Source organism: Desmodus rotundus, chromosome 6 (assembly GCF_022682495.2).
Source record: "Desmodus rotundus isolate HL8 chromosome 6, HLdesRot8A.1, whole genome shotgun sequence".
Taxonomy (NCBI): domain Eukaryota; kingdom Metazoa; phylum Chordata; class Mammalia; order Chiroptera; family Phyllostomidae; genus Desmodus; species Desmodus rotundus.
The window spans coordinates 94,198,043-94,265,569 of NC_071392.1; the positions used below are offsets into that span (position 1 = coordinate 94,198,043).

The following is a 67,527-nucleotide window of genomic DNA, read 5'->3' on the forward strand; positions in this document are numbered from 1 at the left end:
CCAGGAGAGGCTTTACAGTCCGTTCTTCGTCCCCATGAAATTGAAATGCGAAAGAGGCTTTTTCCTCCTTACATTCTGGCTCACGTTTTTCTCCTGTTTTGCTTCCTTGATAGAGGAAAAGTGTGGGGGTGTCTTTCACAAGCAAAGTGAGTTTAAGGCCTCGTTGAGGAAGCCACCGATGTCCTGAGTTCACAGCCATGTGCATGTGAGCGAAGTGCCCCACTGAGCGGCTCAGCCCCTGTGCCCCGGCCCGTAGCCGCCAGCGGCACTATCCCTGTGACCGGGAGGCCCTCCTGACTGCCAGTGGTGGCTCAGCGACCTGCCCGGTGCAGAGGGCACGTCACAGAGGAGACTGTGACCACATTCCCTCCTGTAACAACCCAAGTAACTCTCCAATTTCCAGTTTGCGGAGATTTAGTATTGACCGTGGCTCCGACATGGGCTCCCACTCTAACCCAAAGTCACTCATTAAGGGGGGACCGGCAGACGTCAGTGGGCGGGGCCTGCGGGCCGAGCTGCAGGCTGGACATCCCAGCACACGGCCCAGATGGACGGAGCTGTCCTGGCTCTCTGGTATGGGCGCTAAGCTGAAGCCTTGACCCGCTTCCCCACACATCACACATGTGAAAGCTGCCAAAACCCCAGGCTGGCAAAGCCCACAGACACTGTCCCCAGACGCCTCCGGACCCAAGCTGGCCTGAGACGGACGAGGTGACCTGGCCTTCCTGTCCGTCCCACCCGGGAGTGGCTGCCCCCCGGGTCCCCTGCAGCCACAGCCAGACCCACTGGCAAATCCCACCTAGAAACGGCTGGGCGTCCTGGCCCGCCTGGCAGACACCCCTGGCCAGCGTTGCCAGGTTCAAAAAGGAAACAAAAGCAGCAACTGATCTTTCGTGTGGCTCCGCCCCCAACGTTGCAAAGGATGCACTTATACCGAGAATGCGGTTGTTGTTTGTCTGAAATTCAAATTTAACTCAGCATCCTGTGGCGTCATTTGCTGACTGTGGCTGCTGGCTCCAGCCCCAGCACCCTCAGTGGCTGCAAACCCCGCCCTGGGCACCCTTCCTCTGAAGACCCATGGGTTTCCAGGGTTAGGGCTGACTGTAGGATTTGAAGTCCCAAAGCCAAATGAAAATGAGAGCCCTCGTTCAAAGCTACAGAGAATGACAACACAGTATTACACCCAGCACAGGGCCCCGGTGACAGCACAGGTCACAGCTTGTGAAGTCCAGGAGACGGTGGGACATAGCCTGTACCCCAACCAGGCTGCACACCACGCTGACCAGGACCACCGCCCTTCCCACTGTCCTCCTCCTCCTCCATCCCATGAAGCCCCCCTGCATCCCAACACCTGAGACAGCACAGCTGTGTGAGCAGCACCTTGGCCTCAGACGCCTGGCCTCTTTGCGGGGTGGGAGAAAGTTTGTTGTCTCAGCCTCAAGTCCTGGACACAAAGTATCAAAGTGCAGTGCCTTTCCTGACAGGTTCAGTTTCTTCTAAAACTGCTGAACTCGGTGGATACAAAGTATCAAGGGCTCCTACCCTTCCTCCCCTTGCAGGTTCTATTCCTCCTTTGGGCTAGTCAAGTCTCTCCTGTGAGTTTATTTTCCAGAGGGACAAAGGTCCCCTCCCAGAGCCCAGCACAAGCTCAGGGGGAGGATGGCTGCTGGTTCAGACCAGACCAGGGTCCTGGTTCTGGCTCCCTGGCTCTGTCCTCAGAGGCCCCATCCTGCATACTCCCCCCTAGTGGCTGCAAGGGGCTGGGCAGTGCAGGCGGACCAGGGACTGGGGACCAGAGTGGCGAGTGCACCCCAGGGCTGGTCCATGCAGCAGAGGATCTGTGTCCTGCCTTGCACAACAGTGTCATCATGGGGAACGGACCCTTCATGCACTGTCAAGGGACCCCATGCAGGGTGTCTGTAGGAGGTGCCCCATTGCCTGGGTGTTTGCTGAGCCCAAAGGTGGCGGGTGTGCATGTCCCCTACAAGCTGAGAATCCTAAATCCCATCCCACAGAGCAGCACACTGAGGCTCAGGGCGGTCAGCGGCCTGTCCAGACCTCTGGCCAACACAAGGCAGGCAGAGACCAGACACCGGGTCTGGGGTCTGAGTGCCTTTCCAGTTCCCAAGTGCAGCTCCAGCGTCAGGCCCCTCAGGATGTTCTAGCACAACCTCAGCTTCATTTCAGAACAATGGAAACTTAATAGAAAAACCACAGAGGGAATTTCATCGTTGCCGTTTCTGTGTGGGACCTGGAATGGCCACTCCTGTGATACAAAGTCCTCACTGCCATTGACCCCACGCCGTCCACTAGCACGAGTGTCTGTTGGGGATGATGTCGGCGGATGGCTGCGGCCCTTGTGCCTGCACCTTCCTCTCCTGAGTGCTCGGCAGGGCATCTGGGGATCCTGTGGGGACCCAGTGAGATGCCCCGCTGAAAGCAGGGAAGGGCAGCCTCCCTCGCTTACCGGGAGCCTCTCAGATCCCTCACGACCCTGGCACTGAAGATGGGCTGAGGGGACAGACATGTCCCAGAGAACAGAGGTCACCACCCTCAGGGACAGTCAGCAATGACCCTCAGCGGGAGGAGCCGATTTGCTCTTGAAAAGGAGATCCCTCCAACAGATGCTTGCCAGGAGCTCCCCTCTGATGGCAGAAACGGGGGGCTCGATGCCTCGCTCCCAGAAAGGAGCATCGGAGGGGGAGCCCAGCCCCAGGACCCCAGGATTGTTTGCGGGGACACTTTTATAAGTAGGAGGGGTATCTTTGGGGGGCTGTCCTTTAATCCCTTTGAGCAAACCACTCTAGCGTGGTGGTTTCAAACATGCCTGAGGTTGGGCTTTCCGCGAATTCCAACAGGTGTTGTGTCTGCTTGTCTTCAGCTCGGCTCCCCTCTCCCGCCCCACACTATCCCACTTGGGGCCCCCTCTCCCTGTCGGCCTGGGAAGAGGTCGGCCTTCTCGAGGGCCTGGGCCGTCCTGTCCGCTCTGTCCAGGTGAGGACCACAGCCTCTCAGCCCCCATCTGGCTCTCGGACGCATCCACGGCCTCGGGAGGCAGAATTCCAGGAAGCTGTGAGACAGCCGCCACCAAAGCCAAGAGCTATGGATGCTGCCGCCACCTGGCAGCTGAGAACACCTTTAGTGCCTCCTCTGTGATGGCCCCGCCGTGCAGCGTCGCTGCTCAGAGATGTGCAGGCTGTGTTGTGACAGATGGACACTCGCCTTCCAGCCTCCGTGCCCAAAGCCCGCACAAAGGAGCCCGGGAGGCTTTGCAAGCCCACACTTGCCTCAGGGCTCCTCCTGGATCCCGCTCTCCGGCTCTCTGGCTTTCATCAGCCAGACGCCTTAAGCACTTTGTCAACTTGGACATCTGGTCGCACATTTAAAATATTTTTATTTGCTAAAAAAAATTCAATAGCGTGGCAGGGGTTTTGCTGGAGAGCCGGGCACCCCCGGCACCCACAGCACATGCAGACCGACGACACCAGCCGCTCCCACAAGGAGCCACAAATGCAGCACTTGGAGCAGCCTCTGCATCTGTGTTTCCCAGCTGGCTGGGGCACCTCTGCATCCCAGGATCCATCCCCAAGCCCTGTGCCAGGGCTTTCTGGGGAGCTAGAGGAGTGAGGGTCAGGAGGTTCTGGAGACTTTCAGGCAGCTGACGTACCCCAATGATCGCTCCCGAACTGGTTCCCAGAGCTGGTTCCCAGAGCCCAAACAGCGATGCGTTCGCCTGCAGCCCCGCTCACTCAGGCCTTCGCACAGCTGGTCCCGGAGCCCCGAGTGCCCTTCACTTGTTTCTCCTGTCCCACCCCCTGATTCTAGCCGGATGCCTCCTCCTCTAGGAAGGTGCCCTGACTTCCCCCGGCCCAGCCAGCCCCATTTCTCCGTCCCACCAGCAATCCAGGCCTGCTTCCTCAGCCGGGCAGGACCAAGTCAGGTGACACCATGGGTCAGCACCTTGGACAGGGCCCGAGAACCCAGCAAGGATGCTGGGGGTGGGGGGTGGGGAGTCATGCAGTGTCACCCCAACTGCTAGTGGAGACAACAGCCAGACCTGATTTCCCCATCCACGGAGGGGTGGCCCCATGTGGCTGGGCCAGAGGGAGAGATGGGGAGGCAGGCCCAGGGACGCGGGCACCATAGCCTGGAAGCCCGCGGCACCCAGCGAGATGCTGTGTCCTCATCATCGACTCCTCAGAGGGGATGTGTGTTCTCTCTGGAGGAGGCCGCCTCTCCTTCCCCGTCCTCCGCACGGGCTTCATGTCCCTGCAGAGGCGCCAAGTCGACATGAAACGCACCCGCCTAGCACCCACCTTCCCGCTCTCGTGTGGCTGTGTCTCAGGCTGACCCTGGTCACCTGCATCCCCCACCTGTCCTCCTGCCTCTTGCCTGTGTCCCGCCCCAGGGGGCCCCTGGTGGGCCTGGGCCCCAAGGCCCCCACCGCTGCCATGCCAGGACCCAAGCCGGCGGTCTGCATTCTGCTGTCTCCCTCACCTTCAGATGTTCAACAGCATGAATATTCTTATTTTTTATTTAAAACTAATTTGGAGTTCTCGCTCTCCAAGGGGCTTCTAATCACCGAAAAGCGCCTACGGCGAGAGCTGATTGACAGGCCAACGTGGCCACTTCTGAAGAACAAATTGGCCATTGGCGGGGCCGCAGACAAAGGGAGACGCCGCAGGCTGGTTATTTATGAGCTATTAGGGGGCAGGCTGTCGAGTCTGCTCCCCACACAGCAAAAACACCTGTCAGACATCAGGGGGAGGCCAAATGCATGTGTATGAAAGCTACTTTGTTTCAAAAGTCACTAGAATTGAGTGTCAGCTAAAACTTAGGAAAACATTTACTCTTCAAACACCTTTGAGTCTTGCTGGTGAGCACGAGACACGGCCGCTATGCCTAAGACAGAGACGTGAGTTTGTACACAGGCGCTGACGCCCCACAGAGAGCAAGGCCCAAGGGAGGAGAGGCATCACCAGGGCCCCCAACACAGCCATTGGAGGTGGCCCTCCCACCTTGGGCACAGCCAGGTGCACAGGGCTTCCCCAGGGCCCTCTCTCCAGTCTTCACTTTTCTGCAAATAAACTGAACACTCTTGCTAAGTCTGGACAGCAGCAGCCTGTCCCCAGGGTGTGGCCAGGGACTGGGCCAGCCGCCCTGACTGTGCCCACCTGCCCGGCCTCACACTGACCCCAGATGAGGCTGCCCTCCCACCTGGGGAGGCAGCAGCCGGCCATTTGCTTTCTCGCTGAGAACTCCTGGGAAGATGCGAATTAGGGCCGATGCTAGAGGCAGGTGTGTGAGGGGGCCCCGGGGCCAGATGGGGCCAGAGCAGGGTGCTAATTAGGGAGTCAGAGCAGGGTGGGTCCCTCTGAAGGACCACCTGCTTCCCAAGTCCCCCTGCTCCCAAACAATGGAAGGTCGCGGGGACAGAAACTCGCCTGAGGCTGCGGGCCCCCTGACATCCTGACACTGATCAGACAGAATATCACAGACGAGGAGGTTTGCTCGGGGGTGGGGTGAGGTGGTGGAAGCCCCGCTTCCGTGGGCAAAGGCATCCCCCTCCCCTGTCCCCACCAGATGGAGGGGAGTGCTGGGCTGGCCAGAGACTCATCCCTGACTGTCCCTGGATGGTGGGGAAGGACAGGGCCAGGGGTTCCCACTCAGGTCAGGTGCGGGTGGAAGTGGGGAACCACACTGTTGTGGTTGAACTGTGTCTCCCCACCTTTGTGTGTGGAGGCCCCAGGACCCCAGGGTACACCTGTGCTCGGAAACGGGCCCTTACATAGGTGATGAAGGCGAAGGAGGCCCTGGGGGCCCTGGCCCACTGTGATTGTGCGGGGTCACAGACACACACACAGACAACATGCTGGCATCCCCACCGCCGGGCCCTTCAAGACAACGGCCCCTGCCATCACGGGGTCTTCCCTGGGGCTGTTCTCCCACCAGCCTGTCCTAGACCCGCCCACACACCCACTCGAGTGCCCCCCGGGGTGGGGTGCCCGCTTGCTCAGCCCCGTGGATCCTGTTCTTCCCTGTCTTTGTCTTCTCTGCCACTCTATGTGGGCTGTTCAATTCTTTGGCAGGAAGGGGGCTGTGACAGAGAGGAGACCCCGAGGTCTCCGCAGGAGTCAGCACAGCTGCCTGTGGGGGCGGGACTGCCTGCTGGGCTTTGGCCACTTTCAAGGGTCCCCGAGCCCCTCACCAGGACTGTGAGACAAGAAGGGGACCCACTGGCAGGCAGTGTCCTGGGTGGGGTTCTGGATGAGCAGCTGCCAGCTCAGGGTGGGCACAGATGCGAAGCCCAGTGAGGGCGGATGGCTCAGGGACAGCACCGTGGTGGGGACTTCTGTCCTGCCTCTGGCCTCAGGGAGCCGCACACAGCTTCCAGTCCCTACTAGCAGGATGCTGCAGGCCTGGCTCCTGGGCCTCAGGGTGCTGGTCAAGGATAGCACCCGACTACAGAACTCCTGCACGGCCTCTGGGCTCAGCGAGGCTGCTAGCTAGACTCCAAGAGGGACCTCCAGGTACCTCAGCTCTGGAAGGTCAGGGGTCCCACGGCAGAGGACACAGAGTCCCGGCCCACCTGCCAGCCTCCCTGCTGGCTGCTTTGAAAGTTGGGGGTGTCTTTTGAATTCCAAAGGCCAAGGGGCTGAGCTTGCCTTTAATTAAAATACACGTCCTTTAATTAAAGACGCCGTAACACACGAAGGACATCCACTGAAATACAATGTGTGACACACTCATTTCCCTGCTGTTAATTACTAATTAATGAAGCTATTTCAATTACTAGCTTCCCCTCCCCCCCGACAGCCCAGTGCCGGGTGGGCAGGTGGATTCCGCCACCCTAGCCCGCAGCCACCACGCTGAATATGCGTGCAGTGACTGCCACACTTGCCAATTAAACATGAAACAGTGAATCCTGGTCAGAAGTGTCCCCAAAGCACAGTCCTGTCCCCGTCTCCCTTCACAGCCCCAGCTGAGGCAGACGGGACTCTGCCACAGACAGTGGGGACAGACTATGGCCTCGGTCCCCAGAGGTGCCCCAACCAAGGGTGTCTGCACCCTCAGGGGGTCCCCCTGTGCATCCTACCAGCCCTAAGGGACCACTGCCCAAGGGGACAGATGAGCAGGAGTCCCCAGGGGGCAGGTGGGGACCCACAGGGCTCTGTGGTCCCACCGCTGAAGGACAAAGCCAGAAATGAGGCCCAGGGAAGGCAGCCCAGAGAGGTGGAGAGGCCATTACCATGCTAATTACGAATAATGAGCGGTCATTAAAGATCCCTCGTTACAGTAGGACAGAAAAGTGTCGCTTATGACAGGGAGGGGACAATGCCGCCTGTGAGCAGGAGCCTGGGGGAGGGCACCCAGGGAGGCCCACATGGGGCTGGGGGTGGGGTGGGGACAGGACCTGGGGGAGCCGGGACGGGGCCCAGCACTGGTGCCCACGGGGTGTCAGCCAGGACCCTCTCTGCACCCAGCCACCCCTTTCTGGCTGCTACCGGCCCATGTGAGGGGCAGCCCCGCCCCTGAGGACCCCTCTCCTGGGGAGGGGATAGAGGGGACCACCCCAGGCCTGGCCCTCCCCGTGTCCCTCTCCTCACAGTGGGTGTCCAGCCTCAAGCCCTCGCTCCCCATGCACGGTGCCCTGCGCCTGACACGCCTCCCACTGTCCCCTTCCTGCGGGGGGGGGGGATCCCCCACTGGTACAGGCAGCTCCAAGGGTCCTGGAAGGAGCCTGGGGATGGGGGCTGGAGCGGAGCTGACACAGCCCTGCCACGGCACCCTCTGCCGGCCAGCTGCAGGGTGACAGCAGCTTCGCCCTCCTGGGGGGCCTCCTAGCAGTGGGGTGCGGGTGGCAGAGCCCCTCCCTTGGGAGCGAAGGGACAGGCACAGTTTGGGTTTGGCGTTGGGGCCCCATCTGATGTCGCCGCCCGCACTCAGGGTCCCTGTTGGCTGCCGGGGGTCCCGCCAGAGCGGCTGGGAGTGGGGGTGGTGTTGGAACCTGACTGCAGCAGATAACACTGGGCAGACGGGCCAGGGCTACCCCCCCACACCTATGGGAACGCCCTGTAACCAGCGCGCTCCCTGACGGGAAACCCTCCCCCAGACACCCTCCCAGGGCTCAACATCAGCCTGGGAAGAGCTAGGGAGGCTGCCCCCAATCGAGGATGACTTTCTGGACCTGTCTGCTGTCCCAGGCCCCGCACCCCCAAACCCCACAGACACAGAGGCCAGGACCACAGTGTCCCCCTTCTGCACAGAGCCCACGGTCACCTCCAGGGTCCCGCATCCCTCCAGGGGCTCTGGGTTCCCTCTGGGGTCGGGGGAGGGCTCTCTCAAAGAGCTTACAGTTCATGGTGGATTGAAAACAAAGAGGCCCTTCGCACACCCAGGTGCACAGCTGCCTCATTCACAACAGGCGGGGGTGGGCAGCGCCCGGGCCTACAGGCGAATGGACAAGCAGAACGCGGTCCCTCCTACAGCAGGCTGTGCTCAGCGTTCAAAAGGAAGGAAGTCCTGACCCTGGCCACAACTTGGGTGGACATCAAGGACATCACGCTCAGCGACCTGTCACTGCAGGATGTGCACACTGTGTGACTGCACTGAATGAGGTGCTTAGAGTCACCAGAATCAGAGAGCAGAATGGTGGGTGCCCGCATCCAGGGGGGACCGAGTGTTTACTGGGGACGGAGTGTCCATTTGGGAAGATGGGCAGCTCTAGAGACGAGGGCTGGGCGGGGGGCGGAGGTGGGCGCAGCACTCCTGCCGTTGAGCCGCACACTTCCATGTGGTCATGAGGGTGGTCCGCCTGTCCTGTGTCCTGGGCAGTGTCCTGGGCTGGGCTCCCAGCTCGAGCAGCAGGTCCCGGAAGGCCACCCACTGAGGCCACTCACACAAGCCCAGCCGGGCAAACAGAAGGCCTCTCTGGGAAACAGACGGTCCCCCTGCACCTCTGCCCACAGGCCCGGGCTCCGGAGGCCTGACTCACTTTGCAACCAAGAATCTTTCTTTCACATTCTTTCTCATCAAAACGGGGAGACCACAGGGGAAGTTCGTGCTTCGGTAGAAACAAGGAGCTGTCCCTGTCTGGGTTGTGTGACCAGCGGGGAGGCACATGGGGCCCTGCCGGGAGCTGATAGCAGTGTCTCTCCTCCCACCAACCCCCCACCTCCACCCCACCATGCCATCCGCTGCCCGGCGGCGAGCGCATGCCTGCCCCAGTGTGCCCGGTGCTGGGAGCACAGCGCTGCCTTGCATGTGGCTGGGTTTCTACTGAATGAATTCGATACATCTTTAACAAGTGTCTATTCTTTAAAACATGTGTTAGAAATGTAACAGTCTTAAATAGTTTAATGGTCATCATTTAAATAAGGCTTCAGTGTGGTTTTCCACATTCTTTTCTCCCCGAGTACATCCGGCCACGCCTGTTATCAGTTCAGGAGAGACAGCTCCTCTGTGGGAAGGGGAAGGCGGGCCGCCAGGTCCTGGGGAACGTTATGGGCGGGGGGTCCCCAGGCGCCAGGGACGCAGAGCACATTGGTAGTGTCCAGGGATCCACAGGAGGGGGTCCTGGGGGTGGGGTCCTCAAAGATGGCCACAGGGCTAGAGCCCACCGCCCAGAGCTGGGGTCCTCACCCGGAGGCAACTGCCCTGGGGACACTGGGCAGAGGGGCAACCGAGGCCTGACCAGGGCTAGGCGCCGGTGCCGGCCCTCCCGCCCCAGTCAGCTGAGGCTCAGTCACACGACTGGGGGCCAGAGGAAGAGGCTCTGACACAGAGCCCTTCACCCCGTGGCTGATGGTGCTGGGTGTGTGGGGGCTGGCAGGGGCGCAGCTAGAGGTCCTCATGGACGGGGCCCAGGTCCACCCTCTGGGCCTTTCCGAACACCAAGAAGCTGCACAGCCCCAGGCTGCTGATGGCGGCCACCAGGTGGAACAGGGATGTCCAAGAGCCGGTGGTCTCTATCAGGTAGCCACCCAGGCCCACGCCCACAACACCTGCATCAGAGAGAGGGGACAGGCGGTCACCGAGGCAGTCTGGGGGGAGGGGCTGGCATGGAGTGCCTGGACCAGAGGCCAGCCTCAGTCTTGGAGGGACAGAGACCTCACCGACCAGCCAGGACTCCACCTGCTACCGTGTCCCTCTGCACCCTCCACAGGACACAGGCAGCAGGAGGGGCCTGGCTAGGGAACGAGCCTGCACTCTTCCAGGCACCCGGGCACTGGACCTGCGGGGACCCTGGGCCATGAGGACCTGACTCACACTCGAGGGGGGTCTGGGCAGCTCTGTTCTCTGCTTAGACCAGCTCTGAGGTCTGTGTGCCATCCCAACTGATGTCACATTGTTGGACCCCGGGAGGGTGCCACACACCCCACCCTGCAGAGCCAGAGGGAGGTGGGAGGCACCCCAGCACCTCAGGCAGGGGACCCCAGCCCGCCTCTTACCTGCCAAGGCCCCAGCTGTGTTGGCCACACCTATGAACAGGGCAGAGAGAAGGAAGACTGGTCAGAGGAGCCCCTGGTGACCCTACCATGGCCTCCCACCAGCAAGCAGCCCCTGTGGGCTTGGGGGGCGGGGACGAGGCCTGGTGAGCAGGCCCAGGCGGGGCGGGGGGATGGGCAGCTGCTCCCTGTTCACACCTGGGCCTGGGTCCTTACCAAAGAGAACGCCAGCGCAGGACGGGGCCAGGTCCTGGATATTAACAGAAATGCCACTAAGGGGAAGAGGAGAGGACAAGGGCAAGTGGCCCCAGGGTGGCTGCCCCACCCACGAAACCAATGTCAGTCCTCTGAGCCCCTGGAGCCCGGAGACCATCGAGGGGGTGCTTGGGACTGAGCCCCGCTTGGGCGCTCGGCCACCTGGGGCCACCCGAGCCCCCCACCCAACTCTCCCATCTCAGTGGTGACACAGTACAAGGGACCCTCTCCCAGGAGGACACACGGGAAGGCAAGCTTGCTGGAGTACACACTCCTTTCCCGTCCACAAATTTTTAAAAAAACCTTCCGTGGCCAATTCCAGAAACAACTTCCTGTGAGGTTTTTCTGGTGAAATGGGGCTGAAGCTGGGCACTGGGGGGGATGGGGGGGACTGGGGTCCCATGGACAGATGCAGACCACGCCGGCACATCATGGTCCAGACAGAAGCTGCACCCCGAGATCATCAGCACCTCCTCCCCCGGCCCCTCCTCCAGCGTGGTGTTTGCTTCTCCCTGCGGCCCAGGTCCATGCCAGCTGATACTTGGACAACCCTTTGCCTCCGTGGCTCACAAGTGGGGACCATCCACGCACGCACCCTCCATGGGCCCAGGAGCAAGGAGGCTGCTCTGGAGCACCCAGGACTCTGGGTGCTGAAGGTGCCCGAGGGCAGACGGGGAGGCTCTGGTGGGCAGGGCTTACCTGTGGTTGAAGGTATGGAGGCCGATGGAGGCCGATGCAAAGAACACAGACTTACAAAAGCTCGAGGTGTGGCCCAAGCACAGGATGAAGACGCTGGACAAGCCCAGGCCCATCACCTGCAGGGCCGACCGTGGTGTCAGGAGAGGGCTGTGCCTGCCCCCAGGGCACCCCCCGACCCCCCCACCTGGCTGGGGCCTGCCAGGGGGTGTGTGGGACTGGCTCCTGAAAAGCCGCCCCTGCTGGTAGGACCTTCACACCCCGTTGGATGTGAGCGAGCCCAGGAGTGGGTGCTGGAGCTCCGAGGTCCACAGGGAGCCCCGCCCACAGCGCAGAGAAGGGAGGCCAGTGCCCCCCCCCCCCCGCCCCCGACTGCCTGGGTGCACTGGCCGCCTTCTGGATCAGGGGACTTGGGGACACGACCCTCGGTTCCCAGGAGCACACAGGATGTCCGGAGGAGCCACCCCACAACCCCCTACCTGCATGAACTTCCGCACGGCGATGGTTCTGTAACCTGGGTGAGAGGGAGACCGGGATGAGTCCCCACTGGCCCGATGGCGCCGACTACCCCCTCCCCGCAACGGCACCCACAGTGGGGAACCCAGGCAGGGCTTCCCAGGGGGCAGGGCAGAGGAGGACCGAGCCCCAGGCTCCGGCTGTGGTGTCCTGTGTTGTGGGAGAGGCTTGTGCACACGCGTGGGAGTGCTCGCATGTGCATCTGCCCTGAGGTCCGTCCGCACTCGCAGGGCCCGAGGCTGCGGTCGGGCGACGTTCCAGGGAGGACATTCTGACAGCCACAAATGTGCTCCAGGGCCCTGGGCTCACACCTGACTGCGACCTCCAACCCTGCCAGGTGCCCTTTCCATGTTTGGAGGATTGGGGGCTGCATCCAGGCCTTGAGAGGTAACTCCCCCATCTCAGGGGACTTGGAGCCTCTCACTGTACCCCAAGGCCACCCTTAGTGGGGAAACTGAGGCTGGGGGAGTCCCCCATGAGTGGGCTCCCACAGGCCCCTCTGCACTGGCTCTGAAGGGCTGGGCATCTTACTCTCCCAGCTTGGTCTTTGTGGAGCGTGGCCTCTTCCCATCACTGTAGCTGCCCCCCAGAAGGGTGCCTCCCGCCTCACAAGGTGAGGTGAGGCCCCGGCATGGCCCCTAGCGCATCCCATCCCCAGGGCTCACCCTGACTGATGAGGTGGTCAGAGAGAAAGCCGCTGAACAGACTGGCCGGGACCGCCACCAACCAGGGCACCACGTTGAAGACCCAGCCCTGCAGGGAGCCGGGAGGGTCTCAGCAGCGCCCACCCTGCCCCCAGGACAGGCCTCCCTAACCCTCATGCATCCCCCCCAAGGCCGATCCCCGGTCTTCCTAACAGGCGCAGGCCAAGCGAGGCTAGGACCACGACGTGGCCCTGGGTGTGGCGGGGCATCTCAGCGCCACTCGCCTGCAGGTGTCAGGCCGCCACGGAGCCAGGCGGCAGGGGCCAATCTCCCACCCGGCGCTGCGCCCTGCAGGGGCCCAGGCGGCCGCACCTGGGAGCTGGGGAAGGTCTCCCTGAAGAAGGTGGGCAGCCAGGACAGCAGGATGAAGAAGGAGCAGGCCGAGGAGAGCTGGGAAAAGATGGCCGCCCTGTGGGGACAGGCGCCGCTCAGGGCCACCATCCCCAGCCCCCCAGGGACCAAGGCCACAGGAGACCCTGGCTCTGTGATTGGTCAGTGCCAGGGACATGCATCGTCCCCCCCCCCCCCCCACTCCTGCCCGCTGAGGTGACCCCACATGGCCAGCTCACCAGACAGAAGGCTTCCGGAAGAGCTGTCTCCAGGGAACCCTGGTGTGCCCGGACATCGGCAGGCCTTGCACCAAAATATCCAAGGCCAGGACGAGGTCTGGGGGGGAGCAAGGCGGACCCTGTTGAAAGCTCTTCGGAATCAGGAGGGCGGGGTGGCTCCCTCGGCCCAGCAGCCCACCCCCACCCTCCCCCTCTGTGTCTGGTGCTTTCGAGGGTCCCTGTTTGTGTTGGGTTTGAACAAATGCTCTTGGCCCTCTCCCTCCCTGCTCCCCGAGTGCCCCAGCCCCTTTCCACCACATCACGCATGGCTCCCCCGCCTCTGCCCTGTCCCCGGCCGACCTCTCAGCACTAAACGTAGTGGAAACCCTGGCCCAGAGTCCAGCACAGGCTTGTCCCCTTGTCAGGGGCCGAGCCGTAGCCCCAGGACCCCCGAGCTTGGGCTGCTCTCTGACTTTCAGGGTTGGTGGCGGCTGGAGGGGCCCAGGCTCCAGGCCCTTGGCCCTCCTGGGCAGCGCATTTGACGACTGCGCCTGCCCGGCCGCGGTTACCTTGTTGGCTCAGCAGGTACCTGTACACGTAACACACCCACAGCAGGGTGAGGCCGCCGGAGAGGTAGAAGACGCTCGGCCAGCCGTACCAGTCCAGGAGCAGGGAGCCCACCGCCCCCGTCACCAGCGTCCTGGGGCAACAGAGGACCATGGCCATGACCCTCAGCTGCATCCAGGCAAGGAAGCACTTGGACACCCCCACTGGAGTGCCCACAAGGCCATTCTCCCAGGCACAGCCACGGGGCCGAGACACGGCACAGGGGCCTGTGCGGCCTGAGTGTCTTATTCCTGGGCCTTCAGTGGCCTGCAACTGCGGTGTGGGCCTCTCCAAAATAAATCCCGAGTACCTGGCACACCAGCGGCCGGCCTGTTCAGGGGCTACTTCCCCGCTGCCCCTATCAGCCAGGAGACGTTATGGAGAAGAGCGCTGGGCCTGCAGGGTGGCTTCCTCTCCTCTCCCTGACCCCTGCTACGGTCCCAGGACACCCAGGTGAAGGGAACTTCCAGGTAAGTCCGGAGTGTGCCCTGGTGGCCCACGCTGTCCCTTTGAAGCCACGCTGCTGTAGGCAGCCTGGGCTCTGATTGGGCAGCTGCCGCCCACCCACAGGCACCCCATCACCCCTCTGATTCTTGCCTAGGCCTTGGAGCAGTGAAGTGAGCAGCCTGAGCCTCTCTGGGCAGAGGGATGTCCTTCCACATGGAGCACCCAGGGCGGCCAGGGGAGCACAGGGTTTCCACATCCAGAACATGACCAGAGCACAGGCCGCTTCCGCCTCCCCCATCGGGATGCCCCTCCCCCTGCACTCCCTCCCCCAGATCCACCAGCACAGGTGAGCAAGAGGTCGATGACGGGCCAATGCACCGGCAGCATCTCCTGCCGCCGGCACCTTGCACAGCGGCCGCCCAGAGCACAGACCAGCCAGACCCACGTTGCCCTGAGCCGCAGATGCACCCACGGGGCTCTGCCAGGACCACACACTCTTCCGCCCCCCGCACCCCCGAGATGGGCTCTTACCCGATCTGGGAGCCGGCCCCCACGGCGCTGTAGGTAAAGGCGCGCTCGCTCTCCCGGACCTTCTGCGACAGCAGGCTAGTCAGTGCAGGGAAGTAAACCCCTGGAGCAAGCAGAGAACGCAGGGGTCTGCGTGGCGCTGGGTCCCTGGGTCAGAGGGTCCAGTGCGAGCAGCCAGCTGAGGGTGAGAGCCAGGCTGGAAAGCACCCCATCGGTGATTATTCGGCTTGTGGTGTCCTTCACAGTCACCTCACCCAAGAGACCAGCAGTGACACTCAGCTAAGGAGTCACTCAGCTTGGGTCCCCGCTACCACTGTCACCCCGGCTTCCAGGCCACAGCGGCTCTGGAGTCCCAGCACACACGTGTGACGTGTCCACATGCGTACATGCTCACAGGGACCCACACTGCACACGCTGTCATACACGACCACAGCACACACGACCGCTGAGCCTGAGGGTCTGTGGGACTGCGGCGCTGGGCCCTGCGTGTGACGCTGCCCCGTGGCTGCACACGTCCCCACAGGGCGGCCGGGAGAGGGCACAGAACTTCCCTGTGTGTTTCTCTGCAACTTCCTGTGGATCTATAATTATTTCAACATCTAGTTTTTTAAAAACTGCTTTGGGGACTTCCGCTCTTGCCCATAATGCTGTGTTTTTCTCCAAAAGCACCTGGGGAAGTAAGGGCGGGGGACCAGGGCAGTGCTTGGTCCTTGCCTTCCCCTCAGGGCCCTGGACCTTGCCCATGGACAGCACCGATCCCCCAGGGTGACAGCAGCCCCTGGAGCCCCGGCCTGTCCCTCACAATGGGCCAACAGAGCAGCCACACAGAGAAGCCCTTTTGCCTCCCAGGAGGATGGGGAGAAGCAGCCTGAGCCCTATGGCCCAGCCCTGGGACCGTTGTCTGCAGGACTGAGAGCCACGCCAGCACCTGGGGAGGGTCCACAGGAGCACAGAGGCCGGTCCACCGGGACCACCCATGGGCGGACCGGTGCAGCTGATCAGAAAATAGGAACAGGCCAATTCCAGGAGACCTGGGGACCCCAGGATCTGAGGGGGTCACCAGCGGCCCCTTCTGCAGCAGGTGGGGTGACATGGTAAGGAAGGGCCAGGACCCACACACTAGGACCGCGTCCAGGAGACGGATGCTGTCAGGCGTCAGGCTGCGGCAGGCAAGAGCTCAGAGCCCATCCCGTCCCTGGAGGGGATTGTGTGCCACCTGCCGCCGGCTCCCCTGGGGCACAGGGGTCTTTGAGGGGCTCTCTCCAGAAGTCTAATGCCCCTGCCATGCCTGCCAGCCTGCTGGTGCTGACTGACAGTTATCACACAGCAGCCTGGTGGCCACCCGGGTCCCCGGAGTAGCCTTGTTGGCACAGAGGGCACCCAACATTAGAACGTGCCAGACTGTGAAGTGTTTCTAGAAATGGAAGTTGCTCGAGTGCCAAGGCATCGCCAGGCCAAGTTGCCCACCCGCCGCACACGGGCACACACAAGCACACAGAGCACCGGCCTATATGAACATGATGAATCCTCTCACACTCGTGTGCTCACACACATGGGCTCACGCTCCTGTGACTGAGGGCTGAGGACCAGCAGCGTGAGGGAAGCCCCCGGGGGCGTTCCTACCTTGCAGCAAGCCCGTGAGGATGCGCGAGAAGGTCATGAAGACCAGGTGGGCGCTGCCCAGGTGTGCGAGCAGCGGGGGTGGCGGCCGTGATGAGGCCCCAGGCAGAGGCCGACAGCAGGATGACCTTCTCACCCCCGATCCTGGGGGGCAAGAGGGTGGTGATGGGGGAGCCCGGCAGCTGGGCCATGCTGCTGGGCCAGCGACCCTGCTGTGGGGACACCCACCAGGGTGGGGAGTCTGGGCTATCCCTCCTCGGAGCAGCCCTGGGTGGAGGCTGAGCGTGAGAGCACAGGGTGCTATCCGTCCATCCATCCCCACACCCCCAGAGCGCTCGCCAGGACGCCGAGCACCCCCACCCTCCCTGGACCCCGGGTCTCCTAGCTCGGCTTCCTCTGGGGGGACTGTTCCCACAGGAATTTCCCAGGAGGCCACCCCAAGAGCACTCCAGCCCAGCACGGGGAGTGGGTGGCGGTTACCGGTCCCCCAGGTGGCCGCCAGCAATCTGGGTCAGGCAGTAGCCCCAGAAGAAGCTGCTGAGCACGATCCCGGCTTCCTTCTTGTTCCAGCCGAAGTCCTGGCTCATGGAGACGGTGCAGATGGGCATGCTGACACGGGCACAGTAGAGCAGGCATGTGCCCAGCAGCAGCGTCCCCGTCCACACCTGGCACTCAGGCCTGCAGGACAGGGGGCGCCAGTCAGGCCTGGGCAGGCAGGGTCTGAGGGAGGCACTGGGCCACCTCCCAAGCATCTAGGTGTCCCCCGCTGATTCCCAGGAGAACAGACAGGCTCTAGGAGGTGCCCAGAACAGCAGGGGTTCAGAGTCACCCACGTGGCCGGCTGCAGGGCCGCTGAGTCAGCCATGGCTGGGGTGCTCCGGCCCAGGGTCGGCAGCCATGGACCGAGGGGCCCCAGGTGGGAGCTGACAGCTGGTAACTCATAGAAAGGGCAGCAGCAGGCTGGGCAAGAGGACCCAGCTGCGGTAGAGAGGGAGGGTCCCCTGTGGGAGGACCTTGGGTGGGTGGGGCGGGGCCTCCAGGAAGGGGACACGGGCAGGGGGGAGGCAGCCCTCACTTCTTGGAAGGTCTCCAGACTAATGTCCACAGAGGGAGCGCCCATGAAGCTGGCCAGTGCTCCTGACTGTCACCAAAGCCAAGAGCAGCCAGAAAGTGCCACAGCCCAGAGACCTGCCATGAGGACTGGGCCTGCAGGAGCCCGTGGGCCCAGAGCAGCAGGGAGGAGCTGCAGACCCCGATCGCACTATGGGCTTCCCTTTGCAGCTGTGCCGGCACCAGCCCCTGCCTGGGACAGATGTAGGACACTGGTCTCAGGTTTGACTGACGGGGGAGGCTGGCGTGGAGCCCGTGGCACTGCAGAGAAACTGTCCCAAACAACAGTGCTCACTGTGCGGGGTGGGAGGTAGGACCCAGGGAGGGAGGCCTCCCTGCTGACTTGCATGGGGAGGCGTCCCTGAGAGGGGTGGGCAGCTGGGGACGACCGGTCAGGGCAGTGGCCAGGCCCGGAAGGAGCCTGCTGGGGGCTCAGGGTCCTGCCTGCCCTGGGCCTCACCCACCTGAGATGCTGCAGGGGGAGCTCAGGCTGTGGGAGGGGCCTGGCTGGTCACATGACATGTTAGTGCCCTGGGAGGTCTCTGGGGAGTGTCAGAGGTGAGAGTCCAGGGTGCTGGACAGAGTGCCCACGGGGACATCAAAGTCACCCAGGAAAATGGCAGGACTCGGCAGGGAGAGGAAGGTGGGGCAGCGAGCCAGGAACCCCAGCCCTGCCCTGGGCCTCAGTGTCCCCATGGGTACAGTGAAGAGGTTGCACTGGACCCTGGATTTCAAGCTGGGCCTCTGGGTGCTCAGCAGGGTCCCATAGGTGGGGCTCAAGGGCGCCCTCTGCCACTACACGCAGGTCCTCCCAACTCCCATCCCCACAGTTCTGTGAGGCAGGAGCCCCACCTGGCCACGCCTCTGCGGAGGCCAGGGCAGGGCTGTCCCTGGAGAGGACCCAGGGACCACTCAGCATCTGCTAGGAAGGGGCCATGGCTGTCAAGCCTCCGCCCTACGAACTGGTTCTTAAAATGCTTCTCTGAGCCCAGAAGCTCCAACAGCCCCATGGGGGCAGATGGGACAGGCCTCAGGGCCCCCTGCCTGAGAGGCCACGGTGGAGGGCCGGGCTCCTGCAGGTCTTCACAGAGTAAAGGCTTTGAGGGGATGGGTGTGGGGGCCGGGCATCCACACGGTCCCGGAGTCCCCCCACAGTGCTTGCCCGGCACCTGTCTGCATCTCTGACGTGGAACCCAGGAGCTCAAGGGGCCATGGGCTCCTCTGGGGTTCCAGGCGATCATGGGATCATGCCCGGGGCTTCTCCCTGAGGCTGCCCCCCCGAGACCGGACAAAGCCTGCCCAGAGCTCAGGGCCCACCCTCTGGCGCCCAGCGTCAGCCCCAGGGCTGCAGAACTGTCTGGGACTTTGCTCCCTCTGCACAAACAGTCCCACTGGACTTACCAGGGACACACAGAGCCCGGCCGCTCTAGCTGCCACCCAAGAGAGCAGGCAGAAGACCCTGTGACCATTCCTGGTTCCCAGCAGGGCTGAGGCCCCCAGACACATGTCCTGGGGGGACCCACACAAGCCCACAGTTCTGGTTTTTACTGCCAGGAAGACAAAGGGAGCAAAGGGCACAGGAGCAAGGCCGTCACCCCACTCCAAACAGCCAAGGTCGAAAGGGGCATCATTCCTTTACATGGTCAGGGCAGCGTAGTCTCACCTGCACCCAGCACGCCCTCCCCCCTGCAGGTGAACCTTCACCGTGACCTGGGGAGTCTGGCCTTCAAGGGCCCTTCCATTCTCCTGGGGCCCCGTCCCTAAGCTGGTGGGCAGTGGTGGCTGGGTGAGCAAAGGGCTGTCCTCCACATCTGTTGGGGACATAGAATGAGGACGTCTGGCTAGGGGTGTGATCCAGACGCAGCCAGCTGATCAGGACGCCAGGTACAGGATGCTCACTCCTATGGAGGGAGAGGCTTCAGAGACTCCTCCTGCCCGCATCCCCCCGCCCCCGCCCCACCGGCATCCAGATGTCCCCTGCGAAGCTCCTAGAACCCTGTGCTCCCTGCCACAGCCCTTCGGCAAGGAGCCCACCCCTGAATCAGCAAACATGCAGTCACATGGCCCCTTGATTCAGAAAAGGGAACTGTGCTGCGGGCAACGTAGGCCAGGAGGGCAGCAAGCTGAGAGGACATGCGGGTCCAGGGCTGCTGGCTGTCCCGCACCCGGCATGCGGCTGGAGGGCAGGCCAGAGCACAGGCAGAGTGCCCGGGAGCTGGGGGCAATACACAGTAGCGGTTGTTGTTATTACTGTCATCACCCACTCAGGGGAGGGAGCAACCTTCTCCCCCCACTAATCGTGGCTCCACGCAGGACCCACAGGCCCCTCCAGGACACCCGCCGGCCCTGCCCGTCACCATCCTGGGGCTCAAGTGCCACTTTCACACCGAGCGGAGCAGGCAGTTAGGTGCCCAGGCTATTGCACCACCGCCAGAGAGGAAGTCTGCAGAGTGTTCCTTGGCCCTGGGCCACCACCCTCTGCCCGCCGGCTGCCACCTGGCCCAAGCGGAGAGTGAGGCCCCACCTTGATAACAAGCAGGGTGCTTGGGGAGGAAGCGAGGGACAGGCTGGCCGAGGGTACCCACACCTGGCCTAGGCCCCTCTAACAGTCACTAGTCTGACCAGAGATGGGGCCAGGGCTGTGAGTGGGGCTTTGTGGTCACAGTCTTACTGTGGCAGCCCATTCCTCTCTGTTTCCCAGGCCTTGCCATGACCCCAACACCACGGGGCTGTCCCTTAGGGCCTTCCTGCCACCCAGTACTGGGGGTAGGGGCAGGAAGGTGCCTTCGTCCCACAAGTGACAGGGAGGCCCTGACGGCGTCTTCACTGGGGACCGAAGCCAGTGGTGGACGAGCCCTGGAACTGCAGGGCCTGACTTTGGGCCCAGGGTCCGGCTGGCTCAGCCTCAACCCATAGAGCCAGACCACGGGCTGAGCCTCGGCGGGGCAGGGGAGCTCCCCGGGGCTCCAGTCTGGTCCCAGGCGGCAGGCGGCAGTGGGTACAGGTATGGAGAGCAGTAGGGCACTTGCCTGGGCCCCCCCTCCCCCAGGGACCTTGCTCACATCACACAAAGCATGTGGTGTCAGGGCTCAGCTGCCCCGCCAGAAGCAGGCCGGAGTGTGTGGCCCCCGTCCGCCCCTGGCCACCCCGAGGGTGGCTCTGAAGTGCTCCTCTGTGTTCTCAGGTGTGGTCCCACCGTGCGGCCCTACCTGGCAGGGTCAGTTTCAGGATGCCATGCCAGCAGGCGGTCCCTCCTCCCCAACCGGATGATGCTCTAACCCCAGGCAGGCCTCCCAGAATGCCACCCTGCCTGCACGACCTCCGGGACCCCAGCGGCTTGGACAGGGCTCAGGGGGGACTCGGCCCTGCGGCTGCCTGGAAAGTTGGAGGTACTTGTGGGACAAGTGAAAGAGGCCCTGCTGCGGGACCCGCTGCCCCTTCCCCTGACCCCCCCCCCCCCGCCCCTTCCCCTGACCCTCCCCCCCGCCCCTTCCCCTGACCCCCCCTCCCCCGCCCCCGCCCGACCCCCTGCCAGGCCGCACCTGGACCACTGGGCGTGCTCTGCCGCGTCCCCGCGGGCCTGGTCCGGGGGCAGCCGCATCGGCTGCATCGGGCGCAGCGAGTCCGGAGCCGGCTCCCGCCAGCCAACCCACGCGGGCAGCGCCGCCCAAGTCCACGTGTCAGTCCCAGCTGCGCTTCCGTCCGGCGCTCCTAGGACGTGTCGCCCCCGGACGGTCGGCCACCGCGGCGGCGGGGGGGGGGGGGGGGGGGGGGGCGGAGGAGCAGGCGGGGCACCCCACTCCGCCCCGCCCTGGGCTGGGGCCGGGCGCGCCTCCACGGTCCAGCGCTCCGCCCGGCTTCCTCACAGCTCCCTGGAGCACGGCCGGTTGCCATCTACTCCCACCACACCCCGCGCCTGGTGCCCCGCGCCCTGCCCCCACAGCGGTAGCCCCGGGCTCCCCAGCAGCGCAAGGGGGAGATGGGGCTTTGGAGGTGCCAAGCCAGATGGCCTTCCAGGTCCCAGACGCGGGCCTTGGACGCGTTGTTGAGCTGGGGAGCCTGCTGCGGGTCTGTAAATGGGGGTCCCCAGCTCGCAGGGCTGTGTGCTCATCCAGGGAAAATCAGGGTGGTCTCACCAGGTGCAGGGGCAGACTCGACTGCAACCACTCCTTTCCGATAGATCTTGGAGGGGGGCTCCGGCCTGTGACCTTGAAGCAGGAGACAGTGCTGAGCCCCTTGGTGCCCACCCAGCAGGCACTCGCTGACTGTGCCTGAGTTCTTCACAAAGGTGATCTGGGCTTGGAGCTCAAGTCAGGCCTGAGCTGGGGCCCCAGGGCCTCATGCCCCACGTGGCAGACACAGCCAGCTGGGGAGGGTGGGAACGCTGGGAGGAGGTGCCCAGGCCTGGGGCCGCAGGGGCGGTGGAGAGAGGAACCTGTGAAGGTGGCCAGGGCAGCGCCAGCCCTGCAGGCCTTGGAGGCTGGGGGGCAGGGCTCCGAGGGTGGGAGCCACCAGAGGGCCATGCTCACGGATCACCTGGCTGCTCAGGGGGTGGGCAGCTTGGGGCCACCAGGGTGGAGGCAAGGAGGACAGACAAGGCCACTACAGGCCTGGGGCCAGGACAGGGGGCTCCAGCCAGGGTGGAACAGTGTGGGCTGAGAGGAGCCGAGTGCCAGGCCTCGGCTGGTGGGGTGCGCGACAGAGAGGGCTCGGGCCGAGCACCTGATACCTCTGGAGACCCAGAGCTTGGCAGGGCCTCCTGTCCTGAGGTGGGAGGTTCAGGCGGCAGCCACACGAAGTGTCACATCCCGAAGGGAGCCTAGAAACAGTGGGTGCTGGCGGCGGCCAGGGTGGGCGCCTGTTCCCTCCGCCTCCCGCTGATCCCAGGAGCTGTGCACCGTGGCTGCTCCAACCCCTAGTGTGCAAGAAGGGGCAGGTGTTGGTGACTGAGTCGTCCCCGCAGGGTGTTGGTTCCAGTTCTGGTTCCGGTTCCACCACCTCCGTGTTTGGGCCCTTCTGGCTCGTTCACACCATCCAGCTGGCGACTGCCCTCACAGGCTCCAGGGCCACACCCAGGGCAGCTTTCTCTGAAAGGCAGACCCTGCCTCCCCCGAGTCCCCTCTGCCCTCTTTGCACTCGGCAAGGCCAGTTCCTCTTCTTGCAGGTGAAGAAGGACATCCCCGCATTGCGGACAGCATTTCCGACAGGTAAGCACAAGCAGTGGGGAATCGGCTCTGGACTCGATTTCCGGGAGCTAAGGCGGGGGCGGGGCGCCTTTCGAGCCCAGAGGAACAAGCATAGAACGGGGCACAGCATCACCGGGGACCAGAGCAACCACGCTGAGGGTCTTCGGCACAGTCGTTCGCGGTCGACGGTGGTTGTCTGGGGCTCACACGGGGAGCGCAGCTGGGTGCCGGGAGTAAAGACTCGCCCTTTCAGGAGTAGGTGGCCTCGCTTCACTTTCAGAAACCAGTAGGGAGAACGGCCGTGGTGTGTGAGGCAGGAGACCTCGGTTGTGCGAGTGAGCACAGCCTGCCAACAAGGCTGCCGAGCCAGGCATCCTGGCCAGACGGGGCCTGCGCTGGCCCCCAGGGCCCGTCCTCTCTCCTTGCTCACCAGGTTCACCCAGGGGCACCCTGGACCTGGCAGCCCCATGCAGGGCGGCTGACAGCTCGGCGTGCGTAGCCAGGCGGCGGGGCCGCAGACTGACCTGCTTTAGAGACTGCAGCACTCAGCAAGGCCCCAGCTGGCCCTCACCTCGCCAGGGCACCATAGCCCCAGCCCCTGGGCCGGGCACGTGGCCCTCCAGCTGCAGGGCCAGGTGGGGGCACTGCCCCTGCCACTGGGAAGTTTTGTTCAAGACGACTAAAACCTTATCTAGAGGCCATTTCAGTCATTCTTGAAATCAAAGCAAAACCTTTATTACCAACAGAACTGCCCAGAAGAGATGGTCCATGGATCCACCAGGAAAGAGTCTCTGACCACATACAGCACCAAAATATATATTTGAAAAATTAAAAACACACAGCCTGCCCGTCACACACAGGTGTGCCCCCAAAGCCACACAGCCCTGCCCGAAGGGACAGAAACCAGGCGGTGCCCTCGCACACACGTCCGTGTCGGGACCCACAGGGCTACAGTCTCTGCCGTGAAGACCAAAGACAGGCGGACCTGGGGAGGGCTGCTTGCTCTCGGAGACTCAGAAGGACGGAGACAGCGGCCTCCCGCCTGCAGCCCACAGAAGGCAGGACAGTGGCCGTGCTTCTCCTGGGCTCCGGGGGCTGGAGGGTCACTGGCATCCCCACAGGACAGCACAGCAGCCGGGTGCCGCCACCTCCAGCACACCGTGTGCAATTGGCACCCGGCCTCTGAGGACCAGTCTCTCACTGTGCACTGTCTGGCGTTTCTAGGGGCCATTCTTCCCGTTAAAAGAGGTGCCAGGTGAACAGAAAGTGAGGGGAGAGTCTCTGCTTCAGGAAAAACCTTCCGGTCCCAGCCGGACGTCCCAGCGAGTCCTGGGCAGCACCGTGCAGGATGCCCGGGCGCACAGGTCTACTTGGGCTCCTCGATGACGCCTTTGCTGAGGTCTGTCATTTTGGGGTACTTCACTTTCTTCTGGTCCAGCTCATTCTGAGCCCAGAGGAGGAGTTTCAGTAACTTCGCCAACTTGGGCGTGGACTCACGGTTCTCGTAATCCAGGACGGCCTGGTTGACCTCGCTCCACACCTAGAGGACACAGGCAGCCAGTGAGACGCCACACGCAGGGAGCCAGGCCCCCGCAAGGCGCCTGTCATTCCTGAGGCACGTGTGAGTCCCTCGGCCGGGTGTGAGCCCCCCATTCCTGCCCAGAAGGGGCTCACGGCCTGTCAGCAAATGTCACACCTGGCCCAGGTGGCAGTGCCGTGCCATGAGCCCGGCTGGAGAAGAGAGCAGAGCAGGGTGACAGGCTCCATCCCCCAGCCTCAAGGCGACCTGCCATGACTGGAAGGACAGGGGAGGGGGCGGAGGTGGGGGAGGGACAGGGAGCTGTGCCAGGGGACGTGGCCGCCAGCCCGCCAGCTGGAACACAGGACCACCAGCAAGGGCAGGAAGTTTCGGGAGTGGTTCTGGGAGTGTAAGTAAAACACACTTAGGACCCCTGTTTCCGAGTCTCCCTGTAAACAGGAAAACGAGGCAAGGTAAGTGAAGAAGGCTGGTGGGGAAGGGCGCAGTTTCTGCCCCCGTCCCAGGCGACGAGGGACAGGACACCTGGGAAGGGCCAGGGGCTGTCCCACTGCTGCCCCATGCCCAAGAACAGCCTGCCCACCATCCGCACGGGCACCGTGTCACGCCCTCACCTTCTGCCGCTGCATCATGTTCAGAAGGTCCCCGAAGGGTGAGTCCTCGGGGCTGTCGAAGGCCAGCAGGGCCAGCGTGCGCTCCATCTCCGTCAGGCACTCCCTGCTCTCCTCCCCTTGCTCCGCCAGCTGAGTCTGCGCGAACTCCAGTGCCGCCTCCGTCTCCCGCTGGCGGATCAGCTCGATCAGGTGCTGTTGCTGGTTGGGGCGAGGGGCACAGGCTCAGATGCCCGCACGGGGCCCAAAGCCCTGGCAGCACCGCACAGCCCTTGGCTTTGAAAGACACCCGCCAGGACGCCTTCCGAGCTGCGGAGTTGCTACACTTCCACTTCAGACTGACCTGGACCCTGGCCCCGCCACTCACCTGCAAGTGGAAGTACAGGTAGCGGTTGGTGTCCAGCAGCTCGGGGTGCAGGCTGTTGATCAAGGCGATGGCCTCCTGGATCTGCCCCTTCAGGATCATCTCGCGGATCTTGATCCGCTCGTCGAGGGTGTCCAGGTCCACACTGGGCTCGATCCCGGACTCCATGCGGAACTTCTCTGCGGCCTCCTTAAAGCCCTCTGTGAACGACAGCCGGGCTCACGTCACTGCTCAGAACGTCAGCCAGGTGCCAAGGCTGCCCTGGGTGGTGGGAACCCCACTTCCTCAGGGCAGGGGTGTTAGCGCCTTTGCCCTTGAAATACAGGAAATGAAGCCCCACATGCTGGCAAGGGCTCCCTGAAGGGGGCTACGACCCCAGGGCAGCTGTGGGGCCTCGAGGGCCTGGCCACGCCCTCCTCTCCAGGAGCCCACAGCCCTCCCCATCGAAGCAGCCTGTGCAATGCTCATCACCCCCCCACCCACAGCCACTGCCTCACATTCCCTCCTCACCTGTCAAAAAAAAAAATCTCAACAGTGACTAGCCAGGCGGGGGGAGGGGGAAGGAGACGTATCCCTTTTGGGCACGTCTGGGCATCCCGCTGTGTGCAGAAGCCCCTCTCCTTCCCACAGTCACGGGGGACTGGGTGTCAGCGATGGGCCCCTCGTGTTTCCCTCCTACGCTCTGTCCGGCCTGCTCCTCCTCTGAGCTGAGCGGCACCCTGTAGAAACCACCTGGGAGCATTCACCAGGCCGGCCGGGAGAGAGCACCGACCTGAGCTCTAGATGTGTGCCGGAACATTCTCGGCGATCGTGGTTGGCTGCAGATGCGTCCGAAGCCCAGGTCTCAGAGCCCAGGAACAATGGCCTGCTCCCCAGGAGGGGAACTCTTTAACGTGACCACGTGCAACCTGCCAGGCCGGCACTGCGCGTCCACGGTGCCAGAACCAACCTCACTGTGCACGGAGCTCAGCGGGGGCTCGGAGCATGCACACCGAGAGGGAGAGCCCGCAGCACCGACTGCAGGCATCGCCTGTGCCCGGGCGGTCCCGTGACCAGGTAGTTACCTGTGACCAGGTAGTTCATGATGAGGCGGTTCATGTCCGCACGCTGCACGTGCACGTTGTTGAGCTTCTCCACCCACTCGTCTTTCGTGACCTCGTCGGGCTTTTCCGTGTAACTCATCCTGACTTGCTTCTATGGGATGGACACGAGTGAGAAATCGGTGGGGAATTCTCCAACAATTGAGATCCTTTCAGGGACACACAGTGATGCAGCAGGAAGTACAGAGAGTGGGAACGCACCAGAAACCTGGAGAAGGGCCTGCCACCTGGGAGAAGGCCAGGTGATCAGAAGGTAGAATGGAGGCGAGCAAGAGCCAGGGCCCCAGCAGCCAGAGGCCCCAGGTCACCCGGGGTCGCCCTGAGTGAGGTCCCCGGCTGATGCGGGGCTGACACAGACCGTCTCCCAGGCGCCACGGGCAGCACCAGAGGGGTGAGCAGAGAGCTGCATGCTGTGCTGTGCAGGCCCGTGAGAACCTCGCCATGGGCCCCCAGACCAGCAGAGACAGAAGCGATGCCCCTGTGACCAGAGCATCCGGCACCCTCACTGCAGTCCCCAAGGGCACCCGCCAGGGGCCTACAGCCTGCAGTGCCACTCCTGCCAGGCGGAGACCCTGAGACTCTCCCCGCCACCAGGCAGACAAGCCTGTTCACAGAAACTCCACTTGAGACGGCAGGAGCGCGGAAGCCACCACCAGCCATCCGTCCGTCCAACAGCTGCGCAACCACGACTGGGGCACTGGGGCGTGTGCGTGCCCAGACCCAGACCCTCCAGGCCACACAGAGACGACAGGGCCCAACCTACACTGTGCTGCTCGACCTCCTCGTGGGGCCTGGGGCAGTGCCCCAGAATCCAACCTCACTTCTTTGGTGAAGCCCCCGTGAGGTCCGGCTTTGCCACCGAACAGATTAAAACAAACCCTCAGTTTTCAGAGCTATTTGGATGTTAGGCTGCTGAGAAGAGATTGTGACTGTGTGTTCACGTGGCAAAATTCACTAAAGCAGCCACAGCCAAGGAACACAGCTGTGTGGACGACTCTTAGAAACCAGCTGCCGATACAGCGAGTCCCGGCAGAGGCCCAAGTGCGGCAGGCAGCTTAGTAAAAAACAAAACAAAGAAAACAAGGCAGACTCTACGTAAAATTTGTAAGTAAATACACATGAAGTGCTACTGAGGAAGGAGGGGTGGACAGGTGCTGGCCCAGGGGCACCACCTGGGCTCCGGGGATGGACCAGCTCACCACGGTCCACGTGGTTTTATCCCTTGTCACTGACGTGCACGTTAAGGACACTACTTCATACACAGCGAAGTACTTGCTCAATGCTTCAATAAATTTTAAAGTTAAGACACAGCGATGTGGGGTGGTGAGAGCTGAGCAGGAGGACCAGTAAGGAGCCACCAGACAAGAGGGACCTGGGGCAGAAGAGCTGCAGATGCCCGCGGGCCTGGCTGGGGGCCCGTGGAGGGATCAGAGGACGAGTGGAGGGTTCAAGCTAAGCCCCTGAAGCGTGGGGCCACAGAGGACGGGGCAGGACTGAGACAGGAACAGGTTTGGGGAGCAGGACCAGTTTGGCTGCCTGTCAGGGCGCAGCTGAAGTCTAGCAGGCACCTGGACTATAGGCGGCAAGCTCAGTGCTGGGAACATTAATTAGGGAAACCTAAGTATGGGCAGCCAAGAGTCCGGCAGGGATCACCCAGGGAGAGAGTGGGGAGGGGAGCAGAGGAGAACAAGGCAAAGTCCTGGGCTCCTGGAGATGCCGACCCCCAGGGCGCAGCAGAGGACAACCGGCACCTAACACAAAACCAAGAGGTGCCATTCCTCAGACACCCATCCCTCCGGGCCGCTGCCAACTGCGCAACTCAGATCAAAGGCTCGTTCCCACTCGGGACAAGAAGGCACCTTTCTTGAGTTCCCGTTGGGCCGCTACACCGGCTGCACCATTCCAGGGTGGCGAGAGCGACTTTCGAAAGCGACCGCTTTGGAGAAGTCTGCGGTCCAACATCAGCGGACACAGAATTCAACTTCCCAGCTCCGAGGAGCACTTGCTTCCCAAGCGGCAGTTTCCGTCATCGCCAGATCGGTTCTGCTGGAAGCAGTTGTTCTAAAAACCGATCTCTTGACTGAGACACAGGTTCGTGTCTCAGTACTCCGGTTCGCGACCACTTCAGAACACAGAGCCACCGCCGGCGATGATGACCCGGTGGGGATCGCTGCGCCCGGCACCGCTTCGCCCAGAAGCAACGCGTAATTTGACTTGCAAAGTCAGGGGGCGCCGCAGCCACCCGAGAACAAGACCCGACCATACATCTGCTCGAACCCGCGACCCCCTGAAAACCCGCGCGGGTCCGGCCCCCTCCCCGCCCCACCGCGCTCCCGCTCGGCCCGATCGCCCGGGCCCGCCGCGGCCATCTTACCGTGCGGATCCCGCCTCCCGCGCTGCGCAGTCTCTGCGGCCGCTCGGGGGGCCAGGCCGGGCGGGGAGGGGGCGCGAAAGCGCCGGGCAGGGAGAAGCGGAGGCGAGAGCCGCGGCAGAAGCGGGGGCGGGGAACCGGAGGGCAGACGCACCGGCGGCCACCCTCTCAGTCTCTTCCCGCGAGATTGAGAGGTCGCGAGCCGTCAGCCAATCAAGTGCTCCTGCGAGGGGGCGGTACGCGGCGGCCGCCCGGAAGCGCGGCACTCAAGCTTCCGTCCTTGCGCAAAACGCCCTTGGCGGGCCCTCACTCTACGGGTTGGCGCGAGAGTCAAAAAGCTTGGTCCGTCTCCGGGCTAGGTAGTTGCGGTGGAGGCGTCGCTGTGGGGGGACTTCGCGCTGGGAATGCGGCAGCTAGGTTGAGTCCGAGGCGAAGCCCCCAGCGTCCCTTCCGTCGTTTGTGTGAGCCCAGAGGGCACGGGGCGGGGGCGGGGACCTGGCGCTGGGGCTCCGCGCCGCCCCGAGGCACCGGCCGGGGAGGAGTCGCCTGAGCGCGGCCTGCTGGAGCGCCCGGTTCCGTGGGTGGGGCGGCCCGGTGGACGCGGCGGCGCACGGACCCCCAGGCAGGGTTTGCTCGAGAAGCAGGCAGACTCCTAGTCCGACCCAGGCTCCCCGTCCTGGCAGAGGGAGGTGGAGCGATTTCGAGCGCCCCGGGGGGCAGTGGAGGGCAGCCCTCTTCGCGACCCTTGGGAATCCGTCGGGTCCCCGAGTTCGCAGGTAGGGGTCCGTGGCTCCGCGCGGGTGCTTGCAGGGACGCTGGACGCCCGGGTGGGGCCGGACTCCTCGCGGAAAGCCCGGCTCGGCAGATAGGTTCGACCGTGACCTCAGGCCCCAGGGGCCGAGGGAGCGAATCTGCGGGACTCGGGCCTGTTTAAAACGCAGATGCACCTGCACCGCCGTCGTTAATCCTCCGCCACGACTCAGTCCAGTGAACAGCGCTGGGCGTCCACTGAACGCGAGCGACCGGCGCGCGGAGTTTTACTATTGTTTTTAACTCTGGTGCCCTGAGCACGCGGCCCTTCTGGTCCAATGGGGCTCCCGCTGCGGGTCCCAGGCGCACGGCCCCTTCCCCGGCAGCCAACCGGAGACGGAGCCAGCAGACTCTGTCCCCACCTGGCGGCCCCTCCCCGCCCAGGGGACCTGCCAGCCGCCGCCTGCCGCCCGCCCAGCAGGCCCCGTGCACACCCTTCGGAGACCCCGCTGCAAAGCGAGCACAGCTGAGCGCCTCGCCGCCCCTGCCCTCGGCCTCTGCTCCAGCCGGCCTGTTGGAGGCCCCACCCCCGGGCCCGCACGAGCTGGGCTCCTGTGTAGCTCGCTCCTGGGCTTGCGGAGGACGTCCCTGGCCTAAGCAGGGTGTAGTGTCTCCCCCGTGTTCACGTGGTACTCCCAGTCTCCCTTTGTGGCCTTAGCACCCTGTTCTGTCACCGTCCCCTGATAGCACGTCGCGACTCACGAACCGAAGCCGAAGCATCCAACATGTGGTGGGGGTTCCCTAGCTACCTGCTGAGAGGGGAGGGAATGAGCAGCACGCTGAGGACCTTCCCTGGGAGCATTCTCAGCAGAAGAGGGGACGGGAGGCTGTGATTGAGGAAGGCCAAGAGGCTGCAGGGTCCACAGAGAAAGTCTAGAACGACAGGTGCCCAGATGTGGAGCCTCGATGTTGGTGTCGGTGCTGGTGGCACCGGCTGAGCAAGAGCGTCACACTCAGACACCGGCATTCAGCGAGGGGCCTGGGACCAGCAGGGAGGTGGGTGGGTGCAGGGCCGCACTGGTCACCCTCTGGGGCAGTGGCCAGGGCGACCCAGATTTCAGCCTGGCGGGATCACTACCCGCCGAGCTGCTTGAGAGGAGGGAGGTGGGCCTGGCGGGGGGGGGGGGGAGGCGGGGGGCTCCAGGGGCTCTTCAAGCCCAGGTGGAGTCTCCATTGGGCAGATCGGCCGTCCTCTAAAGGGAGGTGCTAACGGTTAATGATTTTAAGAGTGTCAAAGAGCTTTTTAAAGGGGGAGTAATTTGAGAGTAAAGTGCAGGTTGCTTCCTATTCTCCAGCCCCGGCTGTGCGGAACAGCCAGGTTTCACACAACCGCAGCGTTTCTATAGCTGCCTCGGTCCTGCTCGCAAAGCCCGGAAGCACAAGTGAGACCCCTACACGCCCAGCCCTGCGTCACAACCGTAGCCTCACGCAGCCGCCTCCAGGGTCAGCCGCGGCCTGGCAGCTGGCTGCTGCTCCGCCTCCCGGCCACGAGGCGGCGGTAAACGCCCAGAGTTCGCGTCCACGGCCTTCCCCGCGGAGAGTTTCACTGCCGGCTCACTGTGCGGGCGGGCGCGTAGGTGCCCTGCAGCTCAGCTGCACCAAGACCCGGGAGGCACGTCGGTTGGGGAGTGGGTCTGGCCGCCCTCCTCTGTATCCTCACCTGTTCTCACTTCCTGTGATGCCGCCACCACTCCGTCCCCAGGGCACTGGTCACGTCCTCAGTCCTTTACCTAATGCCATAGTAACGTTCTTCCTGATTCCTTTTTAATGTTTAACTCCTGTTGAGGTTGTAACGTAAATTTGTTCAGCATAGCGCCACCTGAACCAGAGGGGGTGGCCTGGGGTGGGGCGGGCAGCCCTGCGCCACCCCAGGGTGGCGCTCAGCATTTGATTTGCCCCGTCACGGTTCTGTGCCGGTTCTTACGGAGCTGACTGTGTCCTTCAGACCTCGCAGGTCGAGGGTCCGAGATTCACAGACTGGTTTGGGAGTTGACCCTTCTTTCTGTTTTTTCAATTTAAGTTAAAAGATACACAGACAGACGTATATGTGTACAAACACGCATAACATACACGTTCACGGCCACATCTCTCTGTGCTCTAAGGGTTTTTGGTTTTGTTCCCCCTACCCATGACCCAGATGTCACGTTGGAGGCAGAAGGCCAAATGAATATGAGACAATTTTCAATTAATGTCCCTGTTTTCCTTTTTTAAAACACACTTGCAGAATTTCTCTTTTGACTGTAAAATCCTCTTACCTTCACGCTTTAAGTGCTTGCTTTGTGTTGGAGCAAGAGGAACTTGTGAGTGATGGGTCCCCCGGGTTTCTCGTTCCTCTGCACGACCACAGAAGGCGGTGGATTGGCCTCCGGCCTGTGTGGACAGATTTGGGGGCCCGTGTGTCTCCTTGGCTTTCTAAATTTTAGAAGCAGTTCCTTCAATTTGGAACTCAAAACTGCCTTGCTGTGGAAGGGTACTGTTTAGGTGCTGGTTTTGCTGCTCCAACGCAGACTGAAGACCTTCTGAAATCTCCAATAGCTCGGCCCCTGTTGTTCCCTTGGCTCCTTCGGAGCTACCGCTCTCGCTCGCACCTTTTGCTTTAGGGAGCCAGGCCAGAGCAGAGACCAATTTATACAGTATTGCCACTCTGGACAAATTCCAAAGGCCACTGTGAGAGCTGACTTTAACCAGTCTCACTTTTGATGTATTTTCATTTTGGTAAAAAGAAATCTCAAATTGTAGCCTGTCCAATGGCAGCTGCACCCCTGAGGCCAGGGCTGATGGGCAGAAGATAGGAACTGCCTCATCTGAGCGGCTGCCCCTCACCCCTCGGTCTGGGAGGGTCCCAGCCTTCCCCTGGGCGGTCCCCTTCCTCCAAGACACACCTGAGAGCTCAGAGGCACCACGAGGCACCACTGCCTTACTCGCAAATGGCCTCTCCACGATGGCTGGGGCCGGCCCTGACCTCCCCGGCCTCCTCTGCTGCACTCCTTTCCAGTCTGCTCGGGTGCAGGCAAGCAGAAGGGAGTGCCGCTGTTAGGGATTCCTCCTGAGGCTGACTGACTTGCCACTGAACTCACGGGGACACTAGGGCATCTCAGAGTTAGGCCATGCAGAGGCGGAGGCCAGCCCTGTTCTGTAGGCGCCTCACCCCGGGAACAGCTGGGGCCGGGCTCCTTCCAGAGAGAAGAATCGCTGCTTCAGCTTAGCCTTTCTGTCCGAGGGTCGCAGGGGCAGGCGGGCAGCTCCTAGGGCCAGTGCCCCGACTGCTCTGCAGTGCTTGCGCCTAGTTTGGCTGCACCCCCTGCTGCTGATGGGCCAGCGCCCCTCGGGCTCCCGTGTTCAGGCACGACACCACCCGACACAGCAGCTGCCGTCAGTGCGGAAAAGCCAGTGGGCGAGAACGCAGTGCTCCCCTCGCCTTGTCCCTCAGGGGCGCGGGCACTTTGGCCCGGAGAACACCATTGCTGTGGCCCCTGTGGGCTCCTTGGACAGGCAGCTGCCACAGCCCACAGCTCGGTTTCTTTAGGTCTTCAGCAGTGGACACAAAAGTTTAACTCCCGAGTCTACCTTTTCCCTGGTGCGTTTTGTTTTTTTCTGGCTTACCTGCCGCCCTGGACTCTTGGGCACTCTGTTTCTGAGACAGGAGCAGCCTGGGAACAGCACCCTGCACCTACTTTGAGCAGCGATGGGATGCCACGGCGGGCGGGTCCTCAGTTTGACTGAATCCTTGCAGCAGTTAAACAGAAATTTAACTGTAAGCTTTTACTTTTTTAAAGTTTTTATTTATTTACTTTAGAGAGGGGGAGGGAGGGAAAAAGAGAAGGAGAGAAACATCAATGTGTGGTTGCCTCTCATGTTGGGGACCTGGCGTGCATCGAACTGGCAACCATTTAGTTTGCAGGTCAGCACTTATCCACTGAGCCACACCAGCTTTTGAAAGGCTTTTTAAATAGAAGGGCTTATCAGGACATTGGTAGCCAAAAAAACCCCAACTGGTCTTGGGGGCAGGGAGTCCGAACTACCCGCAACCAGGCTGAGAGGAAAGGAAGGACACCCCTGTCTGTTCGGAGTTTTGTTCTGCTTGTGTTTTTATGCATGGGGGTGGGGTGGGGGAATGTGAGCCTCTGATAGGATTTGCAGTAGCTTCGGACAGCAGAGGGGGGTGGGGTGCTCCTGGGATTAGCCTGGGCCTGGGACTGGGAAATTCAGGTGCAAATCAGGAGGGAAGTCTCCTGGGGTTCCCTGGAGGCTGGCTGCCCCTCCGTTGGCCAATGTGGGGAATGGCCACCTGGAGGTTACCCCTCAATTCCAACAGCTGCTCAGGGTGTGAGCAGGCTTGTCAGAGCTGGTCTGCAGCTGTGTTAGCAGGCCTCACAGCGTGGAATGGTGAAAATCAGTCCCTTAAAAACACAGTGGTCGAGCTTTTGTTAGCTGTTTAAACATTACTAGATTTATCTGTTCCTGGGAATTTATATTCCATCACCAGGGAATGGCAGGGATGGATTTTATAATAGCCTTTTCCCTCGCGTGTTTAATTCCCCAAGTGGTTAACAGCACAGTCTCTGGGTGCCATGCACCCTGGGGCCCTGGGATAGGCTCGGTAGCAAAAGAGGGAGGCGATGTGAATGAGAGGGGTGGGCGCACCCTAGGGCAGCCCCAGGGTGAGTGGGAAGCCGCGGACCTAGCTGTCCACTGAGATACGCCTCTGCTGTCCGCCCGCCGAGCCTCGGGCCTGGCTGCGAGGTGAGCCCTGCAGCCCATGGCCCCTGGGTCAAAGGGCGCTGGCAGCCTTGGCCATTCTGGAAGAATCTTCTGGGTTTTCCCAAAGTGCTGACCGAGGTCAGGGAGAAGGAGCGAAGGGGTCTGACCTTGGCCCTTCCCTTCCCCCCATCCTCTTCCCTACCCCCTCTGCCCCTGGGCCCAGCCTCCAGGCAGTGCTGGACTGCTGGCTACTTGTCTCTGAGTGAGAGTAACAATAAAACTTCTTGTTGCTTCCTTGCTTGGTTTTAAATTGTCCTTGGAAAGGGCTGGAACCTCCCTGGGAAGGTTGGGATGGGAGCACCTGGCCCCGAGGGTGCTCTGCTTTAGGGTTTTCATTTGGGATCAGGGTATTCTGCCCAGGACCCTGCGTTCCAGCGGGTATAATCCGGGGGTGAGAAGAAGCTGAACACCAGGAGGCAGTTTTTTAAAGGACTGAGCCCTGCATGCTGCTCCTCTGAGACAGGGGGGGGGGGGGGGGGCAGGTCCTGGTGTCTGCCCACGTGAGTGCTGCGTTAATCAGTTTTTCCAAAAGATTCAAATCCCACCAAGGCATGGAAGTCTATGAAGCTTCATGTCCCCTCCGGCTCTCTGAGCCATGGGACTGAAGGTGTTTGTGGTGCACTGGGGGTGTTTAGGGTAGAATCAAGACAACTGGAGACTCTTAAATTCGGGTTAGCTATTAAAGTAAGTTTATTAAGAGGGAGTATTCCTTAGCTGGTAGAGTTCCGGTAAAAAATATCCAATCTAAGTTTCAGAAATGCCTTTTTCCCCGGTGAGAAGTAGCTCCCAGGAGGAGTTTCCACCAGTGGCTGGAATTACCTGAGGAGGCCGGGGTGGGGAGGACCTGCGGCTCCCACAAGAGGGGTACTCTCAGCCCACAGACCCCCAGCTCGCTCTTCTGGGAGATCCGAAGGGTGGGCCCAGTTCAGGAGCCTTGGGCGTCCTCCGGAACTGCAGTGTCAGTGGGAGGGGGAGGCTTCCTGCGCTTGGTCTCCCACCCTGAGCTACCTCGGTCGCCCTCCTAGTGCACCACTGGCCCTGTCCCGAGTGCCTTTCACCCGCCTATGCACTGGCCTGAAACCGCACCCGGGGGTTAAAGTTGCAACTGCAGAAAGACATTGCTGCTGGCTTTGCTCCATTAAGGACCCGTAGCTGAAGAGATGAGCCAGGTGGGCTTCCCGTCGCGGGGGCCCTTCATAGGGGGGCAGCCGGCAAGGGGCCCCAGGGCCCCAGCACGTCAGCCTGCTTTACAAACAGCCTGCCTAGGTCCACTGCCCTGCTTGTTCCAGCCAGTTTCAGCCCAATCTGTCTGGTCTCCGACCATCCCACTACCCCTGTCTAGGGCAGAGGTGATGACTGAGACGGAAGAGAGCAGAGACGGTCACTGCGCAGCCATGAAGGTGGCCCCGAGGGAGCTCCACCACAGGAGCAAGCTGCCTCGGTGCTTTTGCAGAGTACGACAGGCCTTGAGGTCTTCAGAGGTGTCCCCTGACAAGCACCTCTGGCCCTGGCTGAGTGGCTCCCAGGCTGGAGCGTCCCCCCAGGCACACAGGGTTGTGGGTTCGACGCCTGGTTAGGGCGAGCACGGGAGGCAGCTGATCGCTGTCCGTCTCCTCCTTTGTCTGTCTCAAGTCAATGAACACGTCCTCCGAGGTGGGGGCTTCAGAGAGCCCCGGTGCCCAGGGTCCTGGCTCTGGCGCAGGGAAGCGCCTGGGAGACCTGAAGGGTCCCGGGAGCAGCTCTGGGGCACGTAGGGTGGCTCCCTGCTTTTTACCAAGGGGCTTCGACTTGCAAGAACAGGAAGCAGGGCTGTAGGCGCAAGTCATGGGGTCAGAGGCCAAGGAGTTACTGCCCTCCGGGCCAGTGCCCAGTGCCCAGGGTGCCCCGAGGACGCAGAAGTTCCCCTCTGAGGTCGGTTGAGTGGGGCAGGCAGGTGCTGGGGCGTCACTAGTCAGCACTGAGCCAGTCCGAGAGGAGGGTTGCACATCTGCCGAAGCCCTTTGCCTTCCTGGACAGTGACTGTCTCACCTTTCCCTCCAGCCCCTGAGGGCAGGTGTGCCCAAGGTGTTTGCGTTCGTGTGTGGGCCGACGGGCTGGGCTCCTTTTCTCCGTGGGCTGGAGGGAAAGAGGCGCTGCGCCTCAGTCCTTTACCCTTAGAAGCCCGCCAATGGGAACGGGGCCACGGTATGTTCCCTGGTGGTGGCGGGTCCACCAGGGGCTTGCAGCCTTGGTCCTGCTATTTGCGCCCCCCAGCTTTGGCCCCTGGGCTCGGCGCGCGGGGTGGAGCCTGGGCCTGGCTTTTTCTGGTTGTTGCCGCGCGAGGGCGCCCCTCACGGCGCGGGCGGCCTCTCTAGCTCCACAACATCTCGGTGGCTGGCGTGCTCCCTGCCAGGGGAGCGAGGGCGGGCCCTCTAGTCCCTGCGTCTCGGTGGCCCACGCCGACCCCGCCCGCGCGCTCGATCGCTTGCTCGCTCGATCGCCCGCTTGCTTGCTTGTTCTTCGGAGCTCGGAGGAAATGGCTGCAAGACTATAGAGGCCTGGGAGCAGAGGTCAGTGGCGTTCGGGAGCCAGGCGGAGGGGCTGGCCGCCGCGGGGCCGCAGTCCGGCGCGGGCGGCAGGCAGGGGCGGCGGCGCCCGAGCCCGGCCTGCCCAGAGCCGCGGCCTCAGCGCCGGGCCGCGCTCCCGCCGGAGAGAGAAGATGGCGGCGGCCGCGGTGCGGGGGAGGGGTCGGGCCCGCAGTGGAGGTGGGGGGCACGGGCTGTGGGCGCCTGGTTCGGCCACGGTGTCAGCACCCTGACAGGAGAAGGAGCGGAATGCTGTCCTGGGGCGCCAGCCAGCTCCCGGTGCGGCGGGCTGACTCGTCCGGACGACTGTTGCCCGCGGCTGTGGGACGGGTAGGGTTGGCTTCCCCTTGTGAAGACGGTGCAGGGGAAGTCTTGGGGGCGAGGTTCTGCTCTAGGGCCGGTTCCAGGCCTGCGTTCTCTTGGCTTCCCCGGGGCCTACTGGTTGTGACGGGTGCGACGCCTGCAAGGCAGCGACGCCTGTGAGGCAGCGCCGCGGCGTGTGGGCCCCGGGAGACCAGCCGGGCAGTGCGGGTGGCCCCGTGGTTGTGTGGCCTTCAGCCGGGCGTCTGACGGTGCTGGGGTGCGGTGGCCCGTCGGGCTTTCACCCATGGGCCCTCCCGTCCCTCTGTTCCCGCGCCCACTAGTGCTGGTGGGGCCGCCAGGCGGCGGCAGGTGGTCCGCCCTGAATCTCGCCCCGGGCGCTGGAGCAGGGAGGGGCGTATCTAGGCGGCCGTATTGCGACGACCTGTGCGGTGGCTGCTGAAGACACTCGAGCGTCGCCCGGGCTGTGGGTGACAAGGTCCCTGTCGCTGGCCCTCTGCGGGGTGAGGTTTGGAGCCTCGGGTCTGGTGGCGCGGTGTGAAAGTAAAGGTGGGTGTCGGGGTCTTGTGAGCGTGTGCTCAGAACTTGCTCTCAGGGGCCAGGGCCGGCAGCCGCGCCGGGGAAGTGCTCCCGAGAACCGCGCTTCGAGCCCTGCACTTCAGGGCCTGACGATCTGCGGCCTCCAGAATGAGTCCCTGATTCGTGTGTGTTGTGTCCCGTGGGCGGTGGGGACGCGCGGGGTCGCCCGCTCCACCAGGATCCTTTCTGCCGAAAGCGCTTCCCCAGCGCTGCGCTCTGTTGACCCGCGCGCTCGCGCACAGACTTCAGCCGCGAGCTCAGGGTGCTGGTCGGCGCCTTTCGTTTGCTTCCCCGGGGTCCGAGGGCCTTTGCTTGGTAGCATCGGGTTCAATTCAGGCCGTCTCGTGAGAAGGAGCAGAAAGCAGGTGCGGCCGGCCGGTGCCCTGGTCCCCAGGGTCTTCCCTGGCCGAGGCTGCAATCGCGTCTGTGTGCCTGTGAGCGTCCCAGCGGCTTGCTGGGGTCGGGAGGTGGTCAGGCGCAGCCCTCCGGGGCGTCCGTGGCCCTGGACTGGCCTTCGTGGGGGTGAGTGGGCACTGGGGCCCCCAGTCCTCTCTGGCAGAGGGTTGGCGGGTCCTGCTGTTGGCGCTGAAAGTCTGGCTCCGTGAGCAGGAGGACCTGATGTCCCCACAGCCCAGGGACCCTTCCTAGTTGGTGCTTGCCCCATGATCCAGGTCTTTGGTCTTTTTTTAAATTTAAGGTTTTATTTATTTATTTCTTAAAAGAGAGAAAGATCATTGTGTGAGAGAAATATCCGTTGGTTGCCTCTTGTGCGCCCCCAACCAGGGAACCCTGCCCACAACCCAGGCCTGTTCCCTGACTGGGAATTGAACCAGTGACCCTCTGGTTTGCAGGCTGGGGCTCAGTCCACTGAGCCACACCAGCCAGGGTTTGAATGGTTGCATACACGTCGGTCCGATGATACCAAGTGACTTCATTGGGCGCTCGCAGAGTGAAGGCTCTTCTCGGGCCAGCTGGCTGTTGTCCTTGGGTTGCTTGCTGTAAGCAGCCGTTGGTCCCAAAAAGGCCTGATTCCTCGTCCACCTGGGGGGCTCAGCAGATGCACTAGGAAGGCTTCCCCGGACAGCCTCGCGTTTGCACTACCCTCGTTCGGATAGAGTGGTTTCCCCTCAGACGTCTGCTGCTGCCCTGGTTGTGGGCTGGTCGGCGGCCTGTGTTGAGTCCATCACAGAGGCTCAGGAAGGGACTGCTCGTGCCCACACTGACCTTCAGGGCGGTCTTGTTTAGGCCTCATTTTGCCTTCGGGGCAGCGATGTCCAGGGGAGGCTGTCACCTGGAGTGGAGCGGGTGGCTGCACCCCGTGGTAAGAGTGCCTGGCCCGACTGCAGACCAGGCGGCCAAGCATGGCGGCCGTGTATTGTCTGTGAGGCCGGCATTGCTCTCCGGGCACCAGGTGCCGTGGTTTTGTTTTCCGCGTGCTGCAGTGGTCTTCCACACGCCTTCACACACCAGTACACGGATGAGGATAGTCTCACTGTGCTTTGCGTCACGAAGATAAGTACTCATGTAGAACATTAAAACGATGCAAACGCTTGCGAAGAAAGCAGGAACACCAGCCAGGGCACCAGCAGAAGCCCGTGTCCCAGCTCTTCCCGTGTGGGTGGGCCTGGACGTGTGCCTGTGGCCAGGGCAGTTCTGGGAGTGTGGCTGCTGAGGGCCGGCAGGTGACGCCTCTCCTCCCTCTGCATTCGGGGCCCTTTCCAGGGCCATGCTGGAGTGCCACGCTCCCCGCGCCGCAGCTCAAAGCGCCTGTGGCACAGGTGCCCCTTGGCGTTTCAAACCGGTCTCCTGCTGGTGGGTGCCGGAGCCCTGGAGCCACACCTGCCCTCTCCAGTTACCCGCCAGGTCAGACAGAAGAGCCTGCGTGGGCTGTGGGGAAGGGATGCCCCCGGCGCCACCCCATGCCTGGCTGGCGAGGGACTGGGAGGAAACACTGGTCAAATCGATGCTCTGGGGACTCTCTTGCAGCTCACCTGCACTGTGTCTGTCCTTTCCACTGATGCTGTCCACCCTCGCCACCTAGTCATGGTGACGTTTTAGATGTCCTTTTGGGAGGCTGTGAGGTCACAATTGTTCCCATTTCCCAGGCCAGAAAGCACAGCCCAGAGAGGTGACCCCCTGTGAGGTCTGCAGCTGGGGTTGAGGCTGGGGCATTCTGACGTAAAGCCACTGGGCCCCTCAGCCCTCGGTCTGCTCATCAGAGGACTCCGCCCACTTTGGGGGGGCCACGTTGCAGCCACTGGGGGAGGGCTCTCCTGGGTGCCATTGTCACGACCAGGCTTGCTGAGTGGTCCCCCGAGGTGCCCCCCCCCCGCCCCGCACCCCATGGAAACCCAGGGCCAGGTAGCGCCTAGGCCTGGGCTCCGGGGCTGTGGGTGTAAATGGAGCTGCCACCCTCTACTTGTCAGACGGCCGCCCTCGGCCACCTCCCGAGCAGCACTGGCGGGAGGGAGCAGGCAGTGGCCTCGCACCCAGGCCTAGCCCCCAGCCCCAGCCCCACGCGGGCCTGCGCAGGTGCCTTGGGGAGTCCTCTTGTCTTAACTGCTTCTCGCTGAGTCTCAGCGCAGACCTTTCCCACTGCCCCCAGATCTGAACCAGACGTGGGCCTCTGCCCGTCTTGGCTGGGGGAAGATCCCGGCTGAGATCCACGGTTCATTCTGAACTTGTCTCCAACGTCCCTGAGCATGCCTTCTGCCCTGTGGCCTGGGCCGGACACCCTTGGACCCTTGGGGGCGCAGCCCCGCTCACAGAGCACCTTTGCCTCCTCTCCGGCCATGCTCTGAGCTCGGGGGCCGCTAGTCTCCGCAGTCAGAGTGCCCGGGGGGCCCGGCGGAAGCGGGGCTGCACCTGCTGCCTCATTGTCCGACAGAAGGCCACCGGGTGGCGTGGGTCCCCCAAGTGTCCGGTCTGTGCTCTGGGTGAGTCCTTCCCCGGGGGCCTGATGTCCCCAGGGGCCTGACGTGAGAGTCTGACATAGCCCGGGGCCCGTTTCTCGCCTGAAGTGACGACTAGTGGTACTTCCCACGTTCGGCTTTTGTGACTCTCATGACCGGGGTTGACGTTTGCTTACCTGAAATGATAAGCGCTTGCGTGTTACCACGGATACCTTTGACGGAAAGCGTTTTCTGAGACAGAAACAGCTGCATGGGGAAGGTGGCATTGTTTTATGCTTGTATGTCTGCCTTAGCTGACAGCAGCTGGGCTCTCACCTCTGGTTCTGGAAGATTCCATCATCTACTCCCAGTGAAGAGGGCAATGAGGTCTTAGTGTTGTGCACATAGCTTGGCCTTGGGACCTGGGAAGGGCTGAGGGGCCGCATCTGGAGTGGTTGGAAACGCCCACCACTCAGGAGAGCAGGCCGCCAGCCCCCACTCTCCACCCTGAGAGACTCGAACCCTGGATGGGGCTCCTTGGGGAAGGCAGGCGGCATCTTTGCAGTTTATAAATTGGCTCAACCAAACTTTTTGTTTTCTGACTTGCCTTTTGGGAAAAGGCTAGTTTGTGCTCCCAGGTGAAAGGTTTGGGGGCACACCCTCTCCCCAAGTGGGTGGCCCGTCAAGTGAGGCCAGGGTGCTCTGCCGCGCAGGTGCCGTGCCTGAGGGGAGCTGTGCAAGGCCCACCGCCCACCCTCCACAACCACAGCTCCTGCCGCTGCGAACACGGGGTGCGAGTGCCTGTGTCAGGGGCTGAGGTCCATCATACAGGTCTCTGGGCGCGACCGCAGGACACAGGGGTCTCACAGCAGTGCCCTGAGGTGCCAGAGGGAGTCCTGCACTGGCGCACATGGGCCCAAGCGTATGAAGGCAGCAGGGTGGCCTGGTGAGGATTGGGATTCTTTTTTCTCTCTTTTTTTTGGATTTTATTTATTTTTAGAGAGGGGGGGAGGGGGGAGAAAGGGGAGAAACATCAATGTGTGGTTGACTCTTGTGCACCCCCTACTGGGGACCTGGCCTGCTACCCAGGCCTGTGCCCTAACTGGGCACTGAACTGGCAAGGCTTCGGCTTGCAGGCTGGTGCTCACTCCGCCAAGCCACACCAGCCAGGGCAGGATCAGGATTTTTAATCAGGACCTGCAGGCTTGGGAAGCAGCCCCCGAAATGCCCAGCCAGGGGTAACGGGCACGTAGGTCCTGTGTCCTGAGAAGGACCTAGGTGCTGGGATCTCCTGTGAGCCCACACCTGAGAGCTCTCATCTCTGGCTGGGAAGGAGGGGCTCAGCCTGGGAATCCGTCCCCCTGCTGTGCTCAGGCACTTAGTGCAGCCACACTCGTCCCACGTGGCAGCTTTCTTGGTGCAGCCCAGAACCTGGACCGGCCCCAGTGGTGGCCTTGTCTGAGGAGCACTGGTTTCCCAGGGTATAGGGATGGGAGAGCTGCACGGGAAGCCTTTGAGGCCATGCTTTCCTGCTCACTGGGAGGGGACAGGAGGCCACTCGGTCCACTGGGACTGCAGTGACAAAGTCCGGGGAGCGGGGCTTACGCATGACACCACTTACTTCCCATGGCTCTGGAGCCGGAGACAAGAGTGTTGGTGGGAGCAGAGGGGTGAGAGAGCAAGCTCTCCGGGGTCCCTTTTTCAGGGCACTGGTCCCACTCATGGGGCTCCACCCTTGTGACCTGAGCACCTCCAAAGGCACCCCAAACACCACTATGGGGGGTAGATTTCCACATAGGAGTCGGGGGGTGCACATGCAGACCACCGCAGGAGCCCGTTCGAGGCAGCAGTTGAGGAGACACCTGTGCTGTTCGGCAGAGGGCAGAGAAGCCTGCACGCCTGCACGCTGATGAGCCCGCCGAGGGCGCCAGCCTGTGTTTGCACCAGAAGGGGGGGGGGGCAGAGTGGCCACGGCGCCCCCCTGCCCCAGGTGGGCCAGCCACATCCCACGGAGTGTTCTGAGTGACGAGGTTGGCTTTTGTCTCCGTGCACCTGTGTGGCCAGGGTGCTCGACACAGCTGGGACTGGAGGTCTGTTCCTGGGCTCTGCCCTGGGCCGAGGGGGTCTGTGCAGTGGACTCTTGGCTTTGTTGGGAGAGGTGCTCCGTGGCCCCAACCTGACTGCTCATGTAGTGTGGGCAGGTGCTTTTGCCGTGCAGACCTGTGGCGTGGGCCGAGGGTGGCCACCGGTGGTACTTGGAGCGTGACCAGCAGGATTTTGGGAACGTGGCATCCTTAGTGACTGACTACCCGTCAGTAGGAGCTGAGTTGTGAAAGGATTTTGGTGAGGGGTCCTTCCTCCTCCTTCCCTTTTTCGTAGCTTAAGGAGCTCCTGGCCGGGGTTCACACCGTTCCTCCTCATCCCCAGCGAAGGGTCGCTTGCTGCCAGACGTGGGCGTCGTGCACCTCGGGGTGGCCTGCCAGAGCCTGAAGCTGACAGGGTTACGTGGTGGCTTCGGGACGTGGTTTCCAGCTGGCAGGTCCCGACTGTTTGAGACTGTAAACGGGTTACGAGGTTTGGACGAACATGGGGCTGCAAGTGACCAGCTAGACCCGCACGGCGCAACTGCAGCCACCGTCAGTCGCACAGCGGACACTGTGGGTGCGTGCTCAGTGGCATGTGGTGGTGGGAAGGGCACTTTGAGTTTTGCTGTAAGAAACCCACTTTGGGCAGCTCAGCACGCTGAGAAGGGCGGGCGGAGTGTGGACACTGGTCTGGATGGCAGCGCTTGGCTCAGGTGGACGCTGGCGCCCAGGTCCACGTCTGGGCGTTGCACGCGTGTGGTGTTGCCACACTCGGAGAAGTGTGAGTGTGTTCCCGGCTTCATGCAGGCCCCTGAGCCCTTTTGTGGACCGAGAGGCAAGAACTCTTGGTGCGCGTGGCCGTTGGCATTGTCTGCCTCCAAGTTGACAGTGGGCGCGGGGTGGTGCTTCCCGCAGCCTGTCCCACGCGGAACCTCAGCCTTCTGCGCTGTCTTCTGAACGTGCCCGGGGGGGTGGGTGGGGAGCAGCCAGGGTGGCCAGGACCCGTGCTGCACCCCAGGCAGGTGGTGCCTGCTGCGGGCTGCGGTCTTCAGACCCCGTGCTGGGCGGGCGGGCATTTTCTCGGAGCTGAAGGGTGTGGGTCTCGGGAAAGCAATGGCAGTGTCTGTTGCTCATGATAGAATTCCAGCTTTCGGGTGAGCATCAGGGTTTTGAAAACCTTGTGTCTGCTACTGTGAGCCTTCTTGGTGGCCCCCAGTGGCGAGGCTGTTGGAGGTGGGTGCCAGCGTCATCAGCACGTGTGTGTCCTGTCCTCCTCGTCACCTGGTGGGATGTGCTGTCTTTGCACTTGCACCAGTTGGAGTTCCTGGGAGTCCATGCAGCTGTACCGTTTCTGTCTCTATGTGGCAGCTGATGCTTGTGACACGACTCCTCGAGGCATGGTGTGGGGGGCAGAGGGCACCCCCGATCACCTGAGAAGTGCTGTCTGCATGCTGGCAGTAGCGACGTGTTCTGCACAGACAAGAGCTCTTCGGGGCCCTGAGTTTCTAAGGGATGTAAAGAGGCCCTGAGACCCAGAAGCTAGGGAGCTGCCTTTCGAGAACCTTGAGGGGGCAGGTCCTGTTTCTGGACCCCTGGCAGCCCATGGGGCTGCCCGGCAGTTGCACAGACCCGCTGTTGATGGCAGCCGGGGTTGGCTGGCCCGAGAGCCCATGGCTGCTCTCCTGCCTCTGCTTCGCCAGCAGTGGAGGGGTTTGCAGCTGAGAGAAAATGTGCCTCAGGGACACGGAAAGATGGTTTCAAATTCTTCCAGTGGTTTGGTGTTCACCTCCAGTTCTTTCGCTCTCCCTTTGTTTCCTCGGGAGAAAGTTGTCGCTGGGCTGGGCACGCAGGTCCGTGACCAGGGCCTCCTGGGGGCGGCGGCGGGCGGGCTGCGCAGCTGTGCATGGCCTTGGGGTGTTGTGGTCTTCGGGCCGAGCGGGCACTCCGTGTTAAAGCTTCTGTGTTGAAGAGGAGTCTGTGGAAAGGAGTCAGTTTTGCAAATACAAAAATGTCCGAACAAATGAACCAAATTATCTGGAATGATCTGATTGACTTTGAATGTGGACTTTACCTCATTCCACTCAATGGAAATAACTAAACTTTTCTGATGGATTTTTCAGCAGTCACGTCAGATCAGGACGTGTGTTTATCTTTCAGAGTAACGAGGACTTAATTTTTTCCTGTTCCTGAAAACATGTCACATTTTGTTCTGGGGGTTGTGAATTGTACAAGAAGGTTCACTTCCAGTTCCTTCTGAGAAGTCAGGTTGCAAAGGCACTGGGTTTGTCCTATTTGAGCGATTGGTGGCTGTGATGTGGTGAAACGGCCACTGTCGCTTTAAAAGGAGGGGCTTCAGAATGTTTGGCATTGTTCTGGGTCACTAAGGAGACCACAGTTGCGAGGCAGTTGGAGCGGGCAAGGTGGGTCTGTGGGCCGGGCCCTGGGGGGGGCTCGGCTGACTGAAGCGTATAGGGAGAGCCAGGCCTTTTTCTCGAGCCAGGAACAAGCAGGGAAACGCGTCCCTCCCAGGAAGAGAGCTCCTCAGGGACCCTGGGACCCAGGCGGTGGGTGAGGCCAGCCAAGCACAGCCCTGGAAGGAGGGTGTCACGGGGGGGGGGGGGGTCAACTCCTGTCGGCGGCCTGTTCCCTGTTCCCCCTGCTGCTGGTGATCGGAGGCTTCTGAGGTCTTTCTCAGGTTTCTAACCGACGTGGTGGCGTAGGAGCAGTATTAAAGTTTTGAAATAATTACATTTATTTAATTTTGTTGTTCAGCCTTTTCACATTTTGTTTGTGTTCCTTTCCGTTGGGCTCTGTGGAGCTGAGTCCATCCTGGCATTAGGGTCCCACCTGGGAAGCAGCTGGGGCCTGGTTCTCTTCCCGCCAGTGTCTTCCCACCTCTCCTGGACCCACGTGGTCATGTGTTTGCGTGTGCACGTGGTCTGAGCCCCAGCCACTTCAGACGTGTAACCTGCCTGCTTCCGTTCTTCCAGGAGCTCCGTGGGCGCAGTCTCACGGCTGCCTGCGTCGTCGGCGAGCTGCGACCGTGGGGCTGCGTCTGAGGCCTGCTGTTCGCTCAGACCGAGCCGCCTTGCCTTGGCGAGACCCGTGTTGTGTTAAGGACTTCCGGCAAGTTCCAGGCTCTCAGTGTCTGGCAGGTAAGGTATCACTGGTGCTAAATAGCCTCCGCTAGACCTTGAAAGTTGGAACTTGTGTCTTCTGGGTCTGCTGTGGCGTTGGCTGGAAAGGAAGAGGTGTAATGCGTCACTCCCATGCATCTGAGACGTCTCAGCTGTGGCCGACAGTTTCTAGATGAGTGTGGGAATCTTTCTCTGTACCTTTCCCAGACTTCTATTTGTGTGCGTTCAGTCAAAAAAGAACTTTTCCAGGGCTTTTTTGGTGCCCATATTCAGCATACAAAAAAAGGAAAAAGACTTCACAGATGAGACACATTAGCTCTAGCTGGAAAAAGTAACAGTTTGACTCGGAGATGCATCGGTTCAGAGCTAACGTCCGTGACTTTGTCAGCATGTTAGCCTTGACGTCCTGTGTCCTGTCTGTGTTGAGGGGCCCTTTGCAGAGGAGAGTCCTTCTCGCAGAAAACTGTCCCCACTGTAGGGGCACCAGCTCCTTCCCCAGCCCTGTGGGGTCACAGCCGTTCTGCGGGAGGCTGGCTGGCGCAGGCCCCACAGTAGAACTCGAGAATGTCGTGTGAGGCCAAGGGCTTGGCCCTCTCACAGTGGCTGTCAGTTTTGCTGGGAGTTCGCTTGCAGGAATAGAAACAGTTCTCCTAAAAGTCAGAGTTCCAGGCCAAAGGGTCAGCAGTTTTAACAGGTCCCAACACCCCCACGCACAGGAGGAGCGTGGTCCACTGGGGTGGGGGACGCTGCACTGGGTTCTCAAGTGTAAAGCATCCAACCCCTGTGAGGCCAGCACTGCCTCCTGGGTGCCAGCAGTTCGGTGTGACTTGCTCAAGGTCATCAGCCAGAGCACTCTGCTTTGAAATCACCATGAGCACCCCAGTTTAGTTCAGCTGTCATCTCAGTGACCGGAGAAGGGGAGTGGCCCCCAGGCTCATGTCACAGCCACTCCAGCAAGCTTCTGCGTGGATGTGTGGAGCTGGGCAGGAAACGGGGGGCAGCGCTTAGAGGGAAGCAGAGAGGGGCTGGGGGTGTGTGGCTCTGAACGGTCTGTCCTCTGTGTCGCGAAGGTCTCCGTTCTGCACCAGCCCACCCCTGGGATGGAACGCGGCGTCGCGTCCGAGTCCCCACTGGCATTTCCACGTGACTGAAGCCTGGACGGCCTGGACAGGAGCTCTCAAGGTACACACTGTGTGTCTGGGCCTTCTTGCTCCAGGCGGTGTCGAGGCCTTTCCATGGCCTATTAGAAGGAAAGGGGGAAGGAGGAATAGAAAGAGGAAACACACCGAAGCGCTTGCCAAGCTTAATAAGTGTCCCCGCTATCCGTTGCTGCATTAAAACTGCCCTGCCCTGAATTCATTCTTCTGTATTGAAAGAGTCAGGACTCAGGACTCAGCAGGACCCGCGAGGCTGCCGTGAGGGGCCGACACACCCTCTCCTGCCAGGATGGCAGAATTCTCACGTGGCAGCTCAGGGCTCCAAAGCTCAGGACAGGAGCAGCCGGTCCTCTTGCCTGTTGGGCCCAGGACTGGCACAGTGTTCTGTCCACCGGGCCCTGCAGGCAGAGCTGGCCTGACTCAGGGCTCCACGACCCCACGTGAGCGTGCTAGTGAGCCAGCAGCCGCCTCCTGTCCACCGGGGCACACCCTGTTCTGGCCCTGTCCTTGCCCCTGCACCTGTGGCTCACCTGATGCTTCCTGCTGCCTCTTTCGTGAGGCCTTGTCTTAGCAGCTAAGTGGCAAAGCTACAGATTTGCTAGCTTTGTTTTTCTTTTTATTTATCTAAAGATTTTAACTCATTTATTTTTAGAGAGAGGGGAAGGGAGGGAGAAAGAGAGGGAGAGAAACATCAATGTGTGGTTGCCTCTTGCACGTCCCCCCACTGGGGACCTGGGCCACAACCCAGGCATGTGCCCTGACTGGGAGTCAAACCGGCTACCTCGTGAGTTGCAGGCTGGTGCTCAATCCACTGAGCCCCACCAGCCAGGGCTGTTTTTCTTTTTAACATTCATTATATAACAATTACGATTTTCCTCAAGAGTCACCTTGCATTACGTCCTGTATCACACCTGAGGAAACCCTAGTTGCGGGGACTTGCCTTCATGGGCATGTTCACTGCCGGTGGGCAGGAGAGCGTTCCTGCGGTTTGTGCGCATGTGGGTAACTGGAGGCTACACGCCTCCAGCTCAGTGGCTCCCTGCTCCCCTGCTGAGGAATGTAGCCTCGTTAACGCTGGTCCTGGTTTGGTTGCATTTCCCCATTAGGTATGGATGAGAAAGGTGACCCGAGCAATGAGGAAGCCCCCAAGGTCATCAAACCCACCAGTAAAGAGTTTAGGAAAACGTGGGGGTTTCGGAGGACCACCATTGCTAAACGAGAGGGCGCTGGGGACGCGGAGCTAGACTCTGTGGATCAGCAGCCCCAGCAGCAGCAGCAGAGCCTTTCCTTGCGACGCAGCGGGCGCCAGCCGAAGCGGACCGAGAGAGTGGAGGAGTTTCTCACGACGGTCCGGCGCAGAGGGAGGAAGACTCTGCCTGTGTCACCTGAGGACCCCGGCGAGCCCACCTCGTGCCCAGTGACAGATGCGGAAACCGCCTCGGAGGGGAGTGTCGAGAGCACCTCTGACAGCAAAGGTGGGCCCAGGGCCAGCCCTGCGGGTGGCAAGGAACGCTCAGCCTCGTCTGGAAAGGCCAAAGGAGGTGATGGCGAGGATGACACTTCTGATAGTGACAGCGATGGGTTGACCCTGAAAGAACTTCAGAATCGCCTACGGAAAAAGCGAGAGCAGGAGCCAGCTGACCGGCCCCTGAGAGGGGCCCTGAGTCGCTTGAGGAAGAAGCGTCGGGAGGAGGACCCAACAGAAAGTGCAGGCATGGAGGCGGCTGAGAAGGTGGAGAGCCCCCCGCCATGCCCGCAGGAGCCCGCGGCTGAGCAGGCAGCGAGCGACGGCCGAGAGAGGACATCAGAAGGGCGGGCGGCCCCGGGGACCAGAGAGGAAGGCCCCAGAGGCTCGGGCAAGCGCACGCCTGAGTGCGAGGTGTACGACCCCAGTGCTCTGTACTGCATGTGTCGGCAGCCTCACAACAACAGGTGGGTCCTGGGCGAGGGGCTGCTGGCAGCCCTGGGGTCCGGGCGGTCCTCGGGCAGAAGGCAGTGGGAGAGGCTTCCGTCCGAGGTTACTTCCAGCCGCAGAGCCAGGCTGGGTGAGCAGCCTGTGCACTTGGCAATGATGAGCGAGGCGTTATGCAAAAGGGCCCTGGAGCCACACGCTGCATGTATGCACTGTGGTCACCACTGGCCCTTCAGGGCTCTTCGCCACCTCGGTCTCACCTGCCCCGTGCAGCCCGGGGCCAGTGTGGGAGGTGGCAGACGAGGTCGTCCGTCATCCCAGAGGTCTCAGAGTACTGCTCTGGTGCCGTTTGGGGGGCTGGGGTTGGTCTGTTGGTGGGAGAAAGGAATTTGCTCTTACGCAGAGACGAACCGAAGTAATGGGGGTCGGGAGCCAGGAAGGACGCCTGCAGCTCCCTTAGGAGGCCCCACACAGACACGGGGCAGCGCACTTGCTGCGGTGCTGGGGGAGGGCGCGTCCTGCTCTTCTCCTGCTCCCCTGCTCGTCTGCCCGGGTGCGTTCTTTCAGCAGGCCTGGGGCGGATGTGGTTCATGGGTGGTGCATAATGGCACATGGGTGGTACGTGATGGTGCGTTGATGGTACGTCCAGAACTGAGCGTGTGTGTCTTGTCTCCACTCCTCGTTACTCCTGGTTTCAGGTTCATGATCTGCTGTGACCGCTGCGAAGAATGGTTTCACGGCGACTGTGTGGGCATTTCCGAGGCCCGCGGGCGGCTCCTAGAGAGGAACGGTGAGGACTACATCTGCCCCAACTGCACCATCCTGCAGGTGCAGGACGAGCCACACCCTGAGGTGGCCAACCCGCGGGAGGCCAGGCTGCAGCCCGCCGATGCAGACGGCACGGACTGCACCAGCATGGGCACCATCGAGCAGAAGTCCAGCGAGGACCAAGGGATAAAGGGGAGGATTGAGAAGGCTGCAAACCCAAGTGGCAAGAAAAAGCTCAAGATCTTCCAGCCGGTAGGTCCTGCCGGCTGGGGGTGCAGAGGGAGGGCAACCGCCCAGCTGGGACTCTACGGAGAAGCTTCACGCCTAGAGGGGCTGCTTGCTTGTGGGGTGCTCTGGGCTGCCCAGCCCCGGCGCACCGTCTGTGGAGGGCGGGCTGGAAGGAAGGCAGTCCTTCCTTGAGCTCTGCGGGCCTGTCCTGCAGCTCCGGGTGACTGTCCAGCCCCAGCACTGTTACTGGGGACTCAGCATGTCCCTTAAGTGGACTCGTTTGTTAGAACGTCTCCTGCCGTGTTCCTGATGGGACCCCGTGTAGCGAGTTAGGGAGTGTGTGTGACCCTGTTCCCTGAGCCACCTTGACAGAACTGGTGCCCTTGCACTGGCCTCGCTGGAGATGCCCGGGGGTGGGGGAGGCAGCACCTGTTGAGCTGCTGCCTGGGGTGATGGATGACCTCAGCCAGGGTAGCCCCCAGGCCGCTGTATGTGGCTTCTGACACGTCCACCTGTGCCAGCTGTTGACACCCTTCTTCCATGGTCCTTTGCTGGGGACCCTGGTGGGGGCCCTGCTTCAGCATCATCTTACTCCTGGCCTCCCTGCTGCCGGGTCGGTGGGGCTGGTGGGGAAGGCACCCCGCTGGCACTGCCCCGCCCCCGGCCTGTCCTTCAGCAGGTGTCTAGCGGGCAGAGGTTTGGGGGGTGCTGAGTAAAGAGGCGTCTCTGCCCTTGCAGCCTGTGCTGTGCGGCTGCTGCCAGGTGTTTGCAGGCCCTGAGGGGAAGGGCAGCACATAGCCCCTGTGGTCATTCGGGAAAGGTGATGGAGAAGTGAGGCGGTGGGAAGAGTCATCTTAACTTCATGTCTTTATCATCTCTGAGACTAAGTTTAAATTTCACTGTGAGCGAAACAGATTCTGCGGGGGGAGAACAGTTGTCTTACCTCCTCAGCTTGAGACGTGAGACTTGGCTCGCGTGCGTTGGAGGGTGTGTCCATGAGTGTTTCATCTTGACCACCAGCACGCAGTCTGTGATCAGAAACAAGCTGCCAGCTCAGCTCCTGGTGCGCGACAGACACTGCAGACTGAGCGGGAAGGCACATGCTTCTTGCACTCAGCTCAGTTTCCGTGAGTTGGAAACCAGAGTCGGGCTGAGCCGGGCCCTCTGCTGGGGCTCGTTGGAGGCTGCCCCACAGAGGCCAGTGGGGGCCAGGCTCTCGGGCTTGGAGAGGGCAGAGTAGCTTCTAGAAACGTGCATGTGGTTCAGTGTGTGTGATGTATCCCGTGGGGTTTCTGTGGCACCTGTCGTTGGTCTGAGGTGCAGACTTAGCAGGATGTCCTGGTTTCCCCAGCAGCCTCGCCCACAGAGCCTGGTCGTGGGGCCCACTTGGTGGGGCTGCTTTCCTCAAAATGAGCACCGCCGTCTCTTGTCCTGTGACAGGCCCGGTTCCTCCATTAAAAGTTTTTATCCTTCAGTTGGACCCTTTCAGTGAACTCAAAACCGTCTCCTTTGGGGCCTTAGTCACATCCACAGGAATGCCTCTCTGCCCTGTAAAAGAACCTAACTGGGTGCGTGGAGTTGCCCCTCCTGCAAAGGGACACAGGCTCTGTGTCTTTGGGTTGAAGCCCCAGGACTCCCTACGAGTTGTGTCCCCTGCGGGTGGCGAGAAGGCAGGAGTGGTGTGCATGCCCTTACACAGGGAGGTCAGTGTGCTTTAAGTGAGCAGAGTTACGTTTTCGTTCATATCAAAAATGCTGTAGGTGTTCCTCAGTTAAGAACTGGGTCCTCGGCGCTGGAAGCCGCGATGCACAAAGCCCCTTCGCTTCTGGGGCTGCTGGGGCTGCTGGGGCTGAAGTCGCATGCTCTGCTCTGCAGGTCGCAGAGGCTCCTGTTGCGGCCAAGTGCATCGGGCCCGGGTGCTCACGCGTGGCACAGCCCGACTCTGTCTACTGCAGCAGCGACTGCATCCTGAAGCACGCCGCGGCCACCATGAAGTTCCTGAGTGCCGGGAAGGAGCCCAAAGCAAAGCCCAAAGAAAAGGCCAAGGCCAAGCCAGAAAGGCTCATTCTTCCAAAATGTAGCGTTCAGGTAAGTTGGCCCAGACCACCCCCCACTGGAGCAGTCGGAGCTTACGCGTGTTCACGCTCCAGCCCTGCTGGCTTGTTTGTGGAGAGGAGGGGACAATGGCATAGGTATGGGTTGGGTCCTGTCACCTCTCCTGCTGTCCCCCACCCCGCCTACTGGCCCTGTCTCAGAATCACCAGTGAGCACGCCTTCTCGTTCTCTGTCCCCCAGCCCAGGGTTGGCTGTGCAGGGGAGGACGTGGGCCCCAGGCACAGCCGTCTCCCTGTGAGACCCGCCTCTCAAACGAGGTGGTCTTGGTCTCAGGCACATGTGATCTGGGGAGAGTTAGCGTGTTTCAGAAGTAACAGGCACTCATCCTCCACTTGAAGGCCATCCTGGAGTCGGCTCAGATGGCCTGGCCGTGTGGTGACCCCCACTGCTCTTGTGACTAGCAGGCCTGATGGGAACTTTCCTGACATGTTTAAATGCTTACTGAGCCTTTCAGTGGCTTAAGGTTTAAAGCTGGTCATTTTGAATCAGAGCTGCTGTGTCTGGCAGCAGTGACCTTGCAGGGTGGCCGACAGAGAGCACAGGCCTGTGGGGACCCTGGCCTTCTCGCTTAGCCTCCCGGCCCCCGCCCCCCCACCCCCCACTTTGCTCGTGCCTCTTTTCACGGCGTGCTCTGTGTCACCCTGGCTGCCTGGTACCGCAGCAGGATGTCAGGGGGCTCTGTGTGGAGCCTTCACGTCAGAGGTTGCAGTCCCGACCCCTGCAACTGGGGTTGAGTTGCCAGGACTTCAACCTCTGAGTGACGTGAAGGCTCTACACACAGCCCCCTAAGGGGCTGGCCAGTGACGAGTAGAGCTGAGCGCGGCTGGTGAGTGGACACGGTGCCCACGCACAGGGCGGGAGGGCTCAACGTGGCCCTGAGCATGCCCTCGCTGGGAAAGGGGGTGAGCGAAGGCTCAGTCTTGATCTGCGTAATGATTGGGGTTCTACCGATTATCCAGGCAGGCATTAAAGTCTCTTCTGTGCACAAGAGACCAGCGCCAGACAAGAAAGAAAACAGTGTGAAGAAGGCGGCTGTGGCCCCTGCTAGGAGTGAGGTCCTGGTTAAGGAAGCGCCTTGTGAGAGCACGCCGTCCTGGGCCAGCGACCACAATTACAATGCAGTGAAGCCAGAGCAGACCGCTGCCCCGCGGCCATCACTGTTGTGTAAATGTATGTATCACCTAGGGGTGGCCTCTGGACCCTTCCCTGTCTCTCTGCACGGCCGTCCGCTCGGGACTGTCCAGAGCTAGGAGGTGTAGCGAAGCCGAGCGCTGCATCTCCCAGGATGGACGCAGATGCCCTGGAGCCCCGTGGGCTCCCCTTAGCCTGTTCTCCACAAAGCCTGCAGACCTCAGAGCTGAGTGGCACCCGGCAATAGAGGTCTGCTGTCTGTGTGGTCAGGTGCTGGTAAGTATTGGTGGTGTCGCCAGCAGAGTCCGGGTGAGCACACTTGCCTGCTGCCCCGAGCTCATTACCATCCTGCGGCAGGTGCCTTTCTGCCCTGTCTGGTTGGCTGTGTGGGTTTCCCGCGCTGCCCCACAGCACGAGTGGCTGTCACTTCCTTTGTATGTTTCGGGGTCTCTTTCTGCACGTCAGCCTGGCCCTGGGAGCCAGCGGAGAGAGCCCCCCGTGCCCAGCCCACACAGCACACACCCACACAGCACACGCCGCGGCGCTGTGGCCCTCCCCGGGCCGTGTGTGTCCCAGGTAAGTGGGCGCTGGGGCTCCCGCAGGCGGACTGCCGCAGGACCTGGCCCCTGACCCCTCTGGACGCTGGGCTTGCCGGGTCACGCCCCACCGCCACCTCCAGTGAGAGGTCAAGGTATTGCCAGCCTGTCTTTGAAACCCCAGATTCGATATGCAACAGAGCCTTTTTATTTCTTGTTTTTCAGCCCAACTCTCCGAAGCTAGAGTTTGGAAATTTAAGTTGATCTACAGGGCCCATCTCATTCTGTTACTAGAATCGTTTTTATTCTACTTTTATTACTGCTGTCTTTTTTCCTGTTTTATGCCTTTTTCAAAAAGCCCTGAAAGGTTACAAAGCCGTGAATTCTAGGGCTGGACTGGTGTGTGGCCTTCTCCTCTTAGTCCCCTTTGTCACGGAGGGCGGGGCCGTGTGGGCAGGGGCTGTGCTAGTGGAGTTAGCAAAGGTGAGACTAAAGACTCACTTCAAGAGTGTAAATGGCCCAAGATCTACGTAAATTGCGAAGCAATACTAGATTTTTTATATACAATTTAGAAATAAGTTGTTAAATACAGTTAACTGCGTGTATTAAAGTGAGTTTGACACACCTCAGGTTGTCGAGCTAAGAATTTCATGCTGACAACGTTGTCTCAAGTTTTCATCAAGTTCTAGCACCTCTACGAAGTAGCACTTTTACAGAGGCCATGAACATACGTGAACACACGCATCACTCACGTGTGAATGGGTGGGGGTGGTCACTCTGGAGTCCTGTGTAATGTGCTGTGCTCTAGGTGGGTCACAGGCACGCGGCATAATGGGAAACCCCGGAACAGCCGCCAGAGCTCCGGTGGCGGCGGATCCCCACCTGTTGACTAGCGCTGGAAGGCTGCCTGGGGCACCACGTGTGGGTGGGGGGCAGGGCGGCTCTCCTTGGACGCTCACCCACTGATCTGGAGGGAGGAGAGGGGTAGGGGTGGGGGCTCCCCAGGGGCCCAACTCCTGCTTGCAGACTGGCTCTCGTTTCCTCTCTCCTCTCCTCTCCCCACACCGGCTCCTCACTGAAGCTAGATGGCTTCAGTGGGCAGGAAGTCGAAGCAAACGGAGGACTGGCCCTTCCTACCCGGCACACTGGCGTCTCGCAGTGAGACCGATGGCGCCCAGGACTGGCTGCATAGGGGACGTTTTTGAGCTAGCTGCTTCCGTTTTTGTTTTTTGTTTTTTTTGTTATCCCAGAAATGTCATCTTCCCAAAAGATGAGTGGGGGGACAGTGAGAGGCACACTGGGAGGGTGCCGGCATCAGCCCGGCAAGTCGCTGCGGTGGGTCTGCCTCCGTCCCCGGCTGCCCCGTCACTGCTGCGACGGCTGACAGGACGGCAGCAGAGCGCAGTGCGCAACACGGACCTGCAGCCCGCGAGGGCCTGCCCGCCTCCTGGCCAGCCCAGGCGCGGGGACCCCCACTCAGCCCAGAGAGCCCACACGCACTCCTGGAAGGCGCTCTGCACGCCCCCTTTCCCAGTCCCAGGTGCTGCCTTGGATTGTGGGTACAAGGACAACGTGTCAGTGACCTTGCTGGGGACCCTCCGTTAGATGGGGGGGGTTCTTTCCTCCTCGTCCCACGAAGAGCATCGGCAGGTCGTCCGGGTTCTTAGGGTGGGTGACTCAGTTAACATAGCTATTCCTACTGAGTTTTTTAAATTGCTTTTGAGGTTTCCTATACTTGTGGAAACATTTGTTTTTAAAGTTTCTCTTTCAAACCCGTCATGCCTGTGCTTTATAGCCATATTTTTTCTCTTCCTCCCCACTGCTGGCTCTCCCCATTACTGTAGAGGTGCAGAAAGGGGAGCTGAGCATTTCTGTCCAGAAGGCCTCGGAGTGTTGGACAGTGGTGGGGTGGTCTGGCAGGCACAGGCACGGGCCCTCGTGTTTCAGACCCTCAGGTGGCTCTTTAGGAGACTTAAAGGCCTGGGGATCTGAACAGATTTTGACTGAAATAGGAGTTTTGAGAATGAAAACAGGAAACCCTCAGAGGACCTGAGCACCCCAATCCATTCTGCATCTCGCCCCCGTGTGGCAGGTAGCCCTGCCCCCGGTCCAGGCGCAGCCTGCGGACGGCCTCGCACTGTGCTGAGGTGCACGGAGAGCATGGCCCTGCACAAGGCTCGGGATCCAGGAGCAGGTTGCACACCACCTCGGGGCACACGTGTTTCCCATGAGAAACGCGTGGAGGGTTCTAGAATCCGAGCACATTTTGTAGACATTTAAAGGGAAGGTGGGGGTCCCATGTTTTATCAGCTGCGTGAGCCATTTGCTCCTGTCTCTCCCAGAATTGTCCGAGGCAATAAAACGTGGCTGGGGACAAAGCAGGCTTTTCACACGCACCACGCACCTCCCCCAGTTACCCAAGAGCGTGGCCTGTCCTGAGACGGGGCTCGGCTCGATCTCCCTGATGCTCCCGTGTCCCTGGTTGTTGGGGACATTCTCTTGGTATTTAAAGTGTACTTTTAACAGCACTAAAGTAGCTGCCTCCATAGGAAATGAGCTCGGGGAAAGGTTTCACATGCACATAAACTTCCAACATCTGAGATGAAACCCCTTAGCACTGGGTGCTGCTACCCTGGGGGAGGGGGCTCCAGGTTTCCAGCTCTCATAGGTCCTGCTCTCACCTGCTCTTCAATGGCCTTCACGTGACCTTGTGGCACCCTGGGGCCACCCTAACACTGAAGACTGGTGCTCTGGCCGCGGCGGTGTCTGTCAGATCCCAGGCCCCTCGAAGATGCTGCTGCCGCAGTCTCCCACTGGGCCTCAGGCCTCTCGGGTGCACTTGGGCCAAGTCCTGACACTTCCCGGCCTTGATCTCTGAGGCAAAACCATGCACGTAGTTCTGTTCCGAGCTTCTGAGAATTCAAGAAGTAAACTTAGAAGACGGATAAGTGTTGCCACTTTCGTTTGTTTAAATGAAGGTTGGGGCGGCTGTCACTGTGCGGGCGGACCCCGAGGAGCTCCGCAGGAAGAGCGCCCAGGTAACTGACTGCTGCCTAGTCACCTGGGCCTCCACCCCCAGGACCTGTGGGGGCCCAGAGTTCGCAGGGAGGGTCTCAGGCCCCTGAGCCCCGTTCCATGGTAAATTAGTAAGTGGCGGGTTCAGGTGGCAGTGGTCCCAGCCTTAGGACCAGGGGGCCACTTGGCGGCCAGCCATGATGGCAGGAAGGCATTAGCCGAGCTCCCCAGGCCACTGCATCACTGGGTTGTGTGCCAGTCCCCTTGAGTGACACGCCCAGCTCCCATGAGGCCTTGATCACGTCACCCTAGTGTTCACATTGAGTAATTGGACCAGTTTTTTCTTTTTCTTTTTTTTTTTAACATTTTAAAAAAGATTTATTAGAGGGGAAGGGAGGAAGACGGGAGAGAAACACCAATGTGTGGTTGCCTCTTGTATGACCTCTACTGGGGACCTGGCCCCTAACCCACATGTGCCCTGACTGGGAATCGAACCAGCAACCCTTTGGTTCGCTGGCCAGCGCTCAAACCACTTAGCCACACCAGCCAGGGCTGGGCCAGTTTTTTCCTGTGCTGCCAATCCAGCATGGATATCCCAAACACTACTCGAGGCTCTGAACAGGGAAGGGCATTGGCCAGGTGCACACGGGGCCTTTGGCAAGTGTCCTGGGAAGAGCCCTGCACACCTCTGCACTGAGGGTGAGCTCGCCACATGTGACCTCGAACACTGCAACCAGCAGAGAGCTGCGTGTCCCAGAGCCTCAGCCTCCGAGAGCACAGCGCACTTGAGTGCTCTCGGGAACTGGTGTGTGCCGACAAGCAAACCAGTGCTTTGTGCTGCTGGAAGAATAACTCAAAATACTTGAGCAAACGCACGAAGGCAAAGTGACTTCTCTTGCTTCTGTTCGTTGGTTTCTCACCCTAGGAGGGACCCGGACAGGACCCCAAGTTGCATGGGAGCTTCACTGTGCCCGCCCCGCCGGGCAGGGTTTCCGCCCTCCCGCCCCCACAGTGGCCCCCAGCCCTCCAGTGCATCTGGGTCACAGAGCCAGTCCCTGCAGGGGCAACTGCCTCAGAGGAGGGGCGTTCGGGCGTGGGGCTGCGGGCTGGGGCTGGGTCTGGGTCTGGGCAGCTCCGGGGAGGGGGCGCCTCTGCGGGGCCTCCAGTCACTCCCCTGCACCTGCGGGGTGGTGGGCCTCTTGGCGCCCCAGACACTCAACCTCTGGCGGTCGCAACCAATCGCCTCTAAGCAGCGGGCTGCTGCAGGCGTCGGCGTGACGGCCTGTGGTGGGGGGTTTCAGGGGAAAAGGCCTCGTTTGGATAGGACGAGCTCGAACACAGTCTGCGATCGAGGGGCTGCCCGCCGGGTGCGGGTGCTGGGCCTGTGACGCCCGTCCTGAAGTGTGGGCGTGCGGGGGCTGTGCTGGCAGGGTGCACCCCCACATTTGCTCCCAGTCCTGCTATAACTCCACTTGGGTACCTGCACAGCCTCCACGTAGGGGACAAGGCAGCGCTGCCAGTAGAGACCTGTGGTCTCTCCACGGAGGTCCGCCGGTGCCACCCAGTGGCCACGCAGTGCCACAGCCCGCCTCGCAGTGTGGCAAGGGCCCCCTGCTTCATGCTCACTGGGACATGAGCCAATTAGAGAGTCGCTGAGGCCTGGTTCCTGGGAGCATCAGCCTGCCCAGCTCTGTGCTTGGCCTCGCCCCGACTTTCCGGTCCCACCACAGATGGGGCCTAGCCCATGGGCAGCCTCACCTCCCACAGCTGCTAAGGTACCGGCTGGCTCCCCAAGTCAGCCAGGCTAGGAGCTGGCAGCAGGCAGGCCCAGGTGTGGAAGCTAAAGGCCGCTTGGCAGCTCGTAGGGTGGCCACCCCAGCACAGGATGCGCTGCTGCTGCTCCGGAGTGGCTTCCTTTGCCCCAATCACCCAGGCACGCCCTCCTTGCCCTTCTGAAAAGCTGCACACGCCTGGACAGATGGATGGGAATCTGGGCAAGGCTTGCGGATTCGATTGCGGTCCACTCGGAACGGCAGTGTCTCTCCCTGCCAGGGCCTTCCAGTGCTGGTCCAGGGTCCCCATTGTGCCCGGGTGTCCCAAGTGCAGCTCTCTGTGGGGCCACAGGTGCCAACGGGGGCAGTTGCTGCGTGGAGGTGTTCACAGGTTTTAAATGCCTCTTCAATGTGGAAGAGGGGCGTGGCCAACTTGCTGTTGGAGCCCACAGCCTCAAACATTTACCCATGATTCCTTTGGTGATGTCGATTGATACCCTCTGGGGGCAGATAGGGTCAGTGAAGGCTGACTTTGAAAAGGCAAGAGCAATTTCATGGAGTGGCCTGGAGGTTCAGGAAAGCTGTCCCCTGCACTTTATATAGGTCATGTGTGTTCACTGCTGCTCCTGGGTGACAGCCATTTCCATAGTGTGCTGGGAATGTCCCGGAAGGGACCGTCAGTGGGTTTTCCCTGGATGAGAGGAAGCACCAGGTAGACCAGCACTGCGGACCTTGGGTTCTGACCTGGAGTCCGGCCCAGAGCAGACATCATTGTAGTCAACACCGTCTGCCACCCAAGACGACAAGAATGTCCAGCCACGAGGCCTGTGCAGGCCCCACTGTCGCACAGGCGTCCTGGGCATCAGAGTCAGCCCCTGGGTGCTCGGACGCCCCGCAGGGTTGTGCCTGTGAAGGGCAGTGCAGGGCTGCTTTCGGGGCCCCCTGGAGTCTTTGGCAGCCCATTCCTCTGGCCGTTGCCCGGTCGCCTCCCTTTGCCAGTTGGTGCCTAGGACGCTCAGGCGCCCGGCTCCTTGCTGTGCTCCCAGCCACCCCAGCCTTTGCCCTGTCACCAAACCTGAGCCTGAGGCCCTGCCCAGGAGGTGCTGCAGCCCCTGGCCATAGCCCAGCTGGTAGAGGTGGGTCTCCAGGCGCTGACCTACGGGGACTCCCTCCGTATGTGGACTTGATCTGGTGAGGCAGCTCAGGTAGAAAGCGTGCTTTTATCCCATTCCCGCTGCCTTGTCTATGTCTGAGTCTGTAGTAGCCTTTACGTAGAGGTCCAGTTCCACGGGAGTGGAGCCCTTAGAGGTGTGGCGTGGGGACATGGGCATGGGTGAAAATGAACAGGGCGGGTGGGGCGGCTGGCTGGCACAGGCCTGGGGGCGCCAGGGCAGGGTGCCAGGGGCTGTGAGGACTTTGGGAGGAAAGTGCGGCTTTAAAGTCAGAACCCGTGCAGGAGGCCAAGGGCTTGTAACTCCCTCCCGGTGTTTGGGGCCAGGTGGTGCTGCCGCAAACTCTGTAAAGTGAGGTGGTTTTGTCCCTTCTACAGAGCGGAAGGAATGTGAGGTCCCTGTGTGCTGTTAGCGAAGCCCGTGCTGGAAGAGGGAAGTTCTCCCGGGTGGTGGCCTGGCCCTCTGCCAAGACGGGCACAGCCGGTGGTGATGGCTGCTTGGGGCGGGGCTGGGAGGGAGTGCTCCGGAAGGGCTGTGTCTGTAGGCGGGGCGCACCCCCCTGGCAGGTTGCAGGCGCCCCTGTGCACTGGGAGTCAAAGGGGGTCCTGATGACTGGCAATTGAGGGGTGTTTCGTCCCTGGGTAAAATCAACCGATTGCCACAGCATCTACTGAAGCCCCCATTTGGGGACCTGGGAGCTTTAGAGGCTCGCTGCTGCCCAGGTGCTTTGAGGAGAGCCTGCACCTGGCTAGGTAGGTGCCTTCTCCACCGGCTCCTGTGCGACCTGCTCCATGTCCTGGCCAGCTCACTGGGCCCACCTGCTCCCGCCAAGAGCAGTGGCCTTATGTCTCTGCGCGGGCTGGCTGTGGTCAGCTGCCCGCCCCTGGGACCGGGGCCGTGGTGCCATCACAGAATTGTCTTCCTTGTTTCCCTGAGACCGGAGGTCCGAGGGTCTGACAGGTTGATGCAATTAGTCTTAAAGAAAGAGTGCTGGTATAGAAGCTTCTGTGCAAGTTGAAGGGTTTGACAGTGTTTTCGGGTTTTGTCCAAAGTCCTCTGGCGCGTTGCAAGCGCTTCTGCGTGGCCTGACTCGAGCTGGAGTGCGGCTGGTGGGTGTAAATAGGCGCGCTCGCGCAGACGGTAGCCGGGCAGTTCTTGTGCTCTCAGTGTTGACAGTGCCCGGCATCCCCATGTTGCAGATTTATGCCAACATTTCTGTGTCTCGTTAATGTCACCATGTTGACTTTTGTCCTGAAGAACGATGAGCACCTGTGGGGGACCCCCCCGCCCAAAGGACTGCTTATCTTTCCAAAGCCTCGAGGGTCGGAGTGGGGGGGTCTGTTTGACCCATCCTGAAAAGGTTTTTTTCAAAGTCGTGTTTATAAAGAAGTTGCACTTGGATACCTAATGAAAGTGCTCTCCCAAACCTACCTGTGTTCAGTGTGAGGTTCGCCTCCTTTCAGGCTTCGCCAGTGATGCACCACAGCTCCTGACCGGGCTTTCTGGCTGGGGCGGCCAGTGCAGCACAGGCGGGTTCCTCTGAAATACAGTGTGGGAGCAGCCCCTGTGTGCCGCTCAGCGGTCTGACGCCGTGCCCTTCGAGTGGCGTTCCCCTTGGTGCTCCCAGGACCCGGCGACTTTGCTAGTTTGCGGCTGCACGTGTTCCCACCTCAGTCACCCCACAGCGCTCACACCTGTCCCCTGACCTCGCTAACGTCGCATGTCCTTTGCAGCTGTGAAGGAGGACCGACAAGTGGCGGAGAGCACAGCGGCTGCGGGGCCAAAGAAAGTGGCCGCCATGGGCAGCAGACAGCCTTCACCCCGGAGGCTCCTTCCACAGAAGTCACCTCCTTTTGCGAATACAGTCAAGCCGGCCTCCAGGAAGTCGCCTTCAGGCTTCACCAGCACTGTCCCCAGGCGGCCATGGCCCTCGGCCGCCCCCTTGGGCAGTGCTCCCTCCACCAAGCAGGCAGGGCTGGGGCCCAGCGCTGCCATGGCTGCCTCCAGGAAGCTGCCAGGCTCCACTGCCCTGGGGGGAGCCACCAGGAAGTCCATGGTGGCCTCTGTCCCCTTGGCCTCCCCAGCTCCAGGCCGCCTAGGGACCTCAAACGCTGCCCCATCACAGCCGAATTCACAGATCCGGCAAAATATAAGGCGCTCTTTGAAGGAGATTTTGTGGAAGAGGTAGGCTATCCTGCTCGGTCACAATTGTCTGCTGGGGAGATGCGAGGTAAGAGCACAGGGGCTCACGCTGCTCTCCTGTCCCTTTAGAGCCAGTGACAGCGATGACCTGACGATGACAGAGAGCGAGGTCGGGAAGGTCGCCTTCCACATCGAGAAGGAGCTGTTCAACCTGTTCCGCGTCACCGACAATCGCTACAAGAGCAAGTACCGCAGCATCATGTTCAACCTCAAGGACCCCAAGAACCAGGTGTGTGCCGCTGGGGCGGGCGCGGGCTCTGTACTGTCACCTCCCTGAGCCTCAGGCACTTTGAAACACTCCTGCCCTCTCATGGAACCCAGCGGACACTTCTAATCCTGCGACCCAGCCACGGGCCGTCCAGGCGGGCATGCGAGCACTCCCTCCCTGCCCTCCCTGCCCTGCAGCCCCGAGGTCTGTCCGTGCCACCCCACTCACCTCTCACACACCCGGCGGGACAGCTAACTTCGGTGGCTCCAGAGCCCAGTTCACATGCTTGACGGGAGGGTGAGGGCGCCCCCACGTCCAGGCAGCTTCAGGCACCTTTTTCTCCTTGCCGTCGCCCAGCATCAGCTGAGCAAGCCTGTCTGTGTGGGTCTCCTTAGCTTCACTCTGCGGGGCTCCCGTGGGGCAGGCTCTGTGCACGCGGCAGGGGGTGGGGCACTCAGTTCTCACAGCAGCTGTGGGTGGGCGCTGCTGTACCCACAGGTGGCCGCAGGCTGGCCGCCTGCCTGGAGGAGCTCCTCCGACCCCTAGCCGTCCCTCCTCTTGGTCATCGTGCCTCCTCGGCACCTTGAAGCCTCCTGTGCCCAGGAGCAGGGTCAGATGCGAGGCTCTGGCTTTCCACCTGCCTGTGGTCCCCCTGGAAGAAGAGGTGTCTTCTTGCCTTTGCTCCTCGCACGGCCCTATGGAGCGGGCCTTGGTCTCTCTGAGGTCTCTCTGGGGTCTCTCTGGGGTCTCCAGCAGTTGGTGCAGCGTGGGCCTGAGGTCAGCGGGATGGCCTTAGTCCTGGTGTCTCCTGGGCATGTCTGCCCCCGTGGGCTCGAAGGGGCTGCATACCAGCAGGTCCCGTCTGCACCCGGCTGTCACTGGGCCTCCTGCCATGCTTTCTGCACCTCCCGCGGTCTCAGGGACAGTCTGTCTGCTGTCTGGACCCGGCGAACGAGACACTTGTTTGCAGGGCCTCTTCCATCGTGTTCTGCGGGAAGAGATCCCTTTGGCCAAACTCGTGAGGATGAAGCCGGAAGAACTTGTGTCTAAAGAGCTGTCTGTGTGGAAGGAGAGGCCGACAAAATCCGTGAGTGCCGGGTCGGCAGCTGGGGGTGCGGCAGCTGCCAGGCGGGTAGGAGGGGTGAGGGAGCCCCCGGAAAGGGAGTAAGGCTGTGTCTTCCCTCTCAGATGACGGAGCCCAGAGCGAAGTCGCATCAGGAAAGTAAGAAGGCAGCCACCAGGCAGGAGGCCATTCCCGACATGGAAGACTCCCCGCCCGTGTCTGACTCGGACGTGAGCATCTGGGCCCCGGGTCACACAGATGTGCTGCTCTCGAGGGTTTGTCCTTGGGGCGCTCCCCCCCGCCGGGCGGACTGGGAAGCCGTGACCCACGCGCGTCCCTTCTTTCCTCACAGGAGCAGGAACCGGTGCACTCCGTCCCCGAGAAGAGCGCTGCACCCCCCCCGGACGTCGTCAGCAGCATGTTGAAGGACACAACGGGCCAGCACCGTGCCCACCTCTTCGACCTGAACTGCAGGGTTTGCACAGGTGGGCGGAGGCGGGGGGGCAGGCTGTGTTCAAAGTCAAGGATCCTCCCCCCTGTGGTGCTGGTGTATGTCCCAAGTATAAAAACTGACAGGTTGGGAGGCTTCTGGGGGTCGGCAAGGTCAGCCCCTGCCTGTGCAGGAGTGGTTGTCCATGCATGGGCAGGCCGCACCCCGAACAGTGTTGGGCTCCCACTGACCCTTCCTCCCGTGCTCCAGGTCAGGTGTCGTCAGAAGCAGAGCCGGCACCGAAAAGACAGAAGCTGTCAGTGCCTGCTAAGAAAGAAGAGCCCAAAGTCAAGTATGACAGCGCTCCTCCCTCCGAGCTGGCTCTCGGCTCAGCAAACGATGTGGAGCCGGAAGTGCTGCCCGAGAGCACCTCCGCAGCGGAACCTGAGAGCGTGTCCCTGGCTCCTTCGGAGAGGGGCCTCCCCGGGGCTCCAGGAGAGAGCCACCCCGAGCCCTCTGCCCTGGAAGGGCCCTCCTGCCCAGCCCCCAGTGGGGTTGCCGTTGTTACCACCGTCACTGTGTCTGGCCGCGACCCCAGGACTGCACAGAGCACCGCGAGCACAGCCCTGATCTCAGACAGCACCCAGCTGGCCGAGCCCCCACAGGACATCCTGAAGCCCCCTGTGCTGGTGCCCAAGTCCATCCTCGCCAAGCCGTCCCCCTCCCCTGAGCCCAGATACCTGCTGTCCGTCCCGCCGTCCCCAAGCATCAGGTGCGGCCTCTACCTGTGTTTCCATTCCTTGTAGGTGAGCAGGTGGGGCGGGGGGGCGAGTCTGCGCTCAGCTCTGTCACCTCCCCACAGCCCACAGGTCCTCTGGAGGCTGTGGGGGGCGTCTCAGTCGTCCTGGGCTTGGGGCACCTCCTACCACTCAGAAATAGGAATCTCGAAAGCGGAAACTCCAGTTTATGGCCCCTGGTTCTGTCGCCTGTTCAGCTGCTTTTTCTGTGATCAGAACGCCCGTTTTTGTCCCAACAGTTAGAGTCGCTAATATGAGAAAGTAAGCCTGCAGCCACACTCAAACACTTCGTAGAGCTTTGGTGCGTCCGGCACGTCTGGCCGGTGTGCCACTCCCCCCCTCCGCTTGTGTCTTGCAGCACTGTGGAGTCCCGGTCCCCTCCAGACGGGGACGCGCCGCTCTTCCTGTCTCGACTCAGTGCCATCTGGAAAGGCTTCATCAACATGCAGAGCGTGGCGAAGTTTGTCACGAAGGCCTACCCTGTCTCAGGGTGCTTCGACTACCTCAGCGAGGTGCGGGCACCTCTCACAGGAGCTCTGGTTCAGGGGGAGGCCTGTGGGGAGCCACCTGCTGGCCAGGCTTCTGGGTGCGCATGCAGCTCTGGAGTTGCCACGGGGACTGGTGGGCGTGCTGGGCTGAGTCTACAGGGCAACAGTTTGGACCGAAATTCCGTGAGCAATTGGGCCTCCTGGCCTCTAGGAAGAAGCCGAGGTCCGTGCCCTTCCCGTGCTCTGTTCAGGCGCCAGCCTGGGAGTGCGGCCTGCCCGCAGCAGAGAGCAGCCCTGCTCCAGAGGCTGGCCGCAGCTGGGCTGCTGGGACATGCGTGTCTGTGTCATGGAGGTGCCGGCAGTGTCTGCCTGGGCGTGCGGTGTGGCACGAGGCTGTCCTCACCCCATGGGCTGGGTAGCAGGGGTCCCCACGTAGCCGGGAGCCCCAACGTGCCCGCATCGGTCTCCGAGGGCCATTCGCACCCGTCACTCAGCAAGCGCACTGCGTCTCGTTTAGGACCTGCCTGACACAATTCACATTGGTGGGCGGATCGCACCAAGGACCGTGTGGGACTACGTCGGCAAGCTCAAGTCCTCCGTGTCTAAGGTACCACACACAGGAGGCCCGTGCCCGCGGGAGGAGGAGCTCTGCCCGTCCTCCTCATCCTGGCGGCTGATTGCTTGAGATGTCAGCCTGGAGCCTCTTAGCTGTCTCCAGACAGAGCAGAAAGTCTGTCTGGAGCTGGACAGGCCGGGAACATGTGGGCGGGGTGGAGCAGAAGCCCCGCCTTGACTTAGCACAGGAGCCTGCAGGTGGGTGTGAGTGGGTGGTCGCTCTGTTCCCTGCAGATGGGGCGTGGGGCGAGGCCTGGGACCAGCGGGCCATGCTCACTGCACAAGAGATCAGCGGCCGCCTCTGCGTTTGCACGGACATCGCTGTGGGGGCTGGGTGGCCGTGGCCGCAGGCTCATGGGACTCTGCCCGCCTGTGCGCGTGTGGCTGCTGTGGCTCTCAGCTCACTTTGCACGCGGCTCTGCCACGGCTGTGAACACTGCTGGGCTGGGGGGCAGTTTGAGGGCCAAGGCCATGAGCCCAGTGGCCTGGCTGTTGAATCTGTGCTCTGCCTGTTGGCCCATCGCTAACAGCAGATGGCAGGACCGTGAGATCCAAGTCAGACCCACACACCCTTCTTGTTCAGACCGAGGCTTCTTCGTGGCACCGAGGGCCCACGTGCCATCCTGTTTCTGTTGCAGGAGCTGTGTCTGATCCGCTTCCATCCTGCCACAGAGGAGGAGGAGGTGGCCTACATCTCCCTCTACTCCTACTTCAGCAGCCGCGGCCGCTTCGGCGTGGTCGCCAACAACAGCCGGCACATCAAAGACCTCTATCTGATCCCCCTGAGTGCCGAGGACCCTGTGCCATCCAAGCTCTTGCCCTTTGAGGGGCCAGGTAAGCACCGGCTTTCTGGAGGGGTGATGAGGCCCCTCGGATCACACGTGTCCCCTTCCTGGACACTGAGTCTTCCTGGGCTGTCGCAGGGGACACGAGCTGCATGCGCGCTCTGGGGGTAGGCACTCCCGGTTGCTAGAGCAGTGGTCAGCAGGGGGTGGCGCTAGGCTGTCAGGGGCGCACTCGAAGCGCCCTCGTCGTTGGCGTCAGTTGTCTCAGAAACACTGAACAAAGGGAGAGACCAGGCGTCCAGCCTCTCGTGGCCTGGGGCCAGTGTGCAGCTCGGGCACAGGGCTCCGACACGGGCCCAGGAGGACAGGCGGCCCTTCGCTGTGGCGGGGCTTCTGTCGCCGTGCCACTGGAGGTGAGCGGCAATGGCCTCCTTCCTCAGGGAGTTGCTGCCAGGGGACGCAGGCAACGGCGGTGACGAGGAGGGTATTGCTAGAAATAATTGTTCTCAAATCTGCTCAGAGTTTAGTAAGTTCCTCTATCATTTGCAAAATGCTTTCTTTGTGTTTGGTCCTTCTTGATAAAGTGCCGCTTTTAAAGGGTTACTTAAAAACTTGCCTTAAAGACCATTGAGACTCGTCAGGGGGTTGAGGGCGATTCCCAGGGGATGAGGTCTTCAGGCACAGCCCTCTGCACCTTGCAGAGCAGCTGGCGGAGGTCCCAGGTGCATGCGTCTCCTCGGCTGGGGAGTGCAGTGCCATGGAGGGCTCTGTCCCAGGGGCAGAGGCTGAGCCCTGGCACTGCCTGTCCCCGACACCTCTGTGTCCTCGACTCCAACGCCTGGCCCAGGGCAGCCCCCGCTTTTGGGCAGGACCAGGCCTTGGCTGGGGAAGGCTTATAACACGAGGTGGGCTCGGCGTGCTGATTCCAGAATCGGGCTCCTGGGGGTGAAGAATGGCCCCTGGCGGGCAGGAGGGAAGAACACGGGGGGTCTGGGTGAGCAGCTCCGTGAGTGGCTGGCCAGCTCTCCAGAAGATTGTGAGGGAGGCGTCCCCTGCAGGTGAGAACACGCTGACCTCTCAGACCCAATGAGGGGCCTTGGGTCAGTCACAAGTGCGGCGCTCAGGACCCAGGGAGCTAGTGACGGGAACACGGCTGGCCTCCGAGTGCAGGGTCTTTCTGTGCATGGAGGCGGCTCAGTGGGCCCAGCCTGGGCCCCAGGACGACAGGCACGCTGCCTTCCTGCTTTGGACCCCGCTGCCCTGGCCTCAGAGCGAGAGGAGAGGGCTTCCCCGGGGCGGGGGGGGGGGGGGGGGGGGGGCGCGGTGCTGACTGTAGGAC

General features: G+C 61.7%; 3 protein-coding genes across 4 annotated transcripts in view; 1 reads left to right on the plus strand and 2 right to left on the minus strand.

The window, feature by feature from the left end:
• Window positions 1-9,330: 9,330 nt before the first annotated feature.
• SLC17A9 (solute carrier family 17 member 9) lies at window positions 9,331-21,197 on the minus strand. Its single transcript, XM_053926982.1, is given in 14 exon segments — window positions 9,331-10,004; window positions 10,452-10,481; window positions 10,665-10,720; window positions 11,403-11,518; window positions 11,879-11,913; window positions 12,581-12,668; window positions 12,932-13,028; window positions 13,189-13,285; window positions 13,737-13,867; window positions 14,752-14,851; window positions 16,372-16,447; window positions 16,449-16,512; window positions 16,849-17,046; window positions 21,021-21,197. Coding segments are annotated over 14 exon segments (1,320 nt in total). The 5' UTR covers window positions 21,089-21,197; the 3' UTR covers window positions 9,331-9,840.
• Window positions 21,198-23,383: 2,186 nt separating this feature from the next.
• On the minus strand, window positions 23,384-31,259 carry GID8 (GID complex subunit 8 homolog). Of its 2 annotated transcripts, none has more exons than XM_053927004.2 (5): window positions 31,118-31,259; window positions 26,241-26,370; window positions 25,180-25,376; window positions 24,816-25,013; window positions 23,384-24,204 (listed from the first exon to the last, which is right to left on the minus strand). In XM_053927004.2, exons 2-5 carry the CDS (start codon window positions 26,356-26,358, stop codon window positions 24,031-24,033), a joined length of 687 nt encoding a protein of 228 aa, XP_053782979.1. In that variant the 5' UTR covers window positions 26,359-26,370; window positions 31,118-31,259; the 3' UTR covers window positions 23,384-24,030. The 2 variants fall into 2 exon arrangements, with proteins under 2 accessions (XP_053782979.1, XP_053782978.1); XM_053927003.2 differs by lacking the exon at window positions 31,118-31,259 and adding an exon at window positions 28,651-29,183.
• A 5,381-nt stretch (window positions 31,260-36,640) lies between these two features.
• Window positions 36,641-67,527, plus strand: part of DIDO1 (death inducer-obliterator 1) — a 40,058-nt gene continuing 9,171 nt past the window's right edge. Inside the window, exons 1-16 of the mRNA XM_053926178.1 lie at window positions 36,641-36,767; window positions 45,648-45,812; window positions 46,865-46,976; window positions 48,058-48,883; window positions 49,562-49,883; window positions 51,735-51,947; window positions 52,934-53,144; window positions 61,334-61,784; window positions 61,872-62,031; window positions 62,981-63,097; window positions 63,199-63,303; window positions 63,426-63,558; window positions 63,774-64,275; window positions 64,659-64,812; window positions 65,306-65,395; window positions 66,042-66,237. Coding sequence (XP_053782153.1) covers window positions 48,060-48,883; window positions 49,562-49,883; window positions 51,735-51,947; window positions 52,934-53,144; window positions 61,334-61,784; window positions 61,872-62,031; window positions 62,981-63,097; window positions 63,199-63,303; window positions 63,426-63,558; window positions 63,774-64,275; window positions 64,659-64,812; window positions 65,306-65,395; window positions 66,042-66,237 — 3,478 coding nt within the window. The 5' untranslated portion in view covers window positions 36,641-36,767; window positions 45,648-45,812; window positions 46,865-46,976; window positions 48,058-48,059. The remainder of the gene's footprint in view (window positions 36,768-45,647; window positions 45,813-46,864; window positions 46,977-48,057; window positions 48,884-49,561; window positions 49,884-51,734; window positions 51,948-52,933; window positions 53,145-61,333; window positions 61,785-61,871; window positions 62,032-62,980; window positions 63,098-63,198; window positions 63,304-63,425; window positions 63,559-63,773; window positions 64,276-64,658; window positions 64,813-65,305; window positions 65,396-66,041; window positions 66,238-67,527) is intronic.

Coding starts and splice junctions, on each gene's coding strand:
- GID8 (XM_053927004.2), bottom strand. CDS start 26,358: ATGAGTTACACGGAAAAGCCCGACGAGGTCACGAAAGACGAGTGGGTG. Junction 25,377..26,240: donor CATGAACTACCTGGTCACAG/GTAACTACCTGG, acceptor TGTCGTTCACAG/AGGGCTTTAAGGAGGCCGCA. Junction 24,205..24,815: donor ACATGATGCAGCGGCAGAAG/GTGAGGGCGTGA, acceptor TGTGTCCTCTAG/GTGTGGAGCGAGGTCAACCA.